Source organism: Bubalus bubalis, chromosome 16 (assembly GCF_019923935.1).
Source record: "Bubalus bubalis isolate 160015118507 breed Murrah chromosome 16, NDDB_SH_1, whole genome shotgun sequence".
NCBI classification, from domain to species: domain Eukaryota; kingdom Metazoa; phylum Chordata; class Mammalia; order Artiodactyla; family Bovidae; genus Bubalus; species Bubalus bubalis.
This window is the reverse complement of record NC_059172.1, coordinates 29,244,261-29,312,785: the sequence shown is the minus strand read 5'-3', so window position 1 is coordinate 29,312,785 and position 68,525 is coordinate 29,244,261. Positions and strand designations below refer to the sequence as shown.

Sequence of the window (68,525 nt, the reverse complement as noted above, 5' to 3'; positions counted from 1 at the left end):
GGCCAGGTCAGCCTGTTGGACTCCTTGGTCTGATCAATGCCTCTTCAAATGCAGACTCTCCTCTGTGGGGTAAAACCCATTCACATTATCAGCCACATTTTGATATTTTCTGTGACTTTTTCTTTTTCTTTTTTGGAGCAAGAAGAGTGATTTGGAAGCTCAGAGAACTCCAAGTTTATAATCCCAAAGCTTCTCCCTAAGTGTGGCTACCTTCTCAAGGTCAGGTCTATAGTTCATTTCAGTCACTCAGTCGTGTCCGACTCTTTGCGACCCCATGAACTGCAGCGTGCCAGGCCTCCCTGTCCATCACCAATTCCCGGAGTTTATCCAAACTCATGTCAATCTAGTTGGTGATGCCATCCAACCATCTTATCCTCTGTCGTCCTCTTCTCCTCCTGCCTTCAATCTTTCCCAACATCAGGGTCTTTTCAAATGAGTCTGCTCTTTGCATCAGGTGGCCAAAATATTGGAGTTTCAGCTTCAACATCAGTCCTTCCAATGAACACCCAGGACTGTGGATGGACTGGTTGGATCTCCTTGCAGTCCAAGGGACTCTCAAGAGTCTTCTCCAACACCACAGTTCAAAAACATCAATTCTTCAGCACTCAGCTTTCTTTATAGTCCAACTCTCACATCCATACATGACTACTGGAGAAACCATAGCTTTGACTAGACAGATCTTAGTTGGCAGAGTAATGTCTCTGCTTTTTAATATGCTGTCTAGGTTGGTCATAACTTTCCTTCCAAGGAGTAAGCGTCTTTTAATGTCATGGCTGCAATCACCATCTGCAGTGATTTTGGAGCCCAGAAAAATAAAGTCTGACACTGTTTCCACTGTTTCCCCATATATTTGCCATGAAGTGATGGGACCAGATGCTATGATCTTAGTTTTCTGAATGTTGAGCTTTAAGCCAACTTTTTCACTCTCCTCTGTCACTTTCAAGGGGCTCGAGTCTAAGTACCCAAACATGGTGGGGAGGGAAAATCACCTGAGACTTTTGTTGAAATGCAGATTTCCAGACCCCACCCCTCAAATCAGACAAGACGCCTGTATTTTAACCAGGTCTTGGCACCAAGTAGTGTGTGTGTGTGCATGCGTGTGTGTGCGCACGTGTGTGTGATTACTCTGCAAAGGTCTTTCGGCTCAGGCATCATCTCCGCTGGGCTTCTGTGGGCACCTCACACAAGGCTGTGGTACCCATAGTCACAGCGACAACAGGCGGAACCAGAAGAAGGAGATGCACAGTGCACAGCTTACATGGCCTCGCTGTGTGAAACCCAGTCTTGATATTTCTTCTACAAAGCAGGAGGAACAACAAAGGAAACAATGTTACATCTCAGGACTCCAGGGAGGCTGGGGGCTCTGAGGCGGGACCTCCCATCAAGTTCTTGGGAGCTCTGGGAAGGTTTGTTGACTGTGTGAATGAACGGAAAAATGGGGCCACCTCCCCAACATGTGGCCCTGTGGGCTCCAGCTGGCAGCTCTGATTATTCTGACGGCGTGAGGGCCGGGGCCTCCTGAGCTAGCTCCCACCCACCTTGGGCTGGTGTGGCAGGAACACGACTGGAGGCCTGGCTGGGGGTCTCCTTCCCACCCGGCCTCCCCTGGTCAGGTTCACAGTGAAGAGAGGAGGTGAGACATCCGGTCTGCCCTGGGAACCCCACGGGAGCCCAATTATTTACTGGAAACAGTGAGGGATGCATTCTTGGCAGCTTCAGTTCGTGCGAATCAGAGACACGTCTGAGCTCAAGTCTGGTTTTGATCAGTTCCAACCAAACAGACGGCTTATTAAATCCAAGCTGGAGAGGCCTCCTTTCTGGAACCCCCTTTCTAAGCCCTCCCTGTCCCACCTCAGGGCTGGAAGGCCTTTTGGAGAGCAGGGAGTCCAACACACCCATTTGACAGATGGGGAAATGGAGGCCTGGAGAAACTATTGCAAGGCGCTTGCTGTGGATCTGCAACAGCCAAGCCAGGCCAGGGAGGGCCGTGGTTCTGGAACTCTCTAGGCTGAACAGATAAGCTCCAGAGACATTACCCTGGCGTTCAAGGGCCCCCTTCCCTGCTCTTGGCTTTCCAACATATCTCCTGCTCAATCTGAATACTTCCACTAGGCTTCCCTGGATCATCTCTCCTTTGCGGTTGAAGATGGGGGACAGAAGAGACCTCTGGGCTTCAGCATCCTCATCTGCTGACGTTGGGTCCCAGTTCAACAAGAGCAAAGTCCTGGTGCTCAGTGGGTCCTGTTGACTGAACCACGATCTGCCTCCCCACAACTTCATCTTCAGACACCTCTCAGGGTGAGGCTGGTGAGGCCACCAGCCAGGGTCAGCGAGGTCAGCGGGCCTGGCGCAGCTGTCCGTCTCACCCACAAGGCCCTTTGATCCACTGCCAGCTCCAATGGCCGGAGGCTGGGCTGGCAGGCCCTGGGCAGTGATGGGTGTGCCTGCCAGTCAGTCCTGCTGGGAAATACATGTCCAGTCACACAGGTCCTGGAGCCTCAGCCCAACATGCAAAGCCCACCAGTCTCAGCCCCCAGTGTCTCCCTTGCTCAACCCCAGCCCTTTATCTCCACGACCATCTCCAGCCTTCACTCTCACTCTCTGCCCCTCCTGCAGAGACTGCTAAGCCAGAGCCAAGTTCACAGCTCCTGGTCAGGTTCACTGTGGCTTTCATGGGTGGTCCCTCACTATATTCCCAGCACAACCAGGACGTGTGAGGCAGTGCCGTTGTGATGGTCCCTATCTTACAGGTGGAGCCACTAAGGTTTGGCAAGGCAAAGTCATCAGCTGTCCTTGATAAGCAGGGATTGGAGGCCCAGTCTGTCTGCTTATGCTGTGGGGCTTGACCGAGAGGATTCTAGAGGCTTAGAGAGTCCTGAAATCAGGGGGCTGGAAGGAGCCTGGGGAGGGGTGTGCATTTAATCCAAACTTCAGAGGAATTCACAATTCAGGGGGTAGCTAGCCCTCAGAATCTTAGAACAGGGAAATGCCTTGCCTGGAAGGACTCTCTATGGTCACTGAGCCTACCCCACAATCTCCTAGCAGCCTCCGACCCCTGCTTGAACACCCCCAGGGACGGAGAGCTCCCTCTCCAATTTGTGGCAGCCCCTGCCCTCGCAGGGCAGCTCTCACTGAAAGAATGCCTTCTCTCACAGAGCGGAGTACCCCGCGCCTCCTTGCAGCCCCTTACAGTCTGGAAACAGCGGGCAAGGCCCCCGGGGGCCTCTTCCTTCCAGGCCGGGAGCACGGGGCAGGGATGGGTGTGGGGCAGACATCTGGGGCTGGGTAGGGAGGGCAGAGGACCAGCTCAGGCCATGGGGGCTGGACAGGAATTCCAACCCCACCTGCCACTGATACTGGCCCCCACTAAGTCCTGCTCCTCTCGGAGCCCCATTTCCTCATCTGGAAATGGAAGAGGGCAGCTGACGGGCTGACAGGCTCCTGACTCCTTCCATGCGGCCACCGTGAGGGGCTGTGGGAACCCGGGGTGACCTTTGGCTGCCTTCCTCTCTCTGGGGGTCGCTGCGTCAGTGGCTCCTCCCAAGCACTGATTAACAGCTGGGGTGCACCTGGCGGGCAGATGTTGGCTCCTCATCACCCCCGCTGGATCCTGCATGTGTGTGCACACCAGTGTGCATCTGAGGCATGTGTGCAGACGCCTGTGCATATGCAGGTGGGTCTGTGTGTGTAGACACATGCAAGTATGCACTGGGAGTGGGGAAGCACCAAATGGTGGGAAAGGGACGGCCCTGCACCCAGCCCTCTTGGCCCCCGGCAGTACACTTCAGAACAGGACTCATCAGGGGCTGCGGGCTCAGCCAGCAGAGAGTTGGTCCTCCACAGAGAGGCTGACTTGGGAACCGCAAGGCTGTGTTGGGAGGATGCAGGAGCGAGGACACTTGCTGAGAGCAAAGGAAGCCTGGTGTCAGGGTTGGGCATGGGGGCATGGAGGGCTGCAGCCCAAGACTGGCCCTCGGCCCATGTTCTGCCTCCCAGAGTCTGGTTCAAGGACAAGAATAGGGGCCCTGACTCCCCCAGGAGTCAGCACAGACTGTGTCAATGACCCTGGAGGTTGAGGTTGAAATTCTCATTCCACAGAGGAAGAAGCCAACACCCAGAGAACCCAGCCAAGGTCTCCCTGGTGGGGCTGACTCCTAAACCAACGCTTCCCCACCTGGGTCTGGGAGGCAGAGTCTGCCCGGGCCTGGGCGGCTAGGTGGGGGTGGAGCCAGAGGCAGGGCGTCACTGCCCTGCAAACCAGCACCCCACCTTGGGGCTGACGTTTCCTAATAGACTCGGGCTGGGGGGAGGTCAGACCACGGGAGGGGATCTGGGAACGATTTGATAATTAGGCAAGAGGCCTTGACAAGCAGCCTCTGTGGGGTCCATTAGGGGGTCCTGGGGAGCCTGTGGTGAGGCTGGCCACCTGCCAGCCCTCCAGTGGCCCCTCACCGTCCTCCTGCCCAGCCCCTGCCAGTCCCCGCCAGGCCCCTGCTGGGCCCTCCCCCATTTCCTCCCCAGCACACTAACAGCTCTGACTGGAGAAGGGGGGCTTCAGCACTCTTCTGCCTCAGTCGCCTTGGACTGACTGCACCATGGTTCTGCGAGGCTGGCCTTCCCACGACCAGAGAGGGCAGCACTTTGTCCAAGGCCACACAACTGAGGCTGTGAAGAGCCAGAGCTGGGCTCAGGCAGCTCCCTCCAAGGCACTGTGGTGGGGGGTCTGGGCCCCACAAACTTTGAGCAAGCTCTCTCTCCTAGAGATGGCAAGGCCCTGGGGTGATGAGAGAAGAGGCCCTGAGGAACAAGCCAGAGTTGGGGATCAGCTTCTCATTTCCTTCAACTCTGGAAGGGAAGAGGAATCGGGTGGGGACAGACATCATTCCCACGTTCCGGGACCTCTAGAATCCTGGAAGGGCCCACACTGGGCCAGGGACCTACCTTGGTCTCATCGTCCTGAGGGTGGAAAAGAGAAGCGTGGGCTATGTGATCCCACCTCCCAGCCCCCAGGGAGGCCCCTGGCTCATGGCACCCCCAGTGGTGACGACTGGCGGGAGCTTCAGCAGCAGGTGATCATCCGGGTTTACCATCTGAGCTAGAACTATTGAATTATTGGGCTTTACAGGTGGTAAAGAATCCACCTGCCAATGCAGGAGATGTGGGAGATGCAGGTTTGATCTCTGGGTTGGGAAGATCCCCTGGAGAAGGAAATGGCAACCCACCCCAGTATTTTTGCTTGTAGCCTGGTGGGTTACAGTCCATGGGGTCACTGAGAGCCAGACATGACCAAGTATGCACACATGCACACATTGGATTGTTAATGATCGAAAAGGTAGGCCAAGTCCTTTGCTGAACCTTCAGTAGCATATACACATATAAACCCTGTATTCCGAACAAGATTCTGCAGGTCAGAATACTGGAGTGGGTAGCCTTTCCAATCCAGGGATAGAACCCAGGTCTCCCGCAGTGCAGGCGGATTCTTTACCAGCTGAGCCACCAGAGAAGCTCTACACTTACTCATGTCCTGACAAGATTAGTAACAAGGGTCCAATCTATCAACTGAGGTTCAGACAGGTTTAGAGACTCACCCCGTTTAATAGGTGGCAGAGCCAGAGCCAACAGGCCCCTCTGACCCCTGGATCCCAGATTTCCCATCCTCTTGCCTCATACTGCCTTCCATATGCGGCCTGACCCATGCCCACGGACCCCTCCCTCTGGAAATGAGGTATAAGGCAGGCAAGTGGCATCTGAGTAAGTAGGGTGACTTCCAAGTCCAAGGCACATGTGGAGAACAGTGGGGTGGGGGTTGGGTGATGGGCGAGGTCAGCCAGGTCCACTGCCTTGGCCTTGAATACAGGCTGACAAGTGAGTTTTACTTGGACACCAGCTGCTCCTTGAGGGTCTGGTGCCTTGCAGCTCAGAGCCCCACACAGGACAGGTGGTCCTGGAATCCTCAGGGTGTGTCAGACAGAGGCCACTTTTCCAGGGGGCCCTCTGGGAAGCCACGAAGCTTTCTCCAAAAAGTCCACCAGCCCACTTCTGAGAAAAACAGCTCTGGCTGGTTCTTGTGCTGGGGACTCACCAGTGGGGGCGAATGGGTGGGGGGCAGACAGGGTTGAGGGGGGTCTTCTCTCTGTCTGCTTGCCTCTGCTCCCATGCCAGCTCCAAAACAATTCCAGACGGGCACAACCCAGAGCTTTCAGCACGTTGGGCAGGGAGGGGGGCAATGTGGTAGAGGGAGAAGAGGGCCCCAGCTGTGAGGCTACACCCCCCCAGAGCTTCTGGCCCCACATGCCCTCCAAACTCTCCAGTGGATTGGCCCAGGTTTCACCCAGGTCTTTGGACAGCAGGACTCCAGCGTTTCCAGCCCTTCATCTGGTAGCCAGATCCTCCAGCCCTGCGGGGTCCTCCCCTTTCTCCTGAACCCCCTTGCCGGCCCAGGGCAAACAGGACTCCCCTGGTGTTGTGTGCCCGACATTTGGAGCCCTGGGCTGGGCGGCCAGCGTCCAGAGCCAAGAACCACAAGAGCAGGGGCCTGGGAAGCACTCACCCACAGCGGTGCTGTTGAATCTGTCTGTGCCCCCCTCGTCGGGTGTCAGAGTGATTTATGGGAGGTGCTGGGAGGACAGGCTGGGGGAGAACATGTCTCAGGGCATGGTCCGCCCCTCTCCTCGGCAGCCGCCATCCCACCACAGATTCAGGAGAAAGGGAAAGGCCTCACTGCTTTGTGACCTCGTGCAGATCCCTTTTTTACTCTGGGCCTCTGCTGCCTTTGAAATGGGACTAAAGACCTGCCTCAAATCACAGAATTGCCAGGAGGATCGAGTGAGAAGTTGGATGTCAGGCTCCCAGCTCAGAACCTGGACAGGGTAGGTCACAGTGAGCCCTTACTCCCAAGCCTGCTGTGGCTCCCAGGCTCCCTCAGCCTGACTTCCTCTCTGGCCACCTCCTCCTCACTCCCTCCGCTCTGGCCTCACTGGCCCCAGGGGCTCCTACTGAAACACTCACTCCCATGAGAAAGGCACCTTCTTCCTTAACCTCCACCCTCATCATAAGGTCTTCCTGGAAAACCTAGATAAAATAGAATCTTTCCTCACCACCAGTATCAACTGCCCCCTCCTCTTCAGGCTGTTTGATTAACTGTCTCCTTAATATTAACCAGCCTCTGAGATATTTTATTTTATTTCTTTATTCTTGGTTGCACTAGACCTTCATTGCTGCCAGTGGGCTTGCTCCAGTGGCTCATGGGCTCTAGAGTGGTTGGCCGGGTAATTGCGGCACACGGGCTCAGCTGCCCTGCCGCATATGGCATCTCCCGGGAGCAGGGATCCAAGCTGTGTCTCCCTGCACTGGCAGGCAGATTCTTAACCCCTGGACCACCAGGGAAGTCCCCACCATCTGATTTTTTTAAAAGATTTACTTGTTGATTGTCATTCTTCCCCAACTTGAATGTTAGCTCCACAAGGTTTTGTCTCTTGCTTACTGAAGAATCCTTGGAACAGTGGCTGAACAAAGCAGATGCTCAGTAAACATGGATGAGTTGGGACGAGGGGAGAAGGGTGACTGGGCTCTGGGAGAGGGAAGATGCAGGTTGGTAGAGCCAGGGAATCACCCTAGGGGAGCTGGGCCTGGGATGAGGGCGTGGTATGTGCCAGATGGCATGGGAAGGCACTCTGGCATGCCAGTCAGTCGTCAGTTCGGTCGCTCAGTCATGTCTGACTCTTTAGAATCCCAGGGACTGCATCACTGGACCATCATGATGGCGTTTGTGGTTGTCCATCAGCAACTCCCAGAGCTTACTCAAACTCATGTCCATCGAGTCTGTGATACCATCCAACCATCTCCTCCTCTGTCGTCCCCTTCTCCTCCTGGCTTCAATCTTGCCTAGCATTAGGATCTTTTCAAATGAGTCAGTTCGTCAAATCAGGTGGCCAAAATATTGGAGTTTCAGCTTCAGCATCAGTCCTTCCAAGAATATTCAGGACTGATTTCCTTTAGGATGGACTTTTGGATCTCCTTGCAGTCCAAGGGACTCTCAAGAGTCTTCTCCAACACCACAGTTCAAAAGCATCAATTCTTCACACTCAGCTTTCTTTATAGTCCAACTTTCACATCCATTTATGACTACTGGAAAAACTATAACTTTGACTGGATGGATCTTTGCTGGCAAAGTAATGTCTGTGCTTTTTAATATGCTGTCTAGGTTGGTCATAGCTTTTCTTCCAAGGAGCTAGTGTCTTTTAATTTCATGGCTGCAGTCACCATCTGCAGTGATTTCGGAGCCCCCCAAAAATAAAGTCTCTCACTGTTTCCATTGTTTCTCTATTTGCCATGAAGTGATGAGACTGGATGCCATGATCTTACTTTTCTGAATGTTGAGTTTTAAGCCAACTTTTTCACTCTCCTCTTTCACTTTCAACAAGAGGCACTCTAGTTCTTCTTCTCTTTCTGCCATAAGGGTGGTGTCATCTGTGTATCTGAGGTTATTCATATTTCTCCCAGCAATCTTGATTCCAGCTTGTGCTTCATCCAGCCCTGCATTTCACATGATGTATTCTGCATATAAGTTAAATAAGCAGGGTGACAATATACAGCCTTGACGTACTCCTTTTCCTATTTGGAACTAGTCAGTTGTTCCATATCCAGTTCTAACTGTTGCTTCTTGACCTGCATACAGATTTCTCAGGAGGCAGGTCAGGTGGTCTGGTATTCCCATCTTTTGAAAAAATTTCCACAGTTTATTGTGATCCACACAGTCAAAGGCTTTGACATAGTCTACAGAAGTAGATGTTTTCCTGGAACTCTCTGGCTTTTTCTATCATCCAATGGATGTTGGCAATTTGATCTCTGGTTCCTCTGTCTTTTCTAAATTCACCTTGAACATCTGGAAATTCATGGTTCACGTACTGTTGAAGCCTGACTTGGAGAATTTTGAGCATTACCTTGCTAGTGTGTGAGATGAGTGCAATTGTGCAGTGGTTTGAACATTCTTTGGCATTGTCTTTCTTTGGGATTGGAATGAAAACTGACTTTTCCAGTCCTATGGCCACTTCCGAGTTTTCCAAATTTGCTGGCATATTGAATGCAGCACTTTCACAGCATCATCTTTTAGGATTTGAAATAGCTCAACTGGAATTCCATCACCTCCACTGGCTTTGTTCATAGTGATACTTCCTAAGGCCCACTTGACTCTGGCCTGGGGCACAACCAAACTATGCCTGGGGGCAGGCATGAACATGAACACAGGAAAGCCCGGAGGCCAGCTGGAGAGGAGATGAGAGCAGGCCGGGAGGAGGTACAGGGCAGGTGAGGCCCAACAATGGGGAGCTGTGTATAGCAGGATTGAAAAATAACAGTGTATTCCCCACATAATTTTTTAAAGAGATAGTTTAAAAGAAAGGATGCAATAGAGGGCTTAGCTAAAATCCCTTAGACAGAGTAGGAAGTAAACTTATCAACCCCATAGTAACTTATATAATGATTATGATTAAGATGAGGTTTCACTCTGAACTTCCTGTTAACCACAGCAATCAAGGAAATAATAATTAGTTAAATACTTCCCATCGCCTCAACATAAAAACACACCAGTTTAGGATTCACCAAGTTCTAGGAGTAATGTATCCTGTGTCTGAACTGTCAGAGGAAAGAAGTGGAGGAGTCAGAGGAGCCCAAGACAGTCAGGTGTCCTCCCTGGTCCTGTGTTATCACATTTCAGCAATATTCAGGAAAACCGGGACTCAGAGACAAGATGTCACTGGCCGAGGTCATCCAGCTAGTAAGAGGAGCTGCTATGATTCAAACAATGAACTATGGGACTTTGAAGGCTGAGGGGAAGGGAAACCAGGGCTGAGGATGAGGGTAGGGAGTGGGGGTGATGGGTTGCAGTCTGGAGGCAGGAGAAGGGCATCTATGTAGGAGGCTTCTAGGCAGAGGCCGTTTTGCTCCAGGGCAGCAACAGCAGCTCCTAGGGGCTTCTGGAGCCACAGTTCAGCTGGGGCTGGAGGACTCCTAGCTGCAGATACTGAGTCCCTCTCTGGGGGAGGAGAGAAGGATGGAAAACGGGGAGCATGACAAACACTTTTCTGGAACCAAGACCTGGGGGAGCCTAGCTTCTTCCCTGGAGGAGCTGATGGTGGGTGCCCTGGAGGTGCCTGTTCTCTGCTGGCAAGGAGAGTGCATGCAATAACTTCCTAAGATTTGGACCACTCCCCTCCTCTGCTCCAAAGCCCCCAGGCCTCCCCCACTGCCCTCAGGATCCACCTAGTGTTCAGACAGAACAGTACAGTGAGGCTTCTTCAGACCTGAGTGCAAACCCTGGCTCTCCACCTCCCCTCTGTGCCACCCTGGGTAACTTACTATAGCTCCTTGGGATTCTTCAGCTCCTTTATCTGAAAATCAGGGATACCAATAGTAACTGCTGCTGCTGCTGCTAAGTCGCTTCAGTCGTGTCCGACTCTGTGTGACCCCATAGACGGCAGCCCACCAGGCTACCCCGTCCCTGGGATTCTCCAGGCAACAACACTGGAGTGGGTTGCCATTTCCTTCTCCTTTGCGTGAAAGTGAAGAGTGAAAGTGAAGTCGCTCAGTCGTGTCCAACTCTTAGCGACCCCATGGACTGCAGCCTACCAGGCTCCTCCATCCATGGGATTTTCTAGGCAAGAGTACTGGAGTGGCTTGCCATTGCCTTCTCCAGTAACTGCTGGGAAGTTTAAATAAAATGGTGTGTGGAAAGGGTTTGGCACATGCCTGGTAGAGGGCGAGTGCACCAAAAGCATTAACAACAGTTACTTTAACTACACTACCTTCCTCCTCAACCCACCATGCCCATGCCCAGCAGGAACAGTTTCATGATTGGACACTTCTAACCTCTCAGGGCTTCCCTTCTTGCCCCTCTCCTGTCACCCTTATGTGTTGGAAACTGACCCACTCAGTTTGTCCAGGACTGCCCTGAGAGCCTCTCTGGGCAAGTCTTGGGTTGAGTTTTGGGGACATAAATAACCCAGACTTCACCCAGCCTGTGCCCAACCCACTGAGACAGAAAAGCCCAGGGGATCAAGGAAGGCTTCCTGGAGGAGGTAAGACTTTGGATGACTCTTAAAGGACTCTTGAGAGCCCCACGGACTGCAAGGAGATCCAACCAGTCCATTCTAAAGGAGATCAGCCCTGGGATTTCTTTGGAAGGAATGATGCTAAAGCTGAAGCTCCAGTACTTTGGCCACCTCATGCAAAGAGTTAACTCATTAGAAAAGACTCTGATGCTGGGAGGGATTGGGGGCAGGAGGAAAAGGGGACGACAGAGGATGAGATGGCTGGATGGCATCACTGACTCGATGGACATGAGTCTGAGTGAACTCCGGGAGTTGGTGATGGACAGGGAGGCCTGGCGTGCTGCAATTCATGGGGTCACAAAGAGTCGGACACGACTGAGCGACTGAATTGAACTGAACTGAACTGAACCATCCATCTATCCATGTATCCATCTGTCCAACCATCCACCAACCATCCATCCATGGAAGCATTAATTTTTCCATGTATCAATTTGTTCAGCCACCCACCTCCCCATCCATTTGCTTATCCTCCCATGATCCATCTAATAGCTCAGTCATCCACACCTTAAGTGATTTGGAAAACTAAATACAAATTCTCCAGCCCAGCAATTCATCTTTAAGACCAGAGAAGATGACAAAAGTCATGTCGTCCAGGTCTCTGCCTCAAGAAGTGACCATTAAGAACCCAGAGGAGATGAGCTCCTCCCCAAATCTATCCTCTCTCCCTAGCTTGGCCCCTCCCATCTGTAGGGTGTCTGGGTGATCATAGAGCAGGGGAGAGGTTGCGGGGGAGTCGGACTCCAGGAGGTGCAATCAGGGGGTCAGGCCAAGCTGTGTTCACCAGAGTAGGGCCACCTGGGAAGGAGAGGGGGAACCTGGTTACAGGGAGAAAGGGCCTGAGGTGTAACCTGCCCTGGGGAGCTGTAATCCTCATGGGAAAGGCTTGAGTGCAGAGGGAAGCAGCTGTGAGGACAGGACCCTAGGCTTGAGGCTTCCCTCCCATAACCCATGTGATCACTCCAAGGAGGCAGAACCTCTTTATAGAGCAGAAGGACCTGGTGTAACTCCACGAATACTGGGGTGAAGAAAGGGGCCCCGGGCCAGGAGGACATCCTCTGCATCCAGCACAGAGCAGACAGAGGAAACGTGGGCTGGGGAAGAAGACTGGCATTTGCTGGGCACCTGCCACGGGCTGGGCCGGGCCAGGTGAGCCGGGTCACAGGCAGGTAAAGGAGAGGAACAAAGCAGGAAGGCTGTTGCACTTGGTCGATGCCGAGGATTCCTGGCAGGTCTTCTTGGCCCCAGTGAGCCTGAAGAGGCCCCTGGTGAGCTTGCTCATCAGCTGGGGGTAGGGGTGGGGAGTGAAGCTCACCTCCTCCCAACCAGCCCAGTGCGGGGCGAACCCTCAGCAGGTTCAGCTGGCTGCCAGCACCTGTTTCCCCAGCCTCAACTTCCCATTCTGTAAAATCGGCCACAGGGAGCTGGAAGGAGGGTGGGAGGGGTGGTCAGGAGGCACCCTGGCTGTGCAGGGACCAGGCTATGGTCCTCATTCTTGGGGCCAGGGGCAAGTGGTCAGTACTGGAGCTCTGGAGTAAGAGCCCCCGCCACCTTGACCCCGCAGTCACTGAACTCAGGGGCTGCCTCTGCCCCACTCCCCCACACATGGGGGAACTGAGGCCAAGGAGCAGGGGCTGTTCAGGGCCCACAGTCAGGCAGGCGTGGTGGGGAAGCCTAGGGCCCGGTCCTCAGCGATGATCTAAGTCAGCTGGGCTCAGTTTAGAAGAGGCAGCTCTGGTCCCTGTGGCCAAACTCCTTGCTGTCTGTTCATCTCAGTGTTCACCGAGGCCTCCCTTTACTGAAACAGACCGGTGTGGGGAGGCAGATGTTGACGCCAGCAGGACCGCACAGGGTGATTAGTGCCGTCCCAGGGGAGCAGAGGGGCTGTGGGTACAAAACTGGGGCCCTCTCTGCCCGGAGAGGCCAAGGGGCCACTTTCCAGAGACAGAGGGTGTGGCTGGATCAAAGGAGTTTCCAGGCTGCCAAGAGACAGACAGGAAAGATGGCATGGGCACAGGCCTGGAGATGTGAAAGGAGATGGCATGTGTGAGAAGCATGGAGCTTGGGAAGTGCTGGGGAAGGAGCAGAGGGGGTGTAAGTATCGAGAGGAGCAGGCTGGGAGGAGGGGCCAGAGAGGGGTGTCCAAGGCCACATCAGATGGACTTCCACGTGAGGCTGAGGAGCTAGGACTTACCCTGCAGGCAATGGGGAGCCATGGAGGGTGTTACACAGGAGAGTGAAGAGGTAGGGCATGCGCACTAGAGCAATAGTGCTTAGTCTCTAGCGTTGGAACCACCTGGAGAATCTGCTAAAAACACGGATTGCTGACCCCTTCTCCCCAGAGCACTGATTCTGTTGAGCTGGGGTGGGGCCTGACAATTTGCATTTCTAATGCATGGGGTAGGGAAAGATGGGATTTCATGTTTACAGAGATGGGAGACCAGAGGGACTCAGGACTGGGGAGTGATGGGGGGAGGGTAAGACAGGCTTCCAGAGGACCCGTGGGAACCCTGATCTGGGCTTCACACAGCAGCCAGCCTGAGGCTAGGGGCAGGGGCAGGGGGCTGGCTGTAGAGAAGGAGAGGAGCCTGGGGATGCAGCTGGTCTCTGCCCCAACCTGGAGGAGGCCTCCCTCATGGGCCAGGCTGTCTGCACCACTGTCTCCCCAAACATGGGACCAGGACTCTGCCATCAGACCCGATTCTGAGTCCAGCCACTCTCTGTGACCCTGGGTTACAGCCCTTTGAGCCCAGTTTTCCCATTTAAAATGGCCATAATATTCCCCACCTTACAAAGCTGTTATGAGGTGCTGCAGGATATGAAACCCTGTGTGAACTGTACCTTATAGATGTGTGAGTTGCTGTTATTATTATTGTTAGTATTATTACTAATCCTCCAAGCTAGGTTTCAACATTACATGAACCGAGAACTTCCAGATGTTCAAGCTGGGTTTAGAAAAAGCAGAGGAACCAGAGATCAAATTGCCAACATTCACTGGATCATAGAGAAAACAAGGGAATTTCAGAAAAACATCTACCTTGGTTTCATTGACTATGCTAAAGCCTTGGACTATGTGGATCATAACAAACTGTGGAAAACTTAAAGAGATGAGAGTACTGGACCATCTTACCTGTCTCCTGAGAAACCTGTATGCGGGTCAGGAAGCAACAGTTAGAACAAAAACTTATTACTGCTACTATTTCAGGGAGCTTTGCAGGAGAACATGATGCCTTGACCCAGAGGAATAATGAATGGTGGCTTCATTAGTTATTTATGAATGAATGATAAATATGAAGTCACATGAAAATGGTGACCTCATTCAATAACTTCAGGTTTGTAGGAAAAAAATTTGCTTGGGGCCTTAGGACATGGTGGGGAGTCGGGGCTTGTCCTGTGTGACATGGTTCCTGGCTTGGGGCCTGAAGAAGGGCCTCTGGGCCAGGATCTGAGCTCTGCTCCCTTCCGCAGAGACTAAATATTTGGGCTTGTCCTTTCCGGGCCTGGCGGGACCCAGGATGATCCCCTCTGATTTGACCGCTCTGGCTTCTGGGGCAGTGTAGAGAAAGGGAGGAGACTGCCTCGGGGACAGGCGGGCAGGGTGGCTGAGACTGATCACAGCAGGCTCTGCCTAGCTCAGGCACCTTCAAAGGCCAGAGCAAGACTGGAGAATCTGCCTCTGACACAGTGGGACCTGGCACAGCCAGGCCCTTCTGGGCCTCAGTCTTCTCATCCGTAGAGTGGGGGTGGGGGCAGGAGGTTGGACAGGCTGCCTTTCAAGGTCCCTCTGTCTCTCTAGTGACCAAAGCCTCCCTGAACACCTGCCCCCACCTGCACCCTACCCCCCCCCCCCCACACACACACCTGCTGCTGAGCAGACCTCAGTGAGCAGCTGCGAAGGGAACCAAGGCCATCTCTCTGAGCAGACATAGGAAGACCCAGTGACAATACAGATGGACTTCCTTTGCCAAGGACGGAGGGCCTCAGGGGGACTCCATTTACCAGGGTGGCATTCTGGAGGGGCTAACAAGAAATCCCCAAATGCCACTTGTCCCCTCCCCTAAATCATAAAACCAGCCATTTATAAACACCTGCTCTGCCCAGAATTGTGGCCAGTGCTGAGCAGGAGGCCAGGTCTACTGTTCCCCAGGGAGGGGTGGCCCACTATGGGACCAGCTTCCAGGGTGGAGTCAGGTCTGAATAGCCAGGCCTCAGATCTCAACACCATGATCTTCACGGCACATGTTTACAAGGCCACAGGCTGCCTGAGCCCTTGATCTCACCGACTTCTCGCAGCTTCCCTGAGCGAGCAGAACCGTGATTGTCCCCGTTTTACTGATGAAGAAAGTGAAGCACACGGGTGACGCAGGTTGCCCAGGAATGAATGGTGGGGCTGAGCCTTGGCCTTGCTCTAAAGTCACCTCCAAGGAAGTTGTTTCTGGGGCAATGATGGTGTGATGACTCCCAGGGCTCCATGCAAGGTGAGGCTGTCGGGACACGTGGGTGATGCAGTGCCTAGGTGCAGGAGGCGCTCGGTGGGCACTTTCCCACAGTAGGGCTCAGTCTAGCTTTCCATGTTCTAAGGCATGTGAGTCTGTGATGTTATCTGTAATGTGCTAAGTTACTTCGGTCATGTCCTACTCTTTGTGACCCTATGGACTGTAGCCTGCCAGGCTGCTCTGTCCATGGGGATTCTCCAGTCAAGAATACTGGAGTGGGTTGCCATGCCCTCCTCCAGGGGATTTTCCCAATCCCAGGGATAAAACCCACGTCTCTGACATCTCCTGCATTGGCAGGTGGGTTCTTTACCACTAGCGCCACCTGGGAAGCCCATGAGTCTGTGGATCTGATTCTAAAACACCCTGCCTTCTGGTGGCACCCCCTCCAAGACTCCCAGAAGCCAGGTCCTAGAGCCCAGGGTTTGGGGCTGTGAACCCCTTGACTTCCATCTCAGACTCTCAATGAGTCCGGTTTCTCGGGGCACTCGGGAGGATGACACCCCAGGCACACTCACACTGGGGCAGCCCCAGCACACAGTAGGTGCTCAGGAGACGTGAGCGTGAGTGAGAGGAGGAGGGAAATACTTAGCGCAGGCTGGGAGAGCCACTGGGAGCCAGAGCCCTTCAGGAACAGCCTCCTCGTCTAGAGAAGGGTTAACCTGGAGGAGGATGGTCTGGCTGCCTCTCTGGGTGCCCACCATCACCAGGGGGCAGCGTCCTACCCCTCTGATGTGGGTCCCCCAGCCCATCAAGTGGTGTGGCCCTGCTCTGTCTCTGGGTCAGGCCTGGTTTAGGTTCTGGGGAGGCAGTGAGAATAAGATGGCATCCCTAGGAGCCCCAGGTCCCCCTGGAGTGGGGGGTACCCTGTGCAGAGCTCGGCTGGGGGACTTGATGGGGGGGAAGGGCCCTCCCAGAGGCCCACAGCTTCCTGGGGGGAGACGGGGGTTTGCCCAAGTACTCAGGGGGCTGCAGGGTTAAGGGTTTCATCAAGGAGCTGGGCAGACCCCCCCGGCCCTCAGATTGTCCTGGGGGTCAAAGGAACAGCACGTGAGGGTGGAGCTGGGATTCACGCCAGTGTGGCCCTCCCTGTGGCCTCCTGTAGGACTCCCCTCCCAGAGCTGGGCTATGCTGTAAACCTCAAGGCCTCTGAGAGTGTGTCTCCTGGAGGAAGAGCCCCTGTCCTCCCATCTGTGCGGTGCTGGTCCCCTGCCTGGTGTCCTCCAGTCTTCATGACCACGGCTCCTCATCCTTGTAAGATCCAGCTGCAGGGCCAAGGGGCCTCCTCTGGGAGGGCTACCCTGACTTCCTCCCTGTCCCCTGTCCCAGGTTCCTGGCCCACTTTGCCCCCTCTTCCAGCCCACTCGTCATGAGTGGGGACTCTCAGGGCTGGAGCCATGTTGACCTCAGCTCTGATTCCCCGGAGCCCAGCAGTGACTAGCTCAGTGCAGTTGCTCCCTGGACATTTGTTGACTTACTGAGTGACTGAAGTCTGATTTGATAACAATCTACCAATGAATGAGTCTTGCTATCTACTAAGTAAGTGATGTCCATTATCTAGTTGGAGCTTCAGGACAGTCCCGAGACGTGGGTGTTGTTATTTGTGCTGCTTTATAGATGAACAAACAGAGACTCAGAAAGTTTAAGTAGCTTATCCCAGGCCACACAGCCAGGAGTCAGAGCCAGCCGAGAGCAAAGCATGCTAACCACTCCATGCAGCCATGCTCCCGGCCCCTCCCATGGCAGAGTCTGCTCTCCGAGGGGCTCCCTCACCCCTGGCAGGTGAGCTGGAACAGGTTTCCTGTGTCCCCAGCACTCAGCAGAGCACGGGGCATGGAGAACAAGCCCAGGGAAGCTTTGGGGAAGGAAAGGTGGAGAGCATAATAGGGACCACTGGCCAAGCGCTGGCCAGAGGGTCCAGCCACCATTGGTGTGGTGCTCAATGCTTTACCCAGGTCAGGAGAGAGCTGGGTTCACCTGCATTTTTAAGTGAGGAAGCGGAGCCTTGGGGTCTGAAACTTGTTCAGGATCATTCAGCTTATAAGGGGCAGTGACAGAGAGAACACCCTGGCTCTGATCCTAACGGGCCATGGCCCCACCTGCTACACAATGGGCCTCCCTGCAGGGTTTGTGCGTTTCACGTGAGCTCTGCAGAGGGTGGTGGGGTGTCCCTGGTGTGTCGGGGTGGATGTATGTTGGGTGGGAGGTCAGCTCTGTGTGTGTGCGGGAGGTAGTGGGTGTCTATTTTCTTTTGCTTCAGAAATGGAGACCCAGCCTAGGCTTTGCTGGGAAAGAGTGTGGAGGGCAGTCATCCATGCTCCATTTCTGAAGATCTAGGTCCCATCCCTGGGTGGTGACCATGGCTCTGTTTGTGGGGATAGGAGCCATCGGGGACAGTAGGAGGGAAGAACAGCAACCCCCAGGAGGGCAATGGCCTCCAAACTTACACCTGAGGAGCAGGGGTCTGCTGGTGGGTGTCACCTAGAGCACGGAGAATAAGCCCATCACAGACAAGCAGGGAAAACCACCCAGAGAAGCAGTCTGTCCCAGGAGGTGGTCAGATGGTACCCAGGCTGCCCGCCCTTTCCCCAGAAGTGTCCATGGAGATGCTAAATAAAACCAGGGTCTGCTGCCAGCAGGACTCCTGCCCCCCACCACCTCCGGGGTCAGAGGTGAGGACATCTCTTGGGGGAGGAGAAATGGGGTAAGGAGAGGAGGAATGATGTAAAACTAGAAAAACTTCAATGATGCTCCCATTTCAGATGGAGGAAAGCAAATCCCATCCAGTTTGGGATTCTTCAGATTCTAGACATGCTAGACATTTAGTGTCCTAAATGGCAACCCACTGCAGTGTTCTTGCCTGGAGAATCCCAGGGACAGAGGAGCCTAGTGGGCTGCCGTCTTTGGGGTCGCACAGAGTCGGACACGACTGAAGCGACGCAGCAGCAGCAGCAGTCTTGGGTTCTAAACTCCCAGGACCATGGAATGTCCTAGATGGAAGTTCAGAATCTAAGAAAAGTGAAGCAGAATCCTGAGTCAGAGAGTCAGAAGGCAGCTTCATGGGTAGCCTCACAGGCTGCTGTCCCAGCGCATCTCAGCCAGTTTCCCACCTCCAAGGGACAGCTCGCTCGTACAGTACAGATACAGAAACAATGGAGACATAAAATAAACACTTGGGTTTAACCGCAGCCATGCCTTGTCCAGGAACTCTCACAAGCCCCATCCCAACTTCCAGCCTGGCTCGGGGTGTTTGGGTCAGTTGCCCCCTCCCCCCTGCTCCACCCCTGCCCCAGCCCTTCAGCCCCCAAAGGAGCCCAGCAGGTGAGGCAATGGGGACCAAGGGTCCCATAAGGAGAGTCTTCAGCAGCCACAGGTCTGGGAGCCAAGCGGATATTGATTTGGTCTACAAGAGCAAAGGGACCCATTAAATGTACAGCTGTTAAAATGGCTCTGCCTGAAGCCAGCCATCTCTGAGGGTGGGCGGGAACCTGGCAGGCAGGTGGTGGACAAACCAGCTGGCAGCTAGAGCCCTGGTGGGGTGGTCTTAGATACCTGATTCCGACGTTCCAACCTGAGGCCTGTGCTGCCCTGGTGCCAACGGGTCCCTGAGCTCCATCCACATCCCACTTTATGGCCTGCTCCAGGTAAACACTGCAGACTCTCCCCTTCACTTCCTTCTCCATCTGCTAAAACTCTGTTCACCTTCTAGACCTCGTGCAAATGGTACCTCCTCCAAGAAATCTTCCAGACTTCCCACTCCTTACTCTGTCACCCTCATAGGAGCGGGCTTAACCTCCCCACCATACCCATAGCCCTCAGGACTCTGCTGTCTTCTGACTTCAGCCGTCTCTGCTACACTAACTGGGAGTTGGGAGTTGTCCCCCAGAAGAGGGACACATGCACTTCACCTCCCTTGCCCCTACTTGCAGGTGGTTCCTGTGAGTCCAGGCACCCAGGTGATGGTGAGCTCCACAGTCAGGGGAGGACAGGGCAGGAAGTGTTGGCTGAGCTGCAGCCTGATGGCCATGGGGAGGGGTCCCCTGGCTTCTGCACCTGACTACAGCCCCCAGTCCCTGCGACAATCAAGAACTGGTTAGGCTTCCATCCTTGGGATGGCTTTCACAGACTTGAAGCCACACAGTCTAGGGCTCGAATCCCTGCTCTCCCACTTGCGCCTCTGTAACCAGGGGCCATTGCTTCTCTCTCTTTGCACTTCAGTTTCTTCATCAATAATAAAAAAGAGATACTGGACACAACCCCTCAGAATGATTTGAGAATTCAACGAGACAATCGCTGCAGAGAAGAGGGCCAAGCGGCTGCCTGGAGTCACACAGCAAGACAGCAGGAAAGATGCTGGGTTTACAGTTTTCCAGCCCCCAGCTCCCCCTGCGCCATCCAGTCCCTCGCAGGTCGGGGGTCCCCGACTGGGCCTGCATCCTGCTGGAGGCCTGGTCTGTGTAATCTGGCAGCTGGTCTCCATGACCTAAGGAAAAATAGACCATCAGCCTGCTCAGGCTGGGGCCAGTCCCCTCTTCGTTGTTCCGCTGGCCTGACCTGGCCTCCCCAGGGGACCTTATCTGCCCATTCTCTCCTTTCCCACCGAGCTAATCTCTCCCTCTTTTCAAGAGTTCCTGTTTCCTCTCTGCCGCCTTCTTGTCTCTCTCCCCCGGCCCCGTCTCTGCCGTGTCTCCGGCCGGCCTCCCACACTTGGCTCAGGAGCCTCCTCAAAGTGGCTGGTCCTAGTATGCCTGGGGACTTGCCATCTCTAGGCCTTGCCCAGCCTGGGACTGCTGCCCCCGAGGGAAGAAGGGAGATGGAGTGTGGGCCGGGTCAGGAATCCTGCTGGTGACAAGCATTCTGACACCCACAGAAAGATCCATACCTGGGCCTTTTAAATTCTCTGAATTGGCTCCTGGCCCAAGGGGCCACAACAGGACTTCCAGTGCAGTGGTTTGAGGATATTTACTCTGAAAGTCCAGGGTACCCAGATCTTATGGTTCCAAATCTCAGAACACGGTGAGATTGGGAGACACCAGAGCTGAGTTTATGGCCTTCCCACAGGTGAAAGCCCCACTCCTACCTCCCCGGAACGGGGGGCTCAGCTTAACTGCAAGCTTAGAACCCTGATCTGGTCAGGGAAGAGCGGTCCAGGGAGCAGCTCTCCACGGTCCCCGCGTTCCCCAGCCCCTGACCAGCAGAAAGGCGCAAGGCTTCACAGCAGGCCCGGCACTGGCCAGCAGCAGGCCCGCCGAGTCAGGGCCCAGCTGAATCGCCTGTCCTGAGCCGGAAGTAGCCTATGTCTTCCACCCTGCTCTCCCCGTGTCTGGGAGTGAGGACGTGTGAGAAGGGGTTCGGTGTCAGACACACCTGGGCTCCCTGCACTGCTATGAACTCACTGTGTGATCTGGGCCACGTGGCCTCCCCTCTCAGATCCTCACTTTTCTCACCTGTCAGAGGGAGATAACAACACCCACCGGGACCTGTTGTGAAGGTGGCTCTGGACAACACGTGTGTAATAAGACACATCAGGTGCACAATAACAGGTAGTATTTGCATTACTACGACCGCCCTTTCTGAGTCATTGTGGGTCCTTGGTCTGGTTTCTCCATCTGCTTGTCCTGGTTAAGGTCCAAAGGACACCCCAAAATCCAACATTTCCAAGGCATGTACTCAGCCTCTGGGGTGCCTTTGCTGAAGCCTGGGGCCCCCATGGGTGCACTGGGCTAGTCCCAGCCCATGTGGAGGCCCTAGATGGGAGGAGGAGACGGGCACAGATGTCGCACAGACCTCTCTACAACACCATGGCTCAGTGCAAAGTGGGAGAACACAGACGCTGTGGGAACCCAGAGGAGGCCACTGACCCAGGCTGAGGGTGGTCAGGGAAGACTTCCTGGAGGAGAGCACCATTTACATGGGCCTTGGAGGAAAAGTGGGCTGAACACTGTGAGCATGAGTGTGATGGCTGCTTTAAAGACCCAAAGGGTTGTACAGGGACTTCCCTGGTGGCCCAGTGATAAAGACTTCACCTTCCAATGCAGGTGCCGTGGGTTTGATCCCTTGTCATGTAAGATCCCACTTGTCTCATGGCCAAAATACCAAAATGTTAAAAATAAAAACAGAAGCAATATTATAACAGATTCAATGAAGACTAGTCCATATTAAAAAAAAATCTTAAAAAAAAAAAAGATCTAAAGAGTTGTATGGAGCTTGAGGGCATTAGGGAAGGCTTTATAGACATGGCTCCAAAGGCTCAGGGAAGTGACATTCCAGGCCTTCCGTGAAAGAGCGGCAGATGCCCAGAGGGAGGCTGGACAGAGAGATGCCTGAGGAGTTGTAGGAAATGTGGCTGGAAGAGTCACTTGGGCCCTGGGGAGGGGGCCTTGTACGCCAGGCCAGGGAATTGGTTCTGTGGGCCACGGGAGCCAGTGTGGAGCAGGGGCAGCCCTGGACATGGGAGAGCACACACTCCAGGCCCTTGTTCAACAGAGGCTGAGTTTTCTGCACAGATGCTGGGGGGAGGCCCACGCTAGGATGCCCCACCAACGGCCCTCGGCCCCGTATCAGCTCTGTGACCACAGGAAAGGTCCTTCCCATCTTGGAACTTCCTCATCTGCAAAACAGATTGAGAGTCCAGAAGACTAATCTCCAGGTTCCCTCCAGACTCTGACTCCAGGACTCTGGCCACACAGCCTTCCCTCTTCCCACCCTGTGTCTCTGCAGGGTCTGGGGAGTGGACAGCTTTCCCCTCAGTGTTTGCGTCTCTTCCATGTGCACCAAAATTCAGTTTATAATGTTCTTTTACATTCTTCGTCTGGTGCACTCACCCACAGCCACAGCAGATATAGGTTATTAATAATTACTTCCATCGGGGGCAACGACTGTGACCCCCGGACACTCTGTACTCGCTCATCAGTGCTGCCCACGTCCCAGGAAGTGAGGCTGAAGCTCAGAGCGCAGTAGTGCTGAGGGCCCTGAGACCCTCACCCCTCCAAGCCCCCATCTTCACTTGACAACAGCTAAGATCCCCGGGATTCTCCATCTCCCTGGCTGTTTCCTCTTGCTCTCTTTGCCTCTTTTCCTCTTCATCTCCCTGACCTCCAAAGCGCAAGTGTCCCAGGCCCGAGCCTTGACTCGCTTTGCTTTTCTATGCTGCCTTTTAGTGACAGTGACCAAATGGGCATCTCACCCCTGGGCTCTCCTTGGAACCCCAGGCTCGATTATCTGCTCATCTACCCGGTATTTCCACTTGGACCCAACCAACATCACAGTCCACCAAGTGTGAACCCTAGTCCTCTCTCCACCCCACCCCAGCATGCTTCCAAGCACTCGGCCAAAACACTTGTAGTCCTTCTCCGTCCTCCTCACCCTCATGCCCCACAACCATGAAAAGGACAAATCTTGATGGCTCCGCCTTCAAACCAGGACAAGACTCCAATCACGGCCACTGCAGCCATGCCCACTGGTCCAGGCATGAAGCTGGGGGCCTTTCCCAACCACCACCTTGATCTCTACCATCAGCTTTACAGATGGGAAAACTGAGGCTAGGGAGGGAAAAGCCTTCCCCGTGGTCACACAGAAACCCTGCCAGGGCTAGCCGGAGTCTGGGTCTGCCACCACCTCCCTAGGTCTGTGTTCCCAGCGCCTGGATAGGGTTTCTCTTGAAGCCACTTAGCAGGTCTGATGCCACTGCCAGGCTATGTGCACCCGCTTGTGTGTCCCTGAGGAGCAAAGAAACTGCCAGCTGGGTTTGGGTTTCAAGACGTCTGTCGTCGCCCTTGAGCTGGAGATCCTAAAAGGAGATTGGGGCCAGAACTGGATGGGGGGGCTATGAGGGGAAACATCAATAAGACGCCACCTTGCCTAGAAACCGGAGAGTTCGCGCCACAAGCCCCAGAATCCTCTGAGTTCACTTGAGAAGGCCAGAAACTGCAGGGGAGGGCTGGGCTTCTCAGCATTTATTTCAAACAGCTGTTTAAAGAGCTTGTTTAAAATATAGATCATCATATATATATATTTATATATATAAAATATATAAAGAGGAATTGAAGCCAGCCACCCCAAAGAAAAAGCTATGTTTTATAAATATTTCTGTAGCTCCCACATACCAGAGGAAGAAAAACAAAACAAAACAAAACATTTACAACCCAAGCTAGTGGTTCCATGTGGTGGGCCCAGTAGGCTCAGACCCTGGGGTGGGCCGGGGGTCTCGAGGGCTTCGCCTACAGAACATTCTGTTGAGGACAGACTGACCTCCCACTTCCCAGGAAGCTGGTGTCTCTGGCTACGAAAGATCGAGTCCGTACCAGTCTTGCCAAACCCACGCCCCTGGCTCCTTAGACCCGCCTGGAAGGCAGCAAGTGGGCACTCCGGGGCCTCGGGCTGCCAGGTTATTTTTAATCTTGTCGGTCTCCTTTGATGTCCTGGCTTTCCTTCCCTGATGGCCCAGCCTTCTGTTCCTGGCGGCTTCCAAGTGGAGGCAAAGCACAAGCCTCCTTCCACGATCGGCATCTGGAATTCAGAAGCCAAAATCCACGGGGTGTGTCCGGCCCCCCGGCTGGGCTCCGGGGGTCCCCGAGGGCCGCGCGGCCTCACTTGCAGACGTAGCGCTCCACGGTGCGCTCGCACCTGCGGCAGGTGACGTAGCAGCACCAGTGGTACTTGCAGTGGCAGCGCTCGACCACGCGGTCTGTGTAAGGGTTGTAGCCGCGCCCACAGCACATGAGGTCACAGCTGTCGCTGCCATGCGATGTCTTGTTGCACTGCCTGGAGGCGGAAGGGGAGGTCAGTGAGCACCCCCATCCCTCACCAGCCACCCCCACGCCCAGCCAGGCAGCCCCAGCCTCCTCTGACCATGGCTGCTGCCTCAGTCCCCCTTGGATAGTGTCTTGGTCTTTGGGGAATTCAAAATAAATTCTTTTTCCCAGGGGTCTTTCTCATTTTTCCCTATATTTCTAACAGGTGTTTATTAAAGTGGGGGGGGGGTGTTTTGTTTCCTTTGTCTCTTTTCCTAGACCTTCTACTTCTAAATACTTGAAAAGGTCTCGATTAATAATCCTATCTTCATATTTTATCCTTATTTATATTCTAACAAATACAAAGATCGTTTTTACTTTTAGAATCTTAGGATAAATTCGGAAACAAATGGCATCAGACGTGAGGCACAGGGAGCATCTGGCACTCTCTTCTTGGAGACAGAGGGTCTGACAATGATTTGCCCCCTTTGAATCAGGTGCTTCCCTCCAGAATTTTATCTTATTGGAGGCAGGGAGGGTCTTTGGGTCAGTGGAATTGCTATGCCCACTTTACAGGTGGAAACAGGCTCAGCAAAGGGCAGAGGCCTGCTCAAGGTCCCACAAGGGTTTGTGGATAAGCAGGGCTCAAGCTGAGGGGTCCTTTGAAACCAAGTCCACTGCTTATTCATTCTCCCTACCCTAAGGGGCAGAGAATCCATGGGCTGGAAGTGATTCAGGAAGAAATGAATCACTCATGTGGGCAAAGAAGACACTGAAGGTCACTATAAATCCCAAATATCCTTGCCATCGGTTCTTCTGTCTAGTGAGGAAATGTCTGTGCAGGTCGGCATTTTCATCTAGCTGGGCTAAGGCTTCGCTGGGGTGCTGTCATGGGAAGCATGCCCACAGCCACGTGGATCAAGGAATCCCAGAGTGTCCTAGGTGAGTAAGCCCTAGAGATGACCAAATCCAACCCCATATTTCATGATGGGGAAACTGAGACACAGAATGGGTAGAGGACTTGCCCAGCATCACACAGGGTGAGCACCGGTCTGTGAGAGTTCAGGAAGGCTTCCTGGAGGGGGAGGGGTCACCCAGGCCATTGCACGAAAGATGAGTAGGAATCTCAGATAGAAGGGAGGGCAGAGGGTGGTGAGGGCAAGGAGAACAAACACCTGACCTAATGTAAGGGGGCAGTGACAGACGGATGAAGTAGCAAGGCTGGAGGCAGGGAGGCCAGGGAGGAGACTGGTCAGCAGCTGAGTAAAAGAAGCCGAGGCCTGAGCCAGAAAGGAGCCATGGAGAGGAAAGGAGCGATCTCCTGGAGGGGGAGCCAGGAGGAAATGGTGACTTGCATGTGGGGGCTGCATGCAGTTCCAGGCAGGAGGGAGGAGACAGGAAGCAACAGCAGAACAACATATGCCCCAGAGCCAGCAGACCTGGGTTCAAACCCCAGCTCTTCTGCTCACTGGCTGTGTGACTTCAGGCAAGTCACTTAACCTTTTGGGGCTTTTTTTTTTACTCATTCAACACCATTAGTCCCTCTCAGTCTTATCTTGAAGGTCTCTAGACCAAGAAAGGGTGGTGGAAAGGGTTTCATTTTATTTCTGGGTCCCTGACATGCAATTTTTGAAATCTGGCCTCCAGCTTCAGATCTATGATGGTGCCTGTGATGGGGAGCTGGGGAGGCTGAGGCCTGGGGATAGAGCAGGTTTCAGAGTCTGGAATAGGGACTGCTGAGGGGCCTCAGTTCACCAGGCTGGATTTGAGGAGGGCATCTTGTCGGGCGAGGGGGCCCAGCTATGTGTATCACCTATGCACCTGCCTTTTAGAGTTAACAAAGCTCATTTCCATCCAACCCCCTGTACCCCTAAATCCCCAACCTAGTAAAGTTCATGTTTCCCCTCCTCCAGGAAGCCTTCCTTGTTGTCCAGGCTGAGTCAGGGCCCCTCTGGGCTCCCCGTTTTCGCTCTGTCACAATCCGAGCACTTGATGTCCCTCCACAGCCAGCCAGAGCCTCACATAATGGATGTAAAAAGTGTCTGTGGTTGTGAGCCACCGGGGTGGTGTTACTGCAGAAAAAGCGGACCCATACAGCTGTCTGCCAAGGCCCATCCTCAGAGGAATGGCTGAGGGCTGAGCATGGCGGGAAACCAGGGGGGCGGAGGGGATAGCATTCTGAGAAAGCAAAGGTGGCTGCTGGTGCTGTGGGAGGGGGCCTCCTCATCAACAGTCTGGGGACAAGTCCTTGGGACAGAGTCACAACAGCTGGGAAGGAAGAGGCCTGGCAGCCTCAGGGAGGGGGTCCGGGGAGCCAGTCATTCACAAACCCTTCCCAGGGCACTGATCATGCCCAGCATGGAGGGGCTGTGTGATTCGAATCACACCAACCCTCCAGGTGTGTGGCACTGTCCCCAAGGCACAGAAGACGACCTTGAGCTTCAGGTCCCCCTGCTAGAAAGCTGTGGCGTCAGGATGGGAGCTGTCCTTCCTGAGACACACACAGGCACAGCCAGCCCAGGGTTCCAGGGAGAACCCCTCTTTGCTCTGGGGTCCTCAGTGGGCTTCCCCCAGATCCTGTGGGTTCTAGAATCCTACCCCTACCCCATCCTCATCACACCCACCCAGGGTCCTCAGCCTAGACTCCCGCTCCTTCCTGTTTCTCTGGCCTGACCTGGTTTCATCTTCACTCTGCCTGACCTCCTCAATCTGGCCTCCAGATGGGCGCCTGGGCCTCCTCTTACAGCCTGCTGCCCTGGCCCGTGAGGAGGGAGCCCCCCAAAGAAGCCCCCCTCTCCTAGAGACAGGAACGTGGGCTGAGGAGGAAGCAAAAGCTGGCCAGGCACCAACTATGTGCCAGACACGTTCTCAGACACCCTCACTCTGGTTCAATATTCTTTTAACCCCAAAGAACACTCGTCTTGTGGAATGCTATTAGGGGCTCCTTAATAAAAGAGTTCCACAGCCAAACACCTCTGGGAAACAGAGGCTTAGACAGATCCTTTACTGCGGGATTCCTCAGAGCCCTTAATATGTTCTCGTGCCTTGCAAAGAGAATTTCCCAGTGTATTTGATTGCACAACTATTTCTTTATAGCATTTCAAGATTGGATTCCTCCTGAACCACCTCAGGAAAGAGCTGCCCCTCTGAATCCTCACCAGCCCCTCCTGGCACCCAGGAGGTCTGCTGTCCCCACTGGCTCCCTCCCTCTCTCCCGTCCTGGATCAGCTTCAGCCTCTACGATAGGCCTTGCTATAGGGATCCCAGCCCTGGCTCTGAAATGAGGGTAGGGAGAGGCGGGGGAGAGGCTAGAAGAGAGAGCTAGGGTCTGGGAGGGGTGGATGTAGGTGGGGACGTGGGAGCACCCTCTCTCCACAAAATGCAGGCTGGCCTCACTCTCCTGCTGCCCCTTTGGAGCGTGCCTGCCCTGGTCCCGCCTCCACGCTGTGCAGACTTCGGGTGTGGCCACAGGGCTGCCTGCTGCCTCCCCCGCCCCATGGCTCAGCTCATTTGTCCAACCAGCAGGTTGTCTGACATGATCCTTCACGTATTCATTTGACAGACATCTACTGAGGACCTATTTTATGTCAGGCAGCCTCTTTCCTAGCCCTTGTCTCCCACATAGTCATTGTCTCTTCCCATCTGTCTCTGTCACTAAGGGGCAGGTGAGGTAGGGACCTCTCACGAGCCTCCATTCCCAAGGAGCGCCTGCGTGGGTGAGGTGCACAACAGCCTCTCCCAGGAGCTCTCCTCCGGGCCGCTGAGACCCCACACCTCCACTCAGCATTCGACCAGGCAGAGACTCCATTCCCCAAATGCCAACTGAAGCCTGACCAACCGTGTGTGCCCGGGCCTGAGCTGGGAACCTTTCCTGCCAGGGTGGCAGCAGGCCCTTACCTGTCCTGCGTGCCGTGTGAGCCCACCTTCTCATTCTTCATGCAGAAGTCAGGGGAGCTCTGCAGATAGATGAGCTCCGAGTCCTTCACAGGTCGGATGTCCAGGTCCTTGGGCACCAAGTGCTTGCGGGTACCCATGGGTCGGTGCACCACCTTGGTGGCCGACAGGTAGCGGGTCTTGAGGTCGGCGGCCACGTCCCGAAGCTCCTGCAGCCCCTTCCAGCAGGTGCGGATGGAGCAGGAGCCGGATACCCCATGGCACTTACACTTCATTTCCAGAGAGGCGCGCAGAGCCTGCGGACAGGGGGAGGGCGTTGGGCTGGGTGCTGGGGCCCCTTCCCTTGCCTGCCCTGGGCCCCGGCCCCACCCCTCCGCCTGCCAGTGTTCTCAGGGAGTCACTGCCTGCCCCGGGCCGCAAGGGACAAGGGACAGGGCATTTTGCTCTAAAGCTGCAGGGTAGATCCTTAGCTCCTTCTCCAACCCTGGGGGGCAGCTGGGAGGGGCAGGAAGAGAGTGGCTTTCGCAGGGGTAACGGTGCCATTCACACATCTACTGTACCTAGTCCACTTCAAATGGTTTCGTCAGCACAGAAGTCGTTCATGGGCGATACCATTAATTTCTCCATTTTAAAAAGAGAAAATGAAGGCTCAGAGAGGCTGAGTCTCCCGCCTAAGGCTACACAGTTAGGAGATCTCGGGCTGGGATTTGAACCCAGTTCCAAGGGCAATTCCAAAAGCCATGGCTTTTCACATTCTCTGCTTTTCCTCTCTCACAAAATGCTTGCTGAAAAAAAGGGAGTGGGAGAAGAAAAGGAAGGGAGGGAGAGGAGAAGCAGCAGCAGCAAGAGGTGGGTGCTAGGGGCTGGCCTTCCCCGCGGCTGCCTGTTGCCGCATCATCACTCAGCACCTGTCTTCATGTGCGCTGAGCAGGTGTGTAATCGCTGCCTTATAGAGTCGTTGAAAGGATTCAACAAGATGACATATATGAAAGCATCTTGTGAACTACTAAAGCTAAATCAATATTTGGTTTTGAAAAATCTGTCTAAGTAAGAATTATGGTGGGCAGGGTTGGGCTCAGGGCCTGGGGAGACTCTAGCCGTGGCTTTGGAAATGACTCTGCGACTGACTTCCGCAGGCCTCAGTTTCTCCCTGCGAACCTGAGGGGCGAGTGGGACGCCTTCTGCAGGTCATCCAGTTCTGCAGTCTAAGCCCCGCCCCCTTGCACAGAGGACTGGGATCCCTCTGCCCTCCCGCCTGCCCTGTGGGCTCCACTGCAAGGGTCAGGGGTCTCCCGGGCCTGTCCGTGCATCAGAAGTACGGGGAAACTGAGGCACACGGAGGGAGCCTTGCTGCAATCCCATGAGGAGTTAGTGAGGAAGCTGGTCAAGGTCCCAGGGTTCCCTACCCCTCACAGTGCCGGTAAGTGGGGAATGAGGGAGTCCACTTGGGTCTAGAGGCTGGAACTGTCTCAGCAAAGCCTGTGGAGAGCACACAATTAAGTGAACCTGACCGCAGGGCACGTGGGGCTTCCCAGGGGCAGGAGGTCCTTCTAAGTCATCCAGGAAAGTGAACCACACTCAGCAACTCAGCTCAGAGGGCAGGAAGGGCCAGGCTTCCCAAGGCCTCGGTGCCAGGGCAGGGCGTGCTGTCACTGACCCTCCTGGGCCCCTGTGAATGGCCCCAGGGAGGCCAGCTCCAAGGCATCAGGGCCCAGGGGCAGGCATGCTGCTGCTGCTGCTGCCAAGTCGCTTCAGTCGTGTCCGACTGTGCGACCCCAGAGACGGCAGCCCACCAGGCTCCCCCGTCCCTGGGATTCTCCAGGCAAGAACACTGGAGTGGGTTGCCATTTTCTTCTCCAATGGGACAAACGTGAGATGCCCCCAAAGCTGAGGACCCTGAGTGGACTGCACTACGGGATGGGATGGCTGCCAGTGAAGCGTGAACGTGGCACCATGAGGCTGGGGCCTGGCCGTGGGCAGGAGTGGGGCTGGGTTCTTGGGCAGGAGGATGGTGAAGGGCTCCCAGTGGGTTTCCAAGGGTTGCGGGGAGCAGGCCCGCAGGGTTCGGAGGCAGAAGTTCTTGGTCCCTAGCCAGACTCTGCTACAGACCACAGGGTGACTTGACCTGTTTCCCCAGCTGTCCAAAGACGGCCTGGACGTCCTAGAATCCTTACACAAGGGAGATGAGAGAGAGAGGAAGGTGAGGACGTGGAAACCTTCGACTTGGAATCCCACAGACCTGGGCTCCATCGCACTGTGTGTCCTTGGCCAAGCCACCTGAGCTCCTTCTGCCTCACTTGGGGCCTCTGCACAAGGGGCCCAGGGGGGCTGCAGGGCGGAGGTCATGAGGTTCGTCCCCAGCTGACACTCTGCCCTCCGGGGTCAGCTCCCCATCTGTAAGGCGGGTAATAGCGCCCCTTCACAGTGTGGTTTCATGGACCACGGAAGAGAAAGCTAAGCAAGCACCCACCACAGTGTCTGGCACGCAGATTAGGATCAGGTTTGTTAAAAAGGTCCGTTCATTCACTTATGCACTCATTCCAACCTTCTGCACAATGAGGTGAGGAGTTAAAGCAACACTGATAATGGCATACATGGAGGGGAATCATGTTTTGGAGACTAGGGTGGGGTTTTGATCTGGGAGAGAGTTCCCATTAGAGCCAAGGAGACGACCCTTAGCTCTCCACGGCCCACGGCCCACTCCATGCTTCCTCTCATGCCCAGCCTTGGCCCAGAGCCCCAGAGGAGGAGTCTGAGGAAATGTGACAATGAGGACCAGAGAGCACCCACCCATCCCATTTTATAGCCGGGAACAACTGAGGGCAGAGAGGAAGTGACTCGCCCAGTGTCACACAGTGGGTTTAGAGCTCGACTCCCAGCTTAGCGCTCCTTCTGCTCCACCAACGTTCTCCAACCCAAACCCCGGTGGACCCCCTGGAGGAGAAGAAGCCAGGCAAGCCCCAAGCAGCCGGAGAGGGAAGAGTCAGGGGAGGCCAGGAACAAATCAGTGTGGGCGTATCAGGGCCCGTCCCCCCGCCACCCCCTCCACTGGGGCACACCGGGTGGCCCTTTCCAGGCCAACTGGCACAAGCACAACCATCTGGGGTGGGTGGGCGGGTGGGTGGTTACCTGTCTCCCCACTTCACTGTTGTGTAGACGCATCAGTTTATTGGCTTGGGATCCTGTTTTTTTCACCTTCATAGGAGCATCGGAAAACTTGGCCCCCATGAGGAGCCCGTAGCTGAGGTTGTCCGCACATCCTCCCCAGCGGTTCCCGGGCCCGGGTGGCTCACCTGGGACGGGGCCGCAGGAGCAGCCGGGCAGGTCGCCGGAGGTGCAGGCCCGGGCGATGGCGTGGCTGATGGCGGCCGCCGACAGCGCATACACGAAGGCTGACTCCCGGGTCCCTGTGGGGAGGAGCGGGGTCAACCAGGGCGGGCGACCCAAGCGTCGGACCATGCCCAGGGCTGAGGTCCCCACCTGCCTCTGGGGCCAGATGGGGCCAGGGGTGGCGAGTGGATGGAGCAGGTGGAGGGTACGAGGGCCATTCAACTGTCCCCCTCAACCCTCCCCCAAATGGACTAGCTGACGGGCACACTCATTCTGAAGCCCGAAAAGCCAGCAACCCCACAGGCACCCCCTCACACGCTCAGCACACTGCACCTGCACACTGCACGCCCCACCCCCATGTCAGGGACTGCTTTCAGGCACTGAGGGCCCCGTCCCTGAGCTCCTCAAAGACAGGTGAGCAAACAGCCTGCTGCGGGATGAAAGGTGTCCCCTAAAAAGATACGGTCAAGTCCTGACCCCTGGTACCTGTGAACATGACCTTATTCAGAAATGGGGTCTTTGCAAGTGTAACTGAGCTGAGGTCATTAGACGGATCAGAGTGGGCCCGGATACAACAACGGGGGTCCTTGGAGGAAGAGGGAATCTTGGACACAGAGACATATAGGGCAGAGGCCACGTGACCGAGACAGAGACGGAAGAGATGCAGCTACAAGCCAAGGAACACACAGACTGTGGCAGTCCCCAGAAGCGAAGGCGAGGCAGGGATGAGTCTTCCCCCTTGTGCCTTCAGAGGAAGCCCTGCGGACATCCTGACTCTGACTTCGGACTTCCAGCCTCCAGATGCAGATGATTCTCCCCTTGTGAGAAGCCCCCAGAACGTGGGGCTTTGCTACAGCAGCCTTAGCAACTAAGATGGAGCCAACGCGCCTCGGCTGTGGGGTCCTGGCCTCAGGTCCAAGCAAGTTACTGCCCTTCTCAAGCCTTGGTGTCCTTAACTGTAGAGTGGGAATGATATACCTACCTCACAGGCCTGCTCTGGAGTTGAGATAGTTCAGGAAGAAGGGAGGCTTTCTTTGTAAAGTGCTGCACACACATGGCCTGTCACTGTGCAGGGGACAGAACTGATCCCCTGCCTTTCAAAAGCCTCCTTATGATACACAGGAACCCCCACCCCAATCCATCCCAAATGCCCGCTCCTCCAGAAAGTCTTCTACACAGATACTCTTTAATCTCTGTATCACTCTGGGCCTCTCACAGCACTTTGAGTCGGGTTGGTCTAGAATTACCGTGTGGCACACCTGTCTGCCCTAAGGGTGGGCTCAGTTCCACTCTCGTTATAGACTCCCACCTTGCCCACCGGCCTCCCTGCATTATTCATTCCTTTGTCCAGCTCTGAGGGGAATGCATGCATTTGTACTGTCATCCAGGCTCCCCTGCACTCCCCGTATGTTCATCCATTCATCAATTCACACCCAAACACCCATGGCCATGATTAATTCATCTACCCACCCATCCGTGGATCCATCCATCATCCAGTTATTCACTCATCCACCCATCACGCTTCCATCCATCCATCCATGAACACAGCCACCTATCTAAACACACATATATTTATGCCTGAATTCATCCACCTCTCCCCGCACGCATTCCGCAGGCCCTAGCAGGCCCCGCCGGCCCCCTACCTCTCTCCAGGTCGAGCAGATAGTTGGGGGCGAGCTCGATGGAGGAGCAGTTCCAGCGCATGTCGGCGAAGGCCCGGCGGCAGGCCTTCATGACCTCGCGGGCGGCGTGCACGATGGTGTGCATGAGCTCCAGGTTGCTGCGGCACAGCTGTACCTGCGCGGACACCAGGCCCTCCAGCTGCTTGCAGTGCTGCGTCTGGTTCAGCGCCAGGGCCGCCGGGGTCTTGGACAGGGCCCTGCACGGGGCCAGAAAGCAGCCAGTGAAAAGGAAGTCAGGCCCGAGAGGGACCCTGCTGCCTCCACCCACTGTATGGCCCCAGCCTCTCTCAGTGGCTCTGGAGCCTTTACTGGGAGGAGCTGGGAAAGCAGGAGGCCAAGCACTGCTGTCCCCACTAGGGGAATGGCTCTCCCTCCCGCCCTTGTGTGACCTTGGGCACACCTCTGTCCTTTTCTGGGCCGGAGGCCCTCATTCATAACATAGGACCCCCCCCACCCTAACTAAGCTTTATTATAATTAGACTAACAGTTTTCTAGTTCACAAAGCATTCACATCCATTGCCTTATTTAGTCCTCACACAGCTGTGGATTATTATTTTTTATGCAACATTCACTCAATACTGAGCCAGACACTATGCTAGGTGCTAGATTATAGTCATCAGCATAATATACATTATTAATTGAGCACTTACTAGATGCACAGTGTGAGTTAGGAGTTTCCCATTTGGGCTTCATTTAATTATTAAATCCATGAATTAGGCTGTAAAAATCCCACATACATGCAAGGGATTTATGAAATGATTAAAGCCACTCAATTTTGTGATAAATGGGATTTAGCCATTAACTTGGGCTTCCCTGGTGGCTCAGATAGTAAAGAATCCACCTGCAATGCAGGAGACCCGGGTTCAATCCCTGGGTTGGGAAGATCCCCTGGAGAAGGGCATGGCAACCCACTCCAGTATTCTTGCCTGTAGAATCCCCATGGACAGACTCCTCCTGCCAGAATCCCCTGGCAGGCTACAGTCCATGGGGTCGCAAAGAGCTGGACACGACTGAGGGACTAAGCACACAGCCATTAACTTGCTGTGTGACTTTAGATAAATCACTGTCCTCTCTGGGTCTCAGTGTCTGTACCTGTAAACTGTATTCCCCAGAGCAGGCTCCAGTGAGACACTCTGAAAAAGCGGATCCATGGTCAAGCACATTTTAGGGATGTGATATACTATATCCCCTCTTGAAGAATAATAATGCATATTTCCATTTTAAAGACCCTGAGAAGTCCTGCAGCAAAGCAATAGGCTTGGTTTGTAACTTCCAACTCTGCTAAGCACAAAACCCTTTATTTGAGGAGTCCTAACCTCATCCATGCTTTGGGAATGCTGGCCTAGGAGGTTCTCTATGAACCCTGATGATGCTATAGGACCTCTGAGCTTCCCAGATCCCGGCTCTGGGCACTGAAATTCTAAGACTTTAGGCCCAGGGGACCATCCTGGATTCGCCTTCTTCCCAGGCCTTCTCTCAGGAGCAGATTGCATCAGGCTGCACCTCCTCTAAGTGGAGGCTAGAGGGACCCCACAGTCTTAAAGAGTTCCACATAGACCTGGTCCCTACCCTAGGGCCAGCTGGTTCTCAGAAATCCAGCAGAGACCTTGGAAGGACAAGGGGAAAGCAGGGGCCAGCCTTCAGGCCTGCGTGCTGTGCGTCCCACTTGCTGGGACCATGGCAGACCTCATCCAGGGTCAGGCCTGAGACCTGGCAAGGCCTGGATTCCTGAGCCCCTGGCCTGAGATCCCAAGGGAGGCAGTCCAGTGCCAAAGAACAGCACAGGCCTAGGCAGACTCTTGGCCCTGTCACCTCCGCCTCCGTCACCCGCACTCCCCCATGACCTTGAGCAAGGCAAGTAACCTCTCCCCTCCCAGTACTGTCTGGGGGATTAACTCCATGAGTGTCACATGCTCTGCCCAGGGCTGACACACCATGGTCAGTGCCCTGTGATGAAATCTACCACATTACTGCATTGGTGGCCTCTTCCTACCTCAGCCTCTTGCACTCACTTAGTCAAGGTCAAGGGCTCCCCTCTGACTTCACAGCCCCTCAGGTGGCAAGCCTGCCACCACCCCAGTGCTCTCCAGCCTCTTGTCCTTTCCCCCCACATACTGAAATATCCACTATACCAGACTCCTAGCTTCTCTGCCAGGGACTACCCTGACACCATGCCTGTGCCCAGACTTTTGCTGGTGCCAGGAATGCCCTTCCCCTGTTCCTGTACCTAAATGAAAAAATGAACTTGATCTGTTTGTGGGAGAAATATTTACTAAGCACCAACTCTTCCCAGACTCATTTGGTAATGAAGGATGTAGATCCTTTCCTCAAGGAGCCCCTCAACAGACAGCTGCACAGACCTATCACTAGTTATAAAGCAACCTAGATGTTCCAGCTCATAGACTGGCCCAGGCAAGAGCTCAGGCTTTGGGCAACAGCTGTGTGACCTGGGTAAGTTACTTAACCTCTCTGGGCCTCATGGTCTTCATTTGTTATAAGAAAGTGATAAATTCTACTTCCAAGGATTATGGTTAAGATTTAAATGTGATAATGGCTGGAAAGCATTTGGAGTATTCATATATGGAATTCCTCACTTGTTGCCACTTAAATCTTGGACCAGAGGGAGTCAGGAGACCCGGGTTGGGACTCAAGCTCCGGCCTCTACGTGCTGTGCAGTCTTGGGTAAATTGCTGCCACTGTCTGAGCATCAACCACATAATGGGGATTCCTGGAGGCCTTGCAGGGGCCAAGTGAAATGATATGTGCTTACAGGTACTAATAGGTTAGTTGGCTTCCTCCTGCCTCTCTCTGACATGCTCCTACAACTCCAAAATATAGAAATCTTCCCAGAGGCCTGGGAAGCAGAGCCAGGGCAAGTGAGCACAGCCTGGGGGCCACACTGGGGTGGCACAACCCAGCCTGTCTGAGATTGACTGTGGGTGACTTGGGCTTCTCCCTCACTGCCATCCCTGGCCCACCCCTCCACAAGGCGTGAGCCGAGAAAGCTGGTGTATCTGGTGCAGACCTCAGGCCTGATTGCTTGATCCTGCCAATGCCGGGATACCTGGGGAACCTGCTGCCTGAATTCCTGCAGCCCGTAATGGTGAGGGGGGGCCACACAGGGGCAGTATAACCCCCCACCCCAGCCTGTTTCTTGGTTGTTAAAACCTCTCTGCCTCCACCTGGCAAACACTGTCCATGCATATGGACCCACTGCCCCAGATGGACACAGCAGTCCCCAGTTGACAGAGCCTCTCATTTCATCCCATTCTCTCGATGTCTCGGAAGGCCTGGGAGAATATACCCACTTTAATCAGAGGAGGACACTGAGGCGGTCCAATGCCTGGGTGCTCGGCCTCCTCCGGATGCCACCTTCCTGGGTTCCCTTTCTACTGGGCTGGGGTCTGTCCACACTCAGCCTGCCCTGAGCCCACTCTGCCCATCACCCTTGCCCAGCTTCCATCCTTCCCCTCTGAGCCAGTCTTCTGTTTCACAACAGGAACGATTACAGGAGGTATATGAGAAAACACCCGGCACGGTACTGGGCATACAGCAGGCACGATGCAGGGTGGCTGTCTTCCAGGTCCTTTCCCTGGGCTCCTGCTCAGAAAGTGGATAACGTAAGCTCAGACTTTTCCTGGGGAGCTCAGTTCAGGTAACTCCTGAGCACCGGGCACTGCGGCTCCCGGGAGGGGTTCTCTGGACTCCTGGGGTCTGGATCAGCTACTCTGGGTCATTCTGTCCATCTCCGAAGTCATCAAGCATCCACCTCCCCAGCTGGTGGTGAGAGAGGTTCCATGAGGGGAATCCAGTGTGGACAATGAGTCTCAGCCTTCCCAGGAGGGTGGAGGACAAATGGGAACCATCTTGGAGGTGCTGGGTGGGCACGGGGCTGCGGAGAGCGCAGTCGGGACAGAGCGGCCAGCTGCAGCGCACTGGGAGAGGCCGGCTCACAGAAGCGTGCAGACAGGGAGATCAGGAGACGGGAGGCAGCGGATTCCACTCCAGAGGAGGGCGATGCGGTCATCTGGTAATTAGTGGTAATGACCGTTTCTAACTAAGGCCCCCTTGGGGAGGTAATCAAGGATTAGGGTGGGAGGTGGGGGAGTTACCCGTCTGGACATCTCGTCCGGCTTGCCTCACTGCAGCAGACCCCTAATTGAAAACATTTTGGTTTATCTGGGGGTGGGTGCATGGGGGAGAAGGTGGAAGAGAGGACAGGAGGGGACAGAGAGTTCACAGGCGAGGCCTATGCCAAGGGGGCCGTGGGATGGCTGAGGTCTCCTCATTCAGGAGTTGGGGCTCTCCTGGGAATGGTGGGGTGGTGGTGAGGGGCGCAGAGACCTGGGTTTCAGCTCCAGCTCAGCTGCTCATCTAACGTTCAACTTTGGGCAAGTCACCGTCCCTCTCCGAGCCTCAGTGTCCCCGCTCCATTGTGCAAGTGGGAACACTGAGGCCCAGAGAAGGGTAGGGCTTGCCCAGACCTGTACAACAAGCAGCCAGTCAGAGAATCAGAAGCAGAGCCAGGCTAAAACTCCTAGATCACAGGCTAGGGCTCTTTCACGCCACTGTAGAGATGAGGAAACTGAGGCTCAGAAAGGCTCAAGTGATTGATTTGCCTGAGGTCTGGCTCACAGCTAGTGAACTGTCAGAGTTCAGGCTGGGACTCAGGTCTCCTAACTCGGGTCCAGTGCTTCTCCCAGCCTCTCTGCGGCAGCTGTGTCCTTCTGAGTCTCTTCGGACTCTTCCTCGAAAGGCCTGACCCAGAATGAGCAGCAGACTCACTGGGGCCACTCCACCCACCCTGGGGCTGCCTCCAGAGGCTCAGAGAAGGCTGGAACCATCCTCTTTGCCCCCACGACAGCCAGAGAATGTTCTCCCCACAATCTCTGGTCTGAGTCTCCCACCATTTGGCTTGGGTGGGAGGGGAAGTAGGGGAGGGACCCCCCCAGGTGTTTCCACCCCCTCTCCCTTACCCCCACTCCACAGGAAGTTCAGGCTGAGTCCTGGGTCCCCATCGGTAGGCATTCTGGGTCATTCAGCCACGTCTGCTTTCAGTTCCCATGTCAAATTCCCCTCTCCTCTTCAGCTTACTTTCCAAAGCCACATCCTCAGGACCCCCAGCTTTTCATCCCCACTGTACACTTCTCTATTCCTAACTTTCCTGTGGTTCTGAGACCAAGAGGAAACAGAGCCAGGCAGCTTAAGTCCAAATTCTGCCCCTGCTGCCTACTAGCTGTGACACCCTGTTCATTAAAGACCCGCTGAGCCTCTACTCCCTCTTCTGTTTAATGAGGGAGATGGCCGAACCCACTTCACATGGTGGTTGGGAGACAGATGAAACATACATCAAGAATGTAGAACAGTGCCTGGCATATTCCAAGGCCATATATATATATGGCCTTGCCATATGGTCTGCAAGGCCATATATATACACACACAGATACACACATATTGTTATTCTTAAACTCCACTCTTTCTCCTGCTTCCTCCTGTATCTTCAGCTCCAGCAATTTAACCACTATCAAAGAGGTTTGGCTTCATGGAGCCTGTCTGCCTGGCTTCTGATCCCACATCCACCATTAATTAACTAGCTGTGTGACCTTAGGCCAGTTCCTTAACCTCTCTGTACCTTAGTTTCCTCATTTGTAAAACGGTAGCGATAAGAATGTCACCTACTTCACAAGAGTGTTATCAAAGTTAAATGTCTAAAGCTCTGGGGATTTACTGGTAAGCTCCTGTAATTTCTGGCTTCTCTGTTTCCCCACACGCACAGTCCTGTCCCTGAGGTTCCTTCTGCCTAGGATGCCTGCTCTGCATTCCATCCATGGCCATTGAAATCCTATCTATCCTTTGAAGCCTGGCTCAAAGTCACCTCCCTTACGTGGGACTAACCACTCTTCCTCTGGGCTCCCATGCTCCCTCTTCTAGGACACAGCCCAAAGTCCACTTTGTATCATTATATGTCTATTTCCCTCAAGAGGCTGGAAGTGCTTTTAAGGCAGACACTGATGTATACTCATTTTTTTGTGGCAGCCTAGGCTATGCAGTGGGGATAGCATGGATGTTGGGCTTAACTAGCCATCTACTGCAGACCCTACCAAGCCACATGCCAGCTTGGAGGCCCGTGCAAGTCACACATTTCTCGGAGGGAATGATAGCAATGTACCCCACAACATGCTAGTGGCAAGCCCAGTTCTTGGCCTCTGATGCTCCTTGTGCCCTTTAACAATGCCTTTCCTTCTCTGGACCTCAGTTTCCTTTTCTATACAATGTTAGTGGTGGGCGAGAAGGGCTTGGGCTCCCTGATCAGAGGTTCTCACCAACTGGGGCAGTGCCAGGTACCAGCAGAAGGAGAAAAGTGGCTGATTTCTCATAAAACTAATCAGGAGCAGCTGAGAAAAGCTGGTTCCCCCCACCCCCACCCTACACACACACGCACCCCACCCTAGGCTGGGAAGCCGCTGAGCCCAGGCTTCTCCTTGCAAACAAGAAATGCAAAAAGATGGCGTTCCCCTCTCCAGAGGAAAATTAATCGATAACTCAGCCCCAGAAGAGGCAGGGCTGGTGACCTCAAGACTGTTTGCTGGTGGCCCAGCCACTATCGCCCTGTCTTCCAGCTAATCCATGAACCTTCCTCACAGTCCCTCCCCAACTTCCATAATCTGTCCCCTGCCTGTCTTATCTGCATGGCTCCCCGCCCCCGACCTGGAAATCTATAGAGTGTGTCCCGTCCTGAACTTTTCAACCACCCTGGGAGTTCCTCCACCCAAAAGGGCCCTTCTCTCACTGCCCTGACCCGCCAAACTTCCAGAGATTCCTCAGGTCCCTCCTAGGAGCACTACCCGGGAAAAATCTACCTGGCTTCCCAATACATGCCCCTACCAGGTGCGCTCCTCTCCTCTCAGTCCCACAATACTGCCCTGGTCTCTTCTGGAGCACTTGGAAGTTATTTACAGCCTGGGCTTATCTCTTCCAGACCAGAGGGCAGCTTCTCCAGGAAGCGGCTGGGTTTTACTCCTCTCTGCCTTCCCTCACTGCTCCCTCCTGCACAGAGCAGGCACTCCCTTCTGCTGGAAGAGAGTTTCTCTCCCACCTACCCTTCCATTAATAATTTCTGTCTAAAGGACTGTCTTTCACATGTGCAGAGCATCTGACAGTTAAGGAGGTTCTTTCATGAGCCCCTTCTCATCTGACCTGAGTGAGACGGAGGCTCTTTCCGGCTCTTTGACAAAGGAGCACGCTGAGACTCCCAGAAGCTGAGAGACACTTCCCCAAGGTCACGCAGGTGGGGCAGTCTAAACTGTTTGAGGACCTCCAGCTAGGGTCAGGAGACGGACAAGGAACGTAATATTCAGCAGGCCTTGTGTGCAGGGCACAGACCCTTACGACTCTTTCCATCTGTCCTGGTGGAGGTCTTGCGTAACTCTCAGCTGCACAGGACAGAGCAATTCCGTCGTCTTCCACGCCCTGTCTCGCTCCTCCCTCAGGTAAGGACAATATTTGACAGAGGAGGAAAAGGAGGCTTGAGAAGGGTGACTCGCCCACAGCCCCTAGGCTACTTCTGCTCCCCGGTCTTGGGTACGCTGGCCCGATCCAGGGGGCCCCTTAACGCTCTCCGCCTCCCCCGCCCTCGGGGGCCCATCTGCGTAGACGCGGATCCCCTACTTACAGCCACTTGATGCCATAGCACACGCCGGTCTGGAGCGCCAGGGCGAAGAGCAGCGCCTGGCAGACCTGCGGCCGCGCCCTCATCCTCGCGCGGCGGGCGCGCAGGGGGGTCTCACCCTGGGGAAGCCGCGCCGAAGTCCAGCCGCGCTGCCGGCCGCCGTCGCTCGTCCTGCGCGCAGGCCGCCTGCAGTCGGGGAGAGCGGAGGCTGTGGGTTAAGGCGGCGCGTGGGGCGGGGGCCACGGGCGTGAGGGGTGGGGGCGTTTTATTCAAATTACAAAGGAGGGGTTGGGGCCCGGGAAGGCCGGGCGCGCGGCGGGCGTCGCCTCCAGCCCAACATAGTCCCGGACGCTGCCGGCGTCTGGCTCAAATTAGGTGCCGCGGGAGCGCGGCCGAGGGCGTGTCCACCTAGAGACGCCCGCGGCGAGAAGAGAAAGGGCGACAGGATCAAAGACTCAGGAGAGACCAGGCGGAGAGACAGCGAGAGGGAGCGAGAACCTCAGAGAGCGAAGCTGAGAGAAGCTAAGCAGAGGGACAAGCACACCGCCCTAGAGAGCGACGGAAGGTGTCGAGGGCAGAAGCTGAAGGCGGGCAATGGGAAGAGCAGATTCCGCGCCCAGGATCTGGTTTCTCATCGCCGCAATATTGTTAGTTATTGCCGGCTTGGGCATTCTCCTTCCTCGCTGGGGCTCGGTTTATACCCCTTCTGTAAACTGGGACCACAGTTGTTATTCAAACTGTGATTATGACACAATTCACCTTTTAAAAAGAACATCACTAACGCGAACGATTTTTTTTTTCCTCCCAGCAACCCTGGGAGATGGTACTATCACTGCCCCTGTCTCACAGATGAGAAAACTGAGGCCTGGAGATGTGAAATGGGATTGTTCAGCCAACGTGCGGCAGTCTTCTACGATCACATCTACGCACTGTCGGGTGAGATCATGGACCGTGAGAAGACAAGGAAAACGGGGGCTTGCTCTGGGGCATCAGTTTCTCGGGCTGTGACGGGTAGGATGAAAAAGGGGATGGCAAAAGTCTTTGTGCAGTGAGGGCTACTCAGGGTCCTGAGATTCCTAGTTCCTCCAGCGGTGCCCTCTTGGAGGGTCGGATGGTGCCCAGGCCGGATCGGAGGCGGGGCAGCCTGGCCTTGGCTAAGCCGGGAAGCTCACGGGGCCGGCGGGATGCCGCCTCTGGCCGCCAGGCGGCGTCCTGGGCCGCGGAGTACCCTTACCCCGCCCGCAGGCCGCAGAGTCGCTTTCTCCGCCTTTTCTCTATTTCTTCTTCCCCTGCCCCGCTTCTTCATTCTCACCTCATTAACTCCATTCCCAGCTTCTCCCAAATTTACCAACACCTGGCGTTAGTCCGGAGACAAACACAGTCCCAGGCCCTCCTCCCTGGGGAGGAGCAGACAAAGGGATTTCTTCCCAAAGGGTTTGGGGAGTTGGAAAAAGGAGGCGCCTTAGTGGGGGGCGCTTGACCCGAAAAGAGGTGTTCTCATCTGACTGTCTGACCTTGGACCTTCCACCACCCCAGCCTCAGCTTCCCAGTCTATAAAAACGAGGGCCTGGACTTCACGCATCTCCTGAGGTCTTTCCAGTCTCCCGTAGTCTGCAGGTATTTTGAGCCCCCTCTCCCTAAGTTCCCAGTATTACACCTACCTGTGTAGTGTGTGCATGTACGTGTGCGCCTTAAGAGCACACACACGCACAGACACATATTTTAAAACCCACTGTTTTCTGGGACCTTGCTGCATGACCCAGAGCAAGGCAGGGAGAAACCTCTGAATTACATGTTCTTTCTCCTCCGCAGAGTTCTCCCAAGCTAGTGGTGCTCGCTCTAAGGCACTGGGGGCGGGGAAGCAGGAGTGGTGTTTCAGCTGGGGTCTTAAGTCTAACTGAGCCCCCTCTTCCCACACGCTCCTGAGAACGAGAAAAATACCGGCTGGATATGCCGGGAGGGGGCGGCGGGGAAGAGATCTAAAACTTTGGTCACTGTCCCTCCTCGCCCCCACCCCCTTCCAAAGTGTGGGCTGCCCCCTAAGGCGCCCAGCATTCCAGGGTAGGAAGAAGGAAGGGCTGCACGCGGATAGAGAAGAGCGCGGACTCACCGCAGGGGATCCGCGTCCAGCCCAACGCGCAGAGAGAGAGAAGGGGGCCGCGCGAGTGCGCACCGGGACCCAGGCCTCCAAGCTATCCCTGGCTATTTCGGAGCAGCCCCGGTGGTCCTGGGCTTCTCCCTTCGCTGCCCTGGCACGTCGCTGGGGGAGGCGGCTCCCGGTCTGGGCCTCTGGGTCCTGGCAGATTATTCCTGTCCACTGTCAGAGTGTCTAGGACAGCCGCGAGGGCCGCTGGGTCACCCTCAGCCTGCGCCTGGAGGGTCAGGGAGCACGCTCCTCCCGGAGCCCCCAGCCCGCCAGGGGGCGCTAAACCCGGGTTCGAGGTGGGCTAGGCAGCAGCCTCCCGGTGCCCTGGGACCTTGGGCAAGTCCCCTTCTCTTCCTGGGCCCCGGTATCCCGCTCCGGGCATGCGGTGAAGAGGAAACTAAGTGCCCTCTCAGATCTGGTCCTTCTATAAGACCCTCCACTTGCCGCGGTCCGCCCCGGACTGCCCGACCTCTTGCTTCAGGCCCGGCTCGGAACCTCCCTTGGGATCAGGCGTGTAGTGGACCCTCATCAAAGCACAGTGTCTCTGGAGAGACAAGCGGTCCCTTCCTCCTCCCGCTGGGCAGAAGGCTCAAGCTTCCCGGCTTGCAGCGGGCAAGAGCTGAAACCTTCCCGGCTGTGCACACGGTGGGCACCGCAAGCGTAGCCGCAGGCCCGCTCCAACAGGTGGTTATAAGGCTTAGGCTCTGGAAGGCCCTGGAAACCCCGCTGCCTGCGAGGCTGCCCCTCTGAGCCAGAGTCGACGGGCGCACACCAAACACCCCCTTCCCGCGTGAGCGCTGGCCAGGCCGGGAACCCGCACCCGGCGCTCGCGCTGTGTCCACGCCGCGCAGAAGGTCGCCTCGGGCCCGGCCCGAAGCCAGGAGGTGCGCAGCTTACAGAGCCGACCTAGAGAACCGGTGACGCCGAGCGACTGCTTCAAGGTTACCTGCAGAGCCGAGCCAGGCGAGGCCCTCAACACGGCTTTGACTCTGGCCGCGAGTCTTCCTAGATGTGTCTGCTGGGCTGCTGACGATGCGCCGGGTGACCCGCGAAACGGGTTAGTTTGGAATTGGGAAGGGTGGGGTGGGGGAACTCGGGGTTCCTCCCACTATCCCCTCTAAGCCAGACCTCGAGCGCCTAAGGACCGTGAGGGTCTTGGAGGTACCTAAGCTCTGGGAGGTGGGAGGTGTGGGACCCGTGCGCGAGCTCAGCCAGATGTTCGCGGCTGTTCCAGAGGTGCCTCGGGGCCCGGACGGGACTTTCTTCCTCCCTACCTCCCCCAGCCTGGAGCTCAGGTCTGTAAACAAACTCTCGATTCTCACCCCTCCCCCTACCCCCACCCTGCCGCTTCTGGAAGCAGGTCTCAAAGCAAGGCGTCCGCCCCCGCCCCCCAATTTAGTAGGAGCTGCAGTCGTTCTCCGCCTTTTGCCACCCTCTCCCGCCCCACCACACACACCCTCTGCCGCTGGATCCAAGTCCCCCACCCCCGGGATGGCTCGGGCATGACCTCATCCGTGGGCTGACTCGGAGGGAGAGGGTCGAATGGGGGGGGGGGGGTGGGACCGGGACTGGAAGGCTTGAGGCGGGCCGCGGGGTCTGTACAGCCCATCTCTACCTCTCATCCGCTTAGAGCCCGCGCCCCGAGGCCCCAGCGGTTGCTCTCAGCGAAGGGACTGCTTGGGAGAGCCAAGGAACAGAGTTACGGAGGAGGACTGGCTTTGCTTGCCCGGGAGCGGGTGCCCAACGGGGTCCCCCACCCCCGCCCCCCGCTCTGGCAGGTCTCGGCTGAGAGCCCGCCCTCTGCCCGCGGCCACGGCTCACCTCCTGGGGCGCTCGCCTGGCCGGGCGGGCCGGGGAGCTGCGAGCGCGGCCCCTGGAGGACCCGAGCGCTCTCCCGGCTGGGCAGGCGGCGAGGGCGTCCTCTTCGAGAGCTGCCTGGAAAGGACGCCCGGGATCCTGGCGAGCCGCGGCCGGCTGGGGTCCCTCGGGGACTGGAGGGCGCTCGCTGACTCGCGCGAGTTCTGCTCCTCACCCGGCACGATCTCCGGGCGCGGGCAGCCCGAACTGCTTTATAAGGAGCCGGCAGCTGCTTTGATCCGCCCACGTCAGCGCGCAGAAACCCCACCGGGTGGCTCGGGCCGCGCGCGCGGGGGGCGGGGGCGGGGTCCCCGCGGATGCCACGGACCCGCGGCGCCAGCGGCACGAGAGGACGTCTCACCCTGTTGAGCTGCAAAGAAGAGACTTACTAATTATAACTCTAGCTGGTGTGTACTGAGCGTACGGGCTGTGAGCCTACTGCGTGCCCAGGGCGCTTGGGGCCCAGGTAGGGCTGATTTCTAAACCTGACAGCAAGCCCTGTTTGGATCCTCCACCCTGTCTGGTTAGGCAGAAGAGGAAGCCACGGCTCAGAGGGAAGTCAGACTTAGGTCTGAGTGCGGAGCCCGGGTGTCAGTACGAGTTGGTGTTGAAGGTCCATTACTATAAGCGTTGTGGGTCAGGAGAGCTGCCCTGGCATCCCAGGACCAGCTTCTCCAGTTCACCTCTCCAGACCTCCTCTGCTCCAGTTCTGGGAACTCTCAGCAAAGAAAAGAGGTGCGAGGGCTGTGTGCTGCGTGCGAGGCGGCTGTAAACCTTAGGCAACAAGAAGGCAGATGTCCCATCTATGGGATGAGTGCTGGGGAGTCTGCCTGGTCCCAGGGAGACCACCAGCCAAGGACTGGGTTTCAGAAGCTAAAGCAGACTATGGTGCTTCGTGTGCACTGTAGACCTAGCCTGGGGCTGGGGCTGTTTCAGGGGCAACTTCCCTGGGACTGGTTGAGTACCCACACCTTCCACCCCCTCCTTGGCCCTTCCTGGCTGATACTATTCCACTCCCATTTCTAACTGCTGGGTCAGGTGCTTTGGATTTCTTGACTTCTGTCTCCCCCCATCCCTTCCACCCCAGGAGCCTCAATTCCAAGGATAATCTAGTTCATTAGCAGAAGGAGAAACAGATTTAGTGGAAAAAAGACTTCTTTCAGGTCCCCAGAACACCTGGTTACTCTTTCCCCTGTTCTTTGCAGCCACCTGTGAAGTGGCTCCCGTAGGCTGTCCTAACCTGGCTGCAGATCCCTGCATATACAACACATTCATCTGAGCCCACAGAACCCCCTGCATGTTCTCAGCCATGCAAGTATCCTGCATGTAAGCAGGCAGTCTCCCTTGAACACAGGGCTAGACTTAACCTCCAAATGGTCACAAACACACTCAGTAGATAGTTGGACAAACCACATGCCCCCACACACTCAGAAGCACATATAAGTTAAACGGCCATACACATCTTCAAGATGCAGACTGTCCGCATCCAGTTTATGCACAAGCACACACGTTTCCATGCACACAGTGAGGACACACACAGCTGCCAAGTGGGCAACACCAGTATACATATACTCCTGCTTACAGGCACAGGAATGTCCTTGTGAACACGTGCTGGGACACCCCCATCTCTTCTTCCAGAGCATTGGGGTCAATCCCATTACAAATGCCATGGGAAGGTAGTGGGGTTTTAGGTGGGGTGTGTAGGAAGGGGGTGTGGCAGACACTACTGCTCCACCTTAGAGGCTTCTAACAGGGGGTCAAAAGTGTGTCCTGAGCTCTCCCATTCCAAGGCACTCTGGCCACCACAGTCAGAGCCATTCCAGGTGACTTCCGTTCAATTGGGATGCATCGTCCTCTGGGTCCAGCCCTTTGCTCATTTCAGCTGCCTCCTAATATTTGCACAAGCAGTCTTTCAGCTAGAAATCTTCTGTCTCCCAGCTAGAGTAGATACAGAAAGCAATTTGAAGTCACATAGACTTGGGTTCCAGTGTTGATCATGCCCAATTTTATGTTTAGCTGTGTAATCTTGAGCGAGTTGCTTAAACTCCCTGAACCTTAGTTTCTTCATCTATAAAATGGGAAGAATACAGTCCCATCGGAACTTCTGTATTCTCTAAGGTGAGGATTAGTACCCCTCTCATAGACACAGAAGCTGAGGCTCAATACGGAGGATCTGGCAAGTGTTGGAGCTAATATTTGAACCCAGATCTCTAGGGCTCAGAGTGCACCTTAGCTAGTGGCCCCCACTGAAACCGATGGGAGGAGGATTGTGACTTTGTGTTCTCTGGAGAGGAGTTGACGGAGGCCAGGAGAAGGTCCCAGGTCTCCTGGAGCCCAGCCTTGAGCCCTGTAGGGCCTTCCAGCTACCCAGCCCGGTATTGTGACTCACAATCCAGACATCAGCTAGGACTGGGACCTCTGCCCTGGACAGGGCGGGAAGGGGGGGTGTAGGGGGGAGCCTGAGGAAGGGGTGACAAAACCTTGGCTTGAGGGTCAAGGAGACTTGAACAAGAGGCTGCTCCTTCCTGTACCCCAGTCTCCCCATTTGCACAAAGCCGGTGCACTTTACCACCTCAGACATTCTGGGGCTCTCTGAGATACTTGGGAGAAGAATGTTTTTCATCTTTAAAATCAACTGAACTTCCCCCCTCCTTTTTCCTCCTATCTCCTGTCAGGAGCCTTCTCAAGGATCAGTGTGGGTCAGGCCTGTGCTGGTGGCCTGGGCTGCTAGCTCCCTTCAGAGGGGAGGAGGCGCTGAGCTGGGCAGGGTAGGCACACTCTTGGCTACTATGCTGTGGATGTTAATATAGTTTCCTTCTCCTCAGTTACCCTTGGTGACTCTGGGTATCTAATCGCCCAGATGTGCTGGGGGCTTCCTGTCAGTAGGCTTCTCAGCCCTTGCCTGCCATTGTTCTGGGTTATACACCTTTCCACCTCCCACCCCTGGGCACCCAGGAAGGGACACAGTTCCATTTCCCATGTTGACCTCTGCTGACCCCTCCACCCACCTCACCTTCCCTCCCTTGGGTTCGAGGCCTTGGTGGAGATGGGTAGGGGCAAGTTGGCTACTTCTAGGAGCCCTGGATATGGGCAGGGTGACCTGGTTATAGTCCTTAGCCCCGTCAGTGCTCAGCTGTGTGACAGCAGATAATTATTTTGCTCTCTCTGATCCCATCACCTCATCTGTAAGTGAGGAGGTTGAACTAGATAGACTCCAAGGGCTTTTTCAACTCTAGAACCCACATCTTGGTTCTCCTTACATGATTGATTTAGGATAAACTGTGAGCGTGGTAGAAACAATGATACCAAAGGGTGCTGTTTTCAGCAACAGAGTGTTTTTCAGAATGGCCTACCTGGGAAGGCAGGTGAACAGTGGGGCTGAGCAGAGTAGCCTAGCCCAGAGGTTCCCTGCTCCAGGGGTCCGCAAGCCCTGTGCGGCCAGATCCTCCAGGCAAGGGGGAAGGGGATCAAACAGCAGCACACATATCATCAGACACCTGGCCTGATTCTGCTCCTGTGCTCACCCAAGGTGTGACCCTGGATAAGTCACTCAACTTCTGTGATCCTCGGTTTCATCATCTGCAAAATGGGAAACCATTAAATCACTCCTTCCTAAGGTTCCTGGGAGATAACATCACGCACCTACTGTGTGCCGGGCAGTACTGTGCCTGTGGGTGAGGCAGGCATTGCTCTGCAGCTGAGCACACTGAGCCCCAGGTCCGTCTGATCATTTATATCATTTATGCCAGGTCTGCAATCCCAGGCCTGTGCCCCACTGAGCCTCTGCCCAGTGCCAGGAAGAGGGACATTCTCCTCCTTCTCAGTCACCTAGAGGGAGGGGCTGTTCTTTTATAAGGCTCAGGGAGCAGGCTTGGGGCTGGTTGGGGTGAGGCAGGAGGTTTCTATCCTGGGTGTAGGTAACACCACTCCACTAGTCACGTCTACTGAGGGCGTTACTTCTGAAAAGCCACTTTCAACTCTCCATTGTTTAATTGGGGTCGTGGCTGCTCAGGAGGCAAGTTTGGGTTTCTGGCCTCTTTCAACTTCTTTTCAACTCCAGCCAAGCCACAGTGCTGCCCCCAGAATGAGAGGAGTGGGAAGCAGCAGGCTCCAGGGTTGGCAGTGCCTTCTCCAGTTGGGTTTCCCCGTCTCTGGTATGAATACCAGTCAGTGTTTCTGCCACATGGGTCTCACCCTGCACACCCACAGGGCCAGAGATCTGCCACACTCAGTGTCTCCATTGCACACAGGGAGGAACCGAGGCTGAGACATGTGATGTCTCACATCACTAGGTCACTGGTGCAGGAGACGAGGAATCTGGTCTCCCGACACCCAGCCCGTAAGCCATGCACTGTTGCTGGTCTGAACTCTTCCTGGACTGGCCAGCAAGGGAGGTTTTGAGTGGCACCAATTCCTCTCATCCCAGGACACACGGTCCCCTTTGAAATATGACTCCATGCAGAGGTGAAGGCTATGTCCCCCCCCTTGATCTGGGCTGGCCTCGTGACTTGCTGATCTCCTTGAGTCAGTATGGCATGTGACAAAAGTGACGCTATGCATGCTCTGGAGCCCAGGCTTCAGGGTCCCTGCAGCTTCTGCTCTCAGCCCCGTGGAGCCCAGCCCAGCCTCCCCCAGAAGCCCAGGCTGGGCTCTAAATTCAGGTAGAGGCCCTGACACCACATGGAGATGGCCCAGCCAGCCCAGCAGAACTCAGGCCTGGCTGACCCACCCACCAAGGGCAGCCTCGCCAATGAGCCCACAGTAAGCTGGGCATATGTGCCCTTTTAGCCTGCAGAATCAGGAGAATCAATCAATCAATCATTCTTTTTGGCTACTGAATTTTGACATACTTTGTTATGTAGCAAGAGATAGCTGAAGCAGCCAGGCTTATATAGTGAAAAGGTGGAAATTATGTATTTGTCTCAGGTGATATCACAATCTCAGAGTTGGGCCACTCACCCTCTTAGACCCCTGAAGTTCTGGCTACCAGAGCCCCTGTGAATGTCTCCACTGCTCCGGGAGCAGCATTGGTCAGCCACTGGCTCCGTCTCGGCCATGCTGCATCCCAGGTGCTCCATCAGGGTCAGTGAACAGTGGTTCTTCCAAAATTGCTGCAGGAATGGGTGAATTCCTCACCCAGCCTCTGCTGGCATAACCCCGGGGTAGGGAGCTCACTTCCTCCAGGGCAGTCTCTTCTGTGATGAGATGACTCTGCCTGGGAGAAGGTCCTCCTTCATCTAGGGCAGAGATCCATGACTCCTCCCGTGGCCCTGGCTCTCTTCACGGGTCCCCTCTTCTATGTGACAGTCTTGGGTACTTCACAGTGGTCCCTGGAATTTGCAAAGCAGCACCATCTCCTTAATAGTAAGTATTTCCATGTACATAGAACCCTGTAATCTTGAGGGAAATGCTTCCACCAAAGCCTGAAACAAGTGTGGGTTTTAGGGGTTTCAATACCAACCCCCACCTCTGGCCTTGGAAAAGATAACTTCCTGTCTCTGAGCCTCAGTTTTCTCATCTGGAAAATCGGAATAGTGAAATTTACCACCTAGGGTTGCTGTGGGGCTTAAAGAGATGATATATGTAAAATGTTCTGTACGTAATCGGTCCTTGATAAAGGTTAGTTCCTTTTCTGCCAGGTACATAAACAGTTCCAGATGGAGAGCTCGTTTGTACTTAGCATTCATGTCTATATAAATAATGTGCAGGTGGGGGAGGAATTGTCAGGTGGCCAGGGGGTGAGGGAGTCCCTTCCCAGCAGCAGGAACAGCTTAAGCAGAGACAAAGAGGGAGAAGTCTGGTTTCAGGGAAGGGTAAGCGGGGGGCTCTTTGCTGCTGGCATCAAGAGGGGCAGGAGGGAGAATGACTGGGGGGAGACAGGCCCATGCCAGGGAGGGCCCCGAGCATTGAACTAAAGAGACTGGGCTTTGCCAAGGCGGGGCCTAGAAGAGGTCTGGAGCTGATCTGGGGGTGGATCTGGAAGGGAGGGGAGGGGAAAGAGAGTTCCTGGGAGCTGAGAGGGGAAAGTTGGGGTGAGTAGTGACTTAGGCCCATCGTGGGGAGGGAAAGCCTGGCCACTTAGTGCGGCACACCTGTCATGAGATGCAGGGCCCTTCACCATCCAGCCCAGCACCTCTACTCTTTCACCTTCAGGGCCACCAGGCTTTGTTGGAAAGAGCACCTTTTCTGCCTTTTTGGTATAGGAACAGACTGATGAAGACCAGAGGAGGAGACCTGAGCCAGATCTACAGCCAGAGGGATGCAGGGCAGACCAGAGCAGAGACTAACCTTACCCATTTATCTAGCAGGGACTCAGAGAAGTCCCTTTCAAGAGCTGGGCTTTACAGTTTTTTAAGCTCTGCCACAGTTATGGGTCCTGTGAGACTTGTAACTGCTTTGGGGTGAGAGGAAAGAAGGCTGCTGCTGCTGCTAAGTCACTTCAGTCGTGTCCGACTCTGTGTGACCCCATAGACGTCAGCCCACGAGGCTCCCCCGTCCCTGGGATTCTCCAGGCAAGAACACTGGAGTGGGTTGCCATTTCCTTCTCCAATGCAGGAAAGTGAAAAGTGAGAGTGAAGTCGCTCAGTCGTGTCCGACTCTTAGCGACCCCATGGACTGCAGCCCACCAAGCTCCTCCGTCCATGGGATTTTCCAGGCAAGAGTACTGGAGTGGGTTGCCATTGCCCTTCTCCATGAAAGAAGGCTGGGCAGAGATGATTAAACCTATTTTTAAGGTGGGGAAACCTAGGTAGAGAGGGGAAATGACTTGCCCAAGATCACACAGCAAATGTCTGGCATAGCTGGACTGGAACCCAGACCTCCTGCCTCTCATTGCATCCTAGCCTCTTTCCACAGCACAGAGGGACCAGCTGGGCAAGACGTTCTCACTTACCTGCTCTGGGTGAAGAGTGAGGGGAGCCAGAGAGAGGTTGACAGCCATCAGCAGACAACACTTAACCCAAACTGACAATTTAATTGTGAAAATGTGGACGAGGTACAGTTATGTGTAAGGAAATCCAGACGGTCTGGGCCCCTGGGGAGCCTCGGCCAGCACCCCAGTTGCCTGGGAAACGGAGAGGGTTGGGGATGATGTCACTAGATTTGAAGCTAAGGCATGGGGGATGGGCTACCCAGCCACCTCTTTGGGACCAGATGGGGCTGTGAGCCTGGCCACAGGCTGTCGTCCTCACGATTAACTCCTTCCCTTACAGATGGGGCAAAAGGGAGCACTGGAGCGGAGTGGTGACTTGCCCAAGGTGACACAGGGAGTCGGTGACCATGTCCATTCATCCAGCAGGCTGCAGGCATCTTGAACACAGGGGATCAGAGTCACCTGTGAGTCCCTGTGCCCTGCACTGGGCTTTGCACAGAGCAGACCTCAACTTTGCAGCAAAGGCTGCTTGATCCCTTTATAAAAAGGGGATGTAGACCACTCCAGGAGGGGACACTCATTGAGTTCATAGTAGCCCTAGGTGAGGAAGAACCCTGAGCAGTCACCCAGGGCTGTGTTATCTGAACCAGGGGACACTGAGCTGAGAAAGGGCAGGTCAACAGGCCAAGGTCACCTGCAGGTTGGGGCAGCTCTAGGCTGACCCCAAGTCATGCCCCACATGGGCAGTCCTTACCCAAGGAGGAGTGGTCCCTCTCACACCACCCCCTCAACTCTGGGTCAGGGATCTGGACCTTGGGAAGCCCCCATTGTCTGAAGCATTTTCTCAGAATCCTCAGCATCTGACCAGAGGCCAAAGATCAAGCCACCCAAATCATCAAGAACAATGTAATAACTGGCCTTAGCCCCCACTGTGTGCCAGGCTCTGGGCAATCACTCTATGATTCTTATCTCAAATATTTATGATTCTCTGGGCTGGGGATTACTGTTCTCCCTTTGTAGTTCAGAAAACAGAGGCTGGGGGTAGGCGGTGGGAGGAGTGTCACTTGCCTACCTGGATACAGCCGGAAAGTAATAAGCTGAGACTTACACCCCACACCACTCTGCATCTAAAATCCATGACTGCCTTCTACCTCAGTTCTTAGATTATCCCACAGTGGCCCCTGGGGGAGAGGGAGGCTGAGTTTTTGCCTGCCCAGCCTCCCTCCCACTTCTGATGATAGAAGCACTCCTCCCCATCCATCCCCAAATATCTGGGGTTCTGGGACTCCTGGTCACAGAGTTCAGTACTCTACTAGATGGCCTGACCTTTTGAAGATTTTCATTTTCCGATCCACCTAATATGACCCAACTGGACCACATAGAGCTGTTACCCCCAGCTAGCATCATAGGTTCTGGGAGAACAGTTTGCTTGCCTCTGGAATGCAAGTTCTAAAGGTGTGATTCTCAGAGTTTCCAGAAGCCAGCAGCCCTATTCCCTGCCATGTGAGCAAGATAAGGAGAAGGAGGGAGGCAGAGAAGAAACAGGCAGGGGGTGGGGAGGTCATCCGAGTCCCCAGCACACCCTTGTCCCTCCCAGTTGTGTGGGCCAGTGAATCCATGTGCCTTCGGCTCATTGGATTCGGCTTTCTATCTAGAGGCTCGCATCTGGAGCCATCCTGACTGTCACCTCTGCACTGTGCCCCAGGGTCGTGTGCTGCTATTAGAGGAGGTACAGGATGAAGAAAAGTCTCTTGTCCTCCAGGAACTAACAATCTGGGCAGGGGAATTTGGGATGGATATAGTTCTGGGTTCTATCTCTGTTCTGTCTCAGGTTTGCAGTGTGATCCTTTTCCTCTCTGGGCTATAAGTTTCCCATCTTTAACACAGGGCCAAGGAGTGGATGCTGGGTTCAATGTTCTGCAAGATCCCCTACAGATCTACACAACTACTTTTTTTTAAGAAAAAAATTGAGGTATAATTCATATAACATACATTCACTCTTTTAAAGTGTACGTTGTTGTTCAGTTACTAAGTCGCGTCTGACTCTGTGACCCCATGATCTGCAGCACGCCAGCCTTCCCTGACCTTCACCATCTCCCGGAGTTTGCTCAGACTCATGTCCACTGAGTTGATGATGCCATCCAGTTCAGTGGGTTTTAGTATAGTCACAAATTTGTGCAACCATTGCCACTCTCTAACTTCAGAGCATTTCCATCACCCCAAAAAGAAATCCCATACCTATTAGTCCTCATTCTACCTACGACCTCAGCCCCTAAGTCATAAGTCAGTCGTGTCTGACTCTTTGCGACCCCAGGGGCTGTAACCTACCAGGCTCTTCCATCCATGGGATTTTCCAGGCAAGAATACTGGAGTGGGTTGCCATTTCCTTCTCCAGAAGATCTTCCCAACCCAGGGATTGAACCCAGGCCTCCTGCATTGTAGGCAGATGCTTTACCATCTCAGCCACCAGGAAAGTCAGCAGCTACTAATTTCCTATGGATTTTTGGACATTTCAAGTTCATTTTCAAGTTCATCCATGTTGTAGCATGTGTCAGTACTTCATTTCTTCTTATAACAGGATAGTATTCAAGATACCAAAGGAACATTTCATGCAAAGATGGGCTCGATAAAGGACAGAAATGGTATGGACCTAACAGAAGCAGAAGATATTAAGAAGAGATGGCAAGAATACACAGAAGAACTGTACAAAAAAGATCTTCATGACCCAAATAATCACGATGGTGTGATCACTCACCTAGAGCCAGACATCCTGGAATGTGAAGTCAAGTGGGGCTTAGAAAGCATCACTACAAACAAAGCTAGTGGAGGTGATGGAATTCCAGTTGAGCTATTCCAAATCTTGAAAGATGATGCTGTGAAAGTGCTGCACTCAACATGCCAGCAAATTTGGAAAACTCAGCAGTGGCCACAGGACTGGAAAAGGTCAGTTTTCATTCCAATCCCAAAGAAAGGTAATGCCAAAGAATGCTCAAACTACCGCACAATTGCACTCATCTCACACGCTAGTAAAGTAATGCTCAAAATTCTCCAAGCCAGGCTTCAGCAATATGTGAACCGTGAACTTCCTGATGTTCAAGCTCGTTTTAGAAAAGGCAGAGGAACCAGAGATCAAATTGCCAACATCTGCTGGATCATGGAAAAAGCAAGAGAGTTCCAGAAAAACATCTATTTCTGCTTTATTGACTATGCCAAAGCCTTTGACTGTGTGGATCACAATAAACTGTGGAAAATTCTGAAAGAGATGGGAATACCATACCACCTGATCTGCCTCTTGAGAAATTTGTATGCAGGTCAGGAAGCAACAGTTAGAACTGGACATGGAACAACAGACTGGTTCCAAATAGGAAAAGGAGTTCATCAAGGCTGTATATTGTCACCCTGCTTATTTAATTTATATGCAGAGTACATCATGAGAAATGCTGGACTGTAAGAAACACAAGCTGGAATCAAGATTGCTGGGAGAAATATCAATAACCTCAGATATGCAGATGACACCACCCTTATGGCAGAAAGTGAAGAGGAACTCAAAAGCCTCTTGATGAAAGTGAAAGTGGAGAGTGAAAAAGTTGGCTTAAAGCTCAGCATTCAGAAAATGAAGATCATGGCATCTGGTCCCATCACTTTATGGGAAATAGATGGGGAAACAGTGGAAACAGTGTCAGACTTAATTTTTCTGGGCTCCAAAATCACTACAGATGGTGACTGCAGCCATGAAATTAAAAGACGCTTACTCCTTGGAAGGAAAGTTATGTCCAACCTAGATAGCATATTCAAAAGCAGAGTCATTACTTTGCCAACAAAGGTTCGTCTAGTCAAGGCTATGGTTTTTCCTGTGGTCATGTATGGATGTGAGAGTTGGACTGTGAAGAACGCTGAGCGCTGAAGAATTGATGCTTTTGAAGTGTGGTGTTGGAGAAGACTCTTGAGAGTCTCTTGGACTGCAAGGAGATCCAACCAGTCCATTCTGAAGGAGATCAGCCCTGGGATTTCTTTGGAAGGAATGATGCTAAAGCTGAAACTCCAGTACTTTGGCCACCTCATGCGAAGAGTTGACTCATTGGAAAAGACCCTGATGCTGGGAGGGATTGGGGGCAGGAGGAGAAGGGGACGCCAGAGGATGAGACGGCTGGATGGCATCACTGACTCGATGGACATGAGTCTGAGTGAACTCCGGGAGTTGGTGATGGACAGGGAGGCCTGGCGTGCTGCGATTCATGGGATCGCAAAGAGTCGTACATGACTGAGCGACTGATCTGATCTGATCTGATTCCACTGTATGCATATGCTCCATTCTGCTTATCCATTCATCCATTAATGGGTTGATTCCACTTTTGACTATTATAAATAATGCTGCTCTGCATATTCATGTACAAGATTTGTATGAAATATATGCTCAATTTGTGTGTGTGTGTTTCTGTGTGTAGGAGAAGGATTGCTGGATCGTATGGTAACTCTATACGACTTTTGTGGAACTGCCAAACTGTTTTCCACAGTGGCTGCACCATTTTACATTTCTTCCAGCAGAAACGTGTGAAGGTTCCAACTTCTCCACATCCTTGCCAGCACCCATTTTCTATCGCTTTTATTTTTGGCTATCCTAGTGGGTGTGAAGTAGTATCTCATTGTGACTTGACTTGCCCCAATGACTAATGATATTGAGCATCTTTTAAAAAAAATTTTTTTTTATTTTTTATTGGGGCAGTGCTGATTAACACTGTTGTGATAATTTCAGGTGAACAGCAAAGGGACTCAACCATACATATGCATGTATCCGTGATATTGAGCATCTCTTAATGTGCTTACTGGCCATACTGGCCATTTGTGTACCTGCTTTGGAGAAATGTTTATTCACATCTTTTGCCCCTTTAAAAAAGTTGGGTTATCTTTTTGTTGTTGTTGTTGAGTTGTAGGAGTTTTTAATATATACTGGATTCTACATTCTTAACAAATATAGTATTTGTAAATATTTGCTCTTGTTATGTGGGTTGTCTTTTCATTTTCTTGATAGTGTCATTTAAAGTACAAAGTTTGTCATTTTTATGAAATGCAGTTCCTCATTTTTTTCCCTTTGGTTGCTGGTGCTTTTAGTGTTATAGATAAGAAATCACTGTCTTATCCAAGGTCACAGAGATTTACATTTGTGTGTTCTTCTAAGAGTTTTCTGGTTTTAACTCTCTCATTTATATCCTTGATCCATTTTGAGTTAATCTTTAAATACTATCAGGTGAAGGTACAACTTCATGCTTTTGTGTGTGGATATCCAGTTGTCTCAGCATTACTTATTAAAAAGACTATTCTTTCTCCATTGAATTGTCTTGGCTCCCTTGTCAAAAACTCAAATGACCAGAAATGTATGGGTTTATTTACACAGTTACCTTTAAAGTGACATCTAGGAATTAGGTTACAGTAGCCTCCACATAGTCACAGTATGTGACAGGTAGTGTGGCAGAGGGAGAAGAACAAGGGGGAAATGTGGACTCTTGCAGACCTGGGTTACTTCCAGATCCACTGGAACCCCAGGCAAGCTATTTTGTCTTGAAATAAATAATACAATGTACTATGGGCTTCCTAGGGGTGTGTGTGTGTGTGTGTGTGTGAAGTCGCTTTAGTCATGTCCAGCTCTTTGCGACCCTATGGACTGTAGCCCACCCAACAGGCTCCTCTGTCCTTGGGGATTCTCTAGGTAAGAGTCTTAGAGTGGGTTGCCAGGCCTTCCTCCAGGGGATCTTCTTGACTCGGGGATTGAACCTGTGTCTCTTAAGTCTCCTGCATTGGCAAGTGGGTTCTTTACCTGGAGGCAGCCCTAGTGGTAAAGAACCTGCCTGCCAATGCAGGAAAGATGTAAGAGACTCAGGTTCCATCCCTGGGTCAGGAATATCCCCTGGAGGAAGGCATGGCAACACACTCCAGTATTCTTGCCTGGAGAAGCCCATGGTCAGAGGATCCTGGCGTGCTACTGTCCACTGGGTTGCAAAGAGTCGGACACAACTGAAGCAACTTGGCATGCACACACAATGTATTACACTGTACTATTCTTGTAAAAAATACCAACATCTGGATGCTCCTGAGCCTTGGTTTCCTTCTCTGTCATGTTTCTGCCCCAAAGCTGGTGTAAGTCCCTACATAAGAGGCAGGGCATGGAAGGGTGTTGCAGGTGGGGTCAGGGGCATAAGCAATGGTGTGGAAGCTGAAAAGTGCAGGGTGTGATGTGGGGTATGGTGAGAAGTCTGTAGGTCTTGGTGGGGGCGGGGGTAACACATTGAAAGATGGCCTCTCTCTCTCTTTTTTTATACTTTATTTTAGGTTGTACTGGGTCTTCATTGCTGCACGTGGGCTTTGCTTTCTCTAGTTGCAGTGACCAGGGTCTTGTTGCAGAGTGCAGGCTCTAGGCAGACAGGCTTCAGTAGTTGCTCTAGAGTGTGGGCTCAGTAGGTGAGGCACACAGTCACAGCACGCAGTCGCAGCACGCAGTCACAGCATGTGAGATCTTCCCCTGCCAGCAATCAAACCGGTGTCCTTTGCATTGCATGGCAGATTATTAACCACTGGGCTACCAGGGCAGTCCCTGCCTCTCTTTCAGTTGGTGAAAACCCAAAGTCTGGGGCCTGGATTATAGCATAGCTCAGAAGACCCCTCCCACACCCCGCTAGGGAGCCCCATGGCGAGAGGCCCAGCCTTGACACCCAGCCACACCGCCCAGCCTTGACACCCAGCCATGCCTCCCAGCCACAGGGGTAGCAGTGAGCAGGCTGCCCAGCTCTTGAGGCTCTCAGCTCCATTCCAGTCTGGGTTTGGTGGGGCTGTACTGGGAGTGCAAGGTGATTGGGGTCCAGTGGATGCACTTTGGTTCCCTAGATTTGTGGTTAAGTGAACAAAGTATGCAGAAGGTCAGGAAGGAGAACTTGCAAAAGGAAAGTAAGAGGCAACTACCATTTGCTGAGCACCGACTACTTCCAGGACGGACTGTGGACTTCATCTCAGATCACAGCCACCCAGAGAAGCAGGGATCAGGAGGAGTGTATCCACTTCATGGAACCCAAAACTGGCTCAGAAAATGATGCCTTTTCCCAAGATCACACAGCCAGCGGGTGACAGAACTGGACCTCATGGCCTATTCTGCTTTTTCTGAAGCACAGCCTTTTCTTGAAGGGCCAGGAGAAGAGAAAGGAAAAGAGAAGGAAGGCAATATAGAGAGAGGCCCAGCAGAAGAGAGAGTCACACTGAGATGAAAGTAAAGAGAGGCAAAAATAAAAACCAAGAGTGGAAAGAGTGTGAGGCCACAACTGAGCCTGGAGTGGGTCCGCGGGGAGCCGCCGAGGGCGGGAATGGGCGGAAACCAGCTCATGGAACCTGGATCCAAGAACCCTGCTTGGCCTGAGACCTGGTAGCAAAGCTCTCACTCAAGATCCTGAAGAGGGGGAGGCTGGCATGGGGGCAGCAGGGTCTGCCTGGGAGGAGGGCAGCAGGGCCGGATGGCCAGGGGCTGCCAAGCAGGGCCCTTCACACACCGTCCAGCTCAAATAACCACCGTGGCCGCGGGGGCTGGCAGGCCCTTGCTCCCGACGTGCAGAGCAGCAGGCCCGGGAGGCCAGGAGGTAGGAGCAATGACCAGGCCTTCCTGGAACACTGGTTATTTCTTAGGAAAAACTCCTTATGTGACCTGTTAATAGGGTGGCTTCACAGTTTATTGTTCAAACTGGGACATTCTGAAGTGAGCACAGACAGATAAGTGTGGCCTCTGACCTCTAAGGCCCCACATGGTCGGGCCTGGCCCTTTCCTGCTGCAGCTGCCCCCTCCCCAGGCTCTCTACACCCTCTCCTCTGGTCTTTCTCTGCAGACATTCTGGAGTGGGCCTCACCTTGTCTGGAGCACCCTGTCCTGTGCTCTTCCGGTCTCCACACCCCTTTGTTGCTCCTGCTCGCCCCCAGAACCCAGCCCAAGCCATGCCAGTGCCCTTGGTGAGCCATTCAGTACCTTCTGTGCTTTTCCTTCACGGCTCCAATCACAATCACAATAATCAAAGAAATTCATAATTAACGCGTTTGATTGTTTTAAAGTCTGTTTCCCTTCCTAAGGGCAGGGCTGGGTCTGACTTGCCCACGGTTGTATCCTGAACACCCAGCCAAAAGCATAACTGAAGCCAGTGCATAAATGAAGAAATCACCTCCCAGGGCCCCCAGATAGCCAGAGTTGTGTGTCTGTCTTGTATTTTGGGGTTCTTCCCTATACTAGGAAAGGAAGGAGCTGATCCTTCTTGGGCACCATGTGCACTTCTGACTTCTTCCCCAGGCTCTGAGCCCCCATGGGGAGAAATCTGCCCCCCTTTTTATCTAGTCCATCTGATCACAAAGAGGTGGACATGACTGAGAGACTTTCACTTATCTCTTCCCCAGTCTCTATCCTAGTTTAGGGCCTGAACAAGGGACTCAAGTTGGACTTTCTGATGAGTCATGACAACATAAATATCACTAGAGTGGATCACAGAAAATCATAAGATAATATGCAAATGCTGAGTCCAGGCCCGTGGGTACCACGGGCACAAAAAATGCTAGTGTCTCTTCTTTAAGAGGTTCTTGTCCAACCAATCTTTTTTTTTTTTTAGGTTTTTTTTGTTGGTGGTGGTTTTTTTTTTTTTAGTGTACCATTCAGATTTTAGTATATTCACAAAGTTGTACAACCATCACAACTATCTAATTCCACAATATTTTCATTACTCTAAAAAGAAACTCCATTCCCAATAGCATTCATGCCTCCTTTTCCCTTCTCCTCAGCCCCTGGCAACCACCAGCCATCTTATTTTAAAGACAGGGAAACAAGCCCAGAGAGGGCAGTGCCTTATCTAATGTCACACTGCCAGCCAGCAGCAGAGCCAGGACCAGAGGCCAGGCCTCCTGACACCCTGCCTGCTTCGTGTCTGAGCTCTCTCTGGAGGCTTCCAGTGTTCTCTGGTGACTGGCATGAAAAGGCTGTTTAGCAAAGGCCCATTAAATTGAGGCTAACAGGTAAGATGAGACTAGACCATCTGGAGTTATGCCCAAAACCTGCCTGTGCCTGGAATAGATCTGAGGGCTTTTGAGGGGCAGAAGACATAACATCTCTAACTGGTATCCTGCTTCCTACAATAGCCAGTATCCTTTCATAGCTGGGGGTGTCTTCCCCCAGTCGACCACATGGCCTCCTCTGTGGTCAGAGTAGGCTCAGAGTGGGCATGAGGAAGCAGGGGCCAGACTTCCCAGGTTTCCCACTGTTTTTAGGACCCCAGAAAGCTGAGTCAGCCTATGAACACAGTGTGTACATCTTCCTATGGTAATTTAGCAGTTTTCACATTCCATGCCTTAGCCAAAATGGAAAATGAAAGAAAGGGGAAAAAGGCAGTGTTATGTTTTAAAGTGGCCTTAGCTCTGTGAGTTCTAACATGGGAAAATGCTGTCCATGATGTCATGGGCCCCGAGGCCCTCTGGGCATTGTTATTGACACTTCACGTGGTAGGCTGGGCCCCGGATCCACACATTCCTCTTGCCAGAGCTGTGTGAGCCTGTGGGTCCATCTACAAGCCTGGGCCAGACCCTCTGAGCCAGGATGGAGCCAGGCACTGGGCAGACAGAGGGCACCCTCTGCTAAGAGCCCAGTTCAGCTCCTTGCTCTGTCATCCAGAGGTCTCTGAGGTCCTCCCCTCATGGGATCTGCAGCTGCCCTGAGACACAGAGGGTCAGCACTCTGCTCTGTGTCTGTCCATGGGGCAGCAGAGTGGTGTGGCGCCCTGCTCCCGGTCACATAGTTGGGGAGCGCTGGCCTTGCCCATCACTAGGGGAGCCCTGCCCCCTGACTCTGAATGTTATGAGGAGAGGGCATGGTCCTTGCCCACGAGCAGCCAACAGACTGAGACGGGCTGTGGGGAAAGCACTTGGTCAAGGCCAAGTCTTCATTTTACGGTGTGGAAGAAACTGAGAGGGCAGGGGCTGGCTCAAGGTCACGGAGACAATCCACAGGCCAGGCAGGGCTGGATGCAGGCTCTGGACTCCTGGCGGGGAGCATTTCTGACTCTATCTGCACTTAAGCAGTTCCGTTGGGGCGGAAGCTCTGCTGTTCCGGAAGAGACGCCAGGCCTTTCCAGAATCCGGTCTGAATCAGGATCTGCTGTCAAGGCTTAGTCCTCAGGGAACCACTGCTGGCAAAGGGAGGTGAGGTATTGATTATGGCTGGGGCTGGGGGAGTGTGGCTGAGGCCCGGAGGTGGGGAGAGAAGGGATGGGAAAGGGCGGTGGAAGTTTCTCTGAGAGACAAACTGAAGGCACATTTATTTTTGCTTGTGCTTATCTGTATTTTCTAATTTTTCTGCAGTGCTAAAGTTCATTTTTCCTATTTAAAAGTAATAAACTACACCAATACAGTATACTAACGCATATATATGGAATTTAGAAAGATGGTAACAATAACCCTGTGTACGAGACAGCAAAAGAGACACTGATGTATAGAACAGTCTTATGGACTCTGTGAGAGAGGGAGAGGGTGGGAAGATTTGGGAGAATGGCATTGAAACATGTAAAATATCATGTATGAAACGAGTTGCCGGTCCAGGTTTGATGCACGATACTGGATGCTTGGGGCTGGTGCACTGGGACGACCCAGAGGGATGGAATGGGGAGGGAGGAGGGAGGGGGGTTCGGGATGGGGAACACATGTATACCTGTGGCGGATTCATTTTGATATTTGGCAAAACTAATACAGTTATGTAAAGTTTAAAAATAAAATAAAATTTAAAAAAATAAAACAAAACAAAAAATAAATAAATAAATAAAGTTATAGGTTTTAAATATATATGGAAAAAAAAAAAAGTAATAAACTACTTATTGGGCATGGTCTGGAAATCCAGGGTTGTCTCAGTCCTGACTGGCTGTGTGAACCTGGGCAAGCCCTTTCTGGGCCTGTTTTGGAAATGCCAGTAAATAAGGTTGCCCCATGAAAAGTAAATGAATCCAAAGGCTCCCTGACTCAGGACACAGCTCTTTGGCCAGGACATCAGAGCTGTTCATCTGTCCAAAGGAAGAATGCAGCAACCCAGAAGTGAGGTATCTAGAGAAAATCCAAGGTTCAGAGACACCCACTTGCGCTGTGCACCCATTCAGCACGGTCCAAAAGGCAGGCATTGTCTGAGGGCCATGCCCATCCCAGTCTCTGCAGAGGGCCTCTCTGCTTGGAGTGGAGACGGTTCACCAGGCCTACCAAGATCTGAGTAATCTGCCTTCTGCCCCAGCCCTCCTTGCCCAGGTTCCACGCCCACCAGGCAACGGCTCTCAGACACCCGGCTCCCTCCCAGGAGGGAAGGAAACTGGGGAGGGGACAAGAGCACTCCTGTCAGGAGAAACAGAGGTGGCCTGATATCAGTCATAATAGTGTTGGGAGGCGGCAGTGATCGTGAGTGACGGTTAGAGCCAGCTGTCCAACCTCCCCGGGTGTCTTGAGAAAAGTCAATTTCAGGACAGCCAGGTGAGGGCCAGACTCCTCGCTCATCAATCACCGGGGACCTGTCACCCAGTAAAAGGGTTATCTCATTTTAATATGTGTATATTGTTTAGGGCATTGCCTGGTATAAGATAAGAAGTTAATAAAAACTGCTAAGTGAAAGTTAACGGTGGCCAGTCTGGACAGATGGGTAGAGTTGTGGATCCACAGAGGGAAGGGTGCCTTGGTCCTGCCACCTGTCCAGCTGGAGCCTCATCTCTCTGAGACTCAGCTCACATAACCTCTTCCTCCCAAGAGCACCTGGCTGACAGTTGTGAAAATGCTCTCTGGTCTTCCATCTCACTGCCCCTCTGATGTCTGGGCTGGGGAAGGATCATGGCTCTCCATCTCTGAATTACGGCCCCACCCACCACCTATCAGTGCTTCCTTGGTGGCTCAGAGATAAAGAATCTGCCTGCAATGCAGGAGATCCAGGTTAAATTCCTGGGTCAGGAAGGTCCCCTGGATGAAGGAAATGACAACCCACTCAAGTATTCTTGCCTGGGAAATCCCACTGATAGAGGAGCTTGGCAGGCTATAGCCCATGGGGTCACAAGAATCAGACATGACTTAGCGACTAAACCACTAACTATCACTTACCACCCACCAGCTCTGAGTTCTAAACCTCAGAGGCCTGGAATTCTAGGTCAGCCTGGGACCCCATAATGTCAGAACTGGAAGGACTTCAGTATGCACCTTGCTGACCCCTCCTCCAGTACACACATGGGGAAAATGAGGTCCAAAAGGGGCAAGAGACCCCCTCCCACCCTGCAACTCCTATTTGCATAGCCAGGGAGCCCAAGGCTGGGCTGGAGCTGGGGACAAGCCTCGTGCTTTTTCCCAGCCTCCTCTGGTCTCCACAGGTCCCCAGAGGCCACTCCAGAGACTATGTTTCCCGTCTCCCGTGGCCACATCTCACCTGGTCTTTGTTTGCTCTATCCTCTGTGGCTCTGTCTGGGATAATTCTCTCTGAGTGGGGTCAGCCCTCTGGGAGTAGGCAGCTAACGAGCTTCAGATGTCCAGGACAAACTGCCTCACGGAAGGCAGATGCTGAGATGCTCATGCTGATTGTGGACACCGGCCACACGTGGTGGCTCAGAGAGGTCCCCTCCTCTTCCCTTTACAGAGTGCTTAATTCTCCACTTGGAAGCAGCAGGTGCCAGGTTCACCCCCGAAACCCTGACTGGGGTGTCTATTTCAAGGAGGTCTGGAAAAGGGCAGGGAGGCTGGAGGACAAAGGCATTTTGATCATTTGGGAATTTATTTCATTTCAAAGTTTTTCTGATCTTTACACTGAGGTAGCAGGATGGATGGGAAGGGAGGCCGGCGAGCTGCTTGTTGATGGCCAGCTGTGTGCATGCTCCGGGCTGGGCACAGATGTCATCTTCTCCAACCCTCACAGGCTGCCTGCAAGATTAGGACTGTCACCATCCACTTTACAGCGAGGAAAACTGATCTAAAGACCAGAGAGAAGTGAGGCGGTGTGTCCAGGGTCACACAGCCTCTGAATGGCCAAAACTAGAGTTTCAACTCATTTCTGTCAGAGTCTAGATTCTTCCCTACAGCAAGCTGAGATGTTTCCAGAAGACCAGGATGGTGTATTATGGTCTCAAAGCTACATGAATGGTGAGGGCTTGTGGGCTGCCCTGGTGTTCCAGGCACCAAGGCTGCCTTTGCAGCTGACTCACTCTTCCATTGTCACAGGGCAACAGATTTCATATTCACAGAATGCGGGGGTCATCATCACAAATTCAGGTGAGGTAATCCTAATTGCTGTAATTACATCCTCAGACGTGCCTGGAACACATTCTGGGCACCAGACCCTCTGCCAGGGGTGTTCCACTGGTTAACTGGTAAGAGCTTGGATTCTAGCTGTGTGACCCTAGGCAAGTTAATCTGCCTCTCGGTGCCTTCATTTCCTCATCTGTGAAATGAAGATAGTATTAGTTCCTATCACATGGTATTGTGAAGTGAAATTAGTTAATATCTGTAGAGGGCTTAGAAGAAGTCCTGGCACAGAACACCTACCCAGCACAAGTGTTAACTGATACTGAGCTCAACCTTGGGAGACGGGTGTTGAGATTTTCCCTGAAGCACAGGGGTGGAGATTGAGGTAATGCACTGCAGTGGTTCTCAAAGTCAGTGTGCATCAGAATCACCTGGAGAGTTCATTAAAGTGTGGAGGGCTGGGTCTGCCCCCAGAGTCTCTGGTTCAGTAAGTCTGATTGGGGCCTGAGAATGTGTGTTTCTAGCATGTTCTCAGGTGAAGCTGATGCTGCTGGTCCGGTGAGTCTACTCTGAGAAGCAGCACTCTAGCAGACCTGAGTTGTCCCAGGCCAGCTAGGACTCTCGATAGCAGAGGCTCAGTAAGTAATTGTCACCTTGTTTATTTAACTTCAATGCAGAGTAGTGTGAAATGCCAGACTGGATGAGTACAAGCTGGAATCAACATTTCTGGGAGAAATATTAACAACCTCAGATATGCAGATGATACCACTCTAATGGCAGAAAGTGAAGAGGAACTAAAGAGTCTCTTGATGAAGGTTAAAGAGGAGAGTGAAAAAGATGGCTTAGAACTCAACATTAAAAAAATAACTAAGATCATGGCATCCAGTTCCATCATTTCATGGTGAACAGATGGGGAAAAGTGGAAGCAGTAACAGATTTTCTCTTCTTGGGCTCCAAAATCACTACTGATGGTGATTGCAGTCATGAAATTAGAAGACGCTTGCTTCTTGGAAGGAAAGTTATGACAAACCTAGATAGCAGAGATATTAAAATGCAGAGATATCAGTTTGCTGACAAAGGTCCATATAGCCAAAGCTATGGTCTTTCCAGTAGTCACGTATGGATATGAGAGTTGGACCATAAGGAAGGCTGAGCTCTGAAGAATTGGTGCTTTTGAATTGCGGTGCTGGAGAAGACACTTGGACAGCAAGGAGGTCAAACTAGTCGATCCTAAAGGAAATCAACCCTGAATATTCATTGGAAGGACTGATGCTGAAGCTGAAACACCAATACTTTTGGCACCTGATGCAAAGAGCCGACTCATTGGAAAAGACCCTGATGCTGGGAAAGTTTGAAGGCAAAAGGAGTAGAGGGTGGCAGAGGATGAGATAGTTGGATAGCATAACTGATTCAATGGACATGATTTTGGGCAAACTCCAGGAGATAGTGAGGGACAGGGAGGCTGGGTGTGCTGCATGGGGTCGCAAACAGTCCGACACAACTTAGTGACTGAACAAAAACAAAAAATAACTTGGCATGTGAGTGAGTGACGATTAAAGGGAATGGAAGGGGTGTTGGACCAGGAGCCCCAGGATTCTGGTCCTGAATTTGCTCCCACCTCTCTATGGGACTTGACCATGTTCCCCTGCAGCCTCGGTTTCCTCCCCTGTAAAACAGGGGTATCTATAATCCTTCCTCACTGATCTCTGCGAGGATGAAAGAAGGCCTGGAACAACTCCAACACCCAGGCAAGAGTGGCAAGCATGGTCTCCGAAGGTGACGGGCTCTGGGAACTGCTCACTGTGACCCTTACTGCTGTCTGTCTTTGCTCCCAACATCGAGGGCTTCAGCCCATCTCTTTTACTTTTTTCTCAAACCTGAGTTGGAAAGATTGGGGCCACACTGTCCCCCAAGTCCCATGGCCCCAAGGCAGAGGGCAGCGTGCTTGCTGTGGCCACAGGTTGCATAAAAGGGCCTGTGTTCCGGCCGCTCACCTCCCACTGCGCCCAGGGGTTTTCTATTTCAGTTGCTGTAAAAATATCACCTTTGATCTCAGCTTGTGGCTCTTAAAAAAAGAAGAAACCACCAACAGGCTGGGTTTTCATTCTCCCCAGCCCCGCCTCTGTCTCACCTCCGCCTCCGCGCTCTCCTCCCCTCCCCTCCAGCCCCTCCCTGCTCCTCTTCTCCTCTCTGGAGCCCCAGCACCCTCGCTGAAGAGAGCACCTTAGGAATCAGCTTATAGCCCTGGGTGTCTCCTCCAGGTCCCCCACGGCCCATGTGCTGAAGGAGCAAGACAAATGAGGGTGAAGGATGCAGCCCTCTCCCTTCTTCCCTCTCTCCTTGCCTCTTCCCTTCTGTTCTGAGGGCCAAGAATCGCTGAGACTCCCTGCTTCTCCAGCTGCTGTTGTTAAGTGCATGGCATCAATCACATCCCGCATCTGTGAAGTCTTGAGTCTTCCCCAGAGTAGACTCAGAGTCACTAGTGGGGCCTAAATATTTCCATCACACCGTCAACTCAGAGAACCCAGTCAGCAGCCCAGATCTGTCTGGGGGAGGGGCCTTCAGCCTTGACGAATCTAATCCCACCGCCTGGCTCTGCAGGTACAAAGGTTAACACCCCCCACCCCCACCACCTCCCTCCTCACCCACCTCCCTCCTCACCCGCCACTTGCCCCTGGCCCAAACACACATATACCCCTCCCTCTTTCCTCTTTGAAGACTCTGGGGAGATGATCCACAGGTCACCTGCCACTGGCTGTACCTCCATTCTCTGACCTTCCTAAGAAATTCCTGGACCTACTCGCTCCATGCTGAGGCCTCTTGAGCCAAGAGCTCTTTTGGTTGGAAAATCAGCTCCAAACATATGGGGCCCCTCCTGCCTTGCCAACTCTCTGGCTAGTGAGGTCGTCTCCAAGGACCCCAGCTCCAGCAGAGGGCCAGAGAATGCCCCTCAGAAGTTTCATAGCTGGGAGGCATGAGTGCTCATTGAGAGGACAAACGAGCTGCTGACTCACACCAGGCTTGGAGCTGTTGTCAGTTTTCTTTGGTTTCAGCTTTGAGAGAAAGAGACAAAATCCCACTTAACACTTCTGCACTTGGCGCTGTGCTGACATGGCCACTGCTCTTCCTCAGGGGGGAGACACAGGTGGGTGCAGGGGTCAGGCAATCACGGAGTGAGTGCAGGAGTTGGGGTGCTGGGGGAGGCCCAGACCCAGCTTGGGTCTCCCTGGAGGAGCTGGAGCAGAAAAGCCAGGCTGGGAAGTTACAGGAAGCTGTGGGCATCTTTGATAGAAAGGAAACCTTCAGATGCAGCCATGGCCTGGGGTATTCAATACTAAGACGGAATGAGGAAGGCCTGTTGAGAGGCAAGGAGGAAGAAGGCAGGCCTCACAGGGCTAAGAGGGGCTGGCAAAGAGCTCTGCTGTTATTCACAAATCAGTGGGGAGCCTTTGCAAGATCTGAAATGAGTGTGGACTGTACATGAAGAAAGCCTTT

General features: G+C 53.7%; 1 protein-coding gene and 2 long non-coding RNA genes across 6 annotated transcripts in view; all 3 read right to left on the bottom strand.

Annotated features, from left to right (window-relative positions):
- Nucleotides 1-12,541: 12,541 nt before the first annotated feature.
- Nucleotides 12,542-13,467, bottom strand: LOC123329599. Its single transcript, XR_006545153.2, has 2 exons — nucleotides 13,300-13,467; nucleotides 12,542-12,903 (listed from the first exon to the last, which is right to left on the bottom strand). It is a non-coding gene; the product is annotated as an uncharacterized LOC123329599 (long non-coding RNA).
- Nucleotides 13,468-23,525: 10,058 nt separating this feature from the next.
- Nucleotides 23,526-45,306, bottom strand: WNT11 (Wnt family member 11). 4 transcript variants are annotated; one of them, XM_044929339.2, is made up of 6 exons: nucleotides 44,873-45,284; nucleotides 40,909-41,091; nucleotides 33,198-33,433; nucleotides 31,354-31,631; nucleotides 28,228-28,520; nucleotides 23,526-24,361 (listed from the first exon to the last, which is right to left on the bottom strand). In XM_044929339.2, the coding sequence occupies exons 2-6, from the start codon at nucleotides 40,989-40,991 to the stop codon at nucleotides 24,187-24,189; spliced, it is 1,065 nt and encodes a 354-aa protein (XP_044785274.1). In that variant the 5' UTR covers nucleotides 40,992-41,091; nucleotides 44,873-45,284; the 3' UTR covers nucleotides 23,526-24,186. The 4 variants fall into 4 exon arrangements, with proteins under 4 accessions (XP_044785274.1, XP_025122171.1, XP_044785275.1 ...); XM_025266386.3 differs by lacking the exon at nucleotides 44,873-45,284 and adding an exon at nucleotides 43,998-44,337; XM_044929340.2 differs by lacking the exon at nucleotides 44,873-45,284 and adding an exon at nucleotides 43,016-43,152.
- Nucleotides 45,307-64,576: 19,270 nt separating this feature from the next.
- LOC112579629 overlaps nucleotides 64,577-68,525 on the bottom strand; it is a 6,611-nt gene continuing 2,662 nt past the window's right edge. Inside the window, exon 4 of the long non-coding RNA XR_006640088.1 lies at nucleotides 64,577-64,709. This is a non-coding gene — a long non-coding RNA (uncharacterized LOC112579629). The remainder of the gene's footprint in view (nucleotides 64,710-68,525) is intronic.

Bases quoted from the DNA above. Each gene is read 5' to 3' on its own strand.
- WNT11 (XM_044929339.2), bottom strand. From the start codon at position 40,991: ATGAGGGCGCGGCCGCAGGTCTGCCAGGCGCTGCTCTTCGCCCTGGCG. The intron at 28,521-31,353 runs GTAACCACCCAC...CCCTGTCCGCAG, and splicing joins ACAGTGAAGTGGGGAGACAG to GCTCTGCGCGCCTCTCTGGA. The intron at 24,362-28,227 runs GTAAGGGCCTGC...TTCCGCCTCCAG, and splicing joins TCACACGGCACGCAGGACAG to GCAGTGCAACAAGACATCGC.